We start from the raw sequence: 52361 nt of genomic DNA, 5'->3' as shown, positions 1-52361 counted from the left end.
TGTAGGGACAACTGCTGTTAATCCCAGCCCAAGAACATTAAGAAAAACCAAGGCCTAGCATTCCATACCCAGGCCTGCTAGCATACGCGTGCCAACACAAACCTCCTAAATATTGACAGTCTTTAAGAGTATCTACACCAAGATGTTGAAAGAAGACATACGTATGTTATCATATAATCAAAAATATTGTAAATATACCTTTTGTAGACTGCGCTTCTCAGTAAATTTTCGCGACCTTGGGAAAAATTCCTGAAAAAACAACACGACCAACACTCGCTCAGCATGCAAACTGTCTACTGTTCAACAGGAAGTTTGTTTGTTTACAAACAAAATGTCCACCTCCTTCAGTTTGTCGTGATAACATAAAACTCATGATACAAACAGCAAATTAATTAAATTCTGATTTATTGGAATGGAATGTATTATGTGTACATTACATTAACTTTTGTGTAGGCTTGCACTGATATCATTTTCATTCATTTAGGACTATTTGGGGATGATATAAATAAAAAAATACGAAAGAATTTACTTTGTTTAGTTGCTGTCTCTTATACACATCTAGATGTGTATAAGAGACAGGAGTAGGGATTGTCTCCCGGTGTACTACCCAATCACCACCAGAAGGACCCCACTAGAAATAAGTCTTCTTCTTCCGTGGGCTATCCTTGGTGTTTACACAATTTTTTGGCCCGGACCAATTTTGGCGTGACAGGCCCACTATTAGCAGCTTTCTGGGTTGGCAATTCAATTGAATAACTTTACAAGTAACAGATTGTTGACTTTTTAACCCTTTCTACTGTACAGTAACTGTAGGACAGTTCCTATCCACACCATACAGTAGCATCATATTTCGTAAACATAATTTAATTTTGATCTTTAGCTTATAAACTATCCCATCATTCCTCGACCTGATTTACCCTTACAAGGTCAACTGCCAGAAGAAAACTAAGTGTCTACTGACCCCCAAAGGGACAGCAGACACAAAAAGACTAATAGGTACCCTTGGGTATGGTATTGTATGGGTTCACAGTGTCTATGTGTCAGGATACTGCACAAAATACCTTTAGCACAGTAATTAAGTGTAACATTTTGTAATTAAGTGTAACATGAGTAAAACAAAATTTATGTCAAATGCAGATACAGCAAGTCCTAAAAATAAATGATTCTGAAGTTCAAAAGGAAGACGAATACATCTACCTGGGACAAAGGTTCTCCCTGAGAGAAAGACCAAGAAAAAAAAAAATCAAAAAGAAGAATAAGAGCAGGATGGGAAGCCTTTGCCAGACATAAGAATATAATGAAAGGCAAACTACCATTATGTCTAAAAAAAATGTATTCAACCAATGCATTATCCCAGCCATCATTAATGGCAGTGAAACTTGGGCCATCACAAAGAACCTTCAACTCAAACTCGTAGTGACACAACACAAGATGGAAAGAAGTATGTTGAACATCATGCTTAGAGACAGAAAAACACTCAACTGGATTAGAGAACAGACAAGGGTCAATGATTTGGTCACAACGATTAAGAAAAGGAAATGGAACTGGGCAGGACACATTTCACGACGTAATGATAACAGATGGAGTGCTTTAATCACCGAATGGACACCTTACCTGGGAAAAAGAAAAAGGGGAAAAAGAAAAAGGGGAAGACCAGGGAAAAGGTGGAGAGACGAGATAGACCAATATTGGAAAACCTGTAATAGGTCAATCATTGCACAAGACCGGAAACTTTGGAAAAGTCATACTGAGGCCTTCATCCAGCAGTGGATTGACAATGGCTGATAAATGAATGAAAAAATGAATGTTGAAAATTTTTGAATTTGAATTCATTGAAAATTGTATTAAGCATTTGTACATCGGTACTACTGTACTTTGTGTTTGAACAAATTATTCTACATATCATGATATTATAATATCAAACTCACAACAAAATTCAGGGTTCTCACCGGCATGTTAGGAATGGTGGTCGGTAACCGCCCCGAACCCGGAGGTGTGTCGGCGACCACACCGAAAATTTAGGCTGAAAAAATCATAGTTATCATAGCTATGATTGAATGTACCCATGAATCTGCGGTGTACGAAAATCAAATCTTCCCAAAAATAGTATTGTTACTGGGGGCCCCTCCCCATGGCCCCCCAGTCAGTGGCACGTTGCTATGCAATGCAAGTTCTCACAGATTTCTTTTGGGAAAAGTTGGCAACTATGGATAAATAGAAATTTATACAGACCTAGCCTAGGCCTATCCTCTTCATTTTAAAGAAAAATGAGGCATGTTGTGACGAAAAGGTTAAGTTGTCGCATAATAAAATAAATAATAATTACTATTTATTTAGTCAATATCAAATTAACACACCCCTTTTTTGCATCTTAATACTACTCGCTAATAATCATTTAGATCAAAGTCCAATGACATGCCTTCACAATTTTAGGCTGTCAGTGTCAAATTTAACTGACAGCTCATGTAGGGACAACTGCTGTTATTCCCAGCCCAAGAACATTAAGAAAAACCAAGGCCTAGCATTCCATACCCAGGCCTGCTAGCATACGCGTGCCAACACAAACCTCCTAAATATTGACAGTCTTTAAGAGTATCTACACCAAGATGTTGAAAGAAGACATACGTATGTTATCATATAATCAAAAATATTGTAAATATACCTTTTGTAGACTGCGCTTCTCAGTAAATTTTCGCGACCTTGGGAAAAATTCCTGAAAAAACAACACGACCAACACTCGCTCAGCATGCAAACTGTCTACTGTTCAACAGGAAGTTTGTTTGTTTACAAACAAAATGTCCACCTCCTTCAGTTTGTCGTGATAACATAAAACTCATGATACAAACAGCAAATTAATTAAATTCTGATTTATTGGAATGGAATGTATTATGTGTACATTACATTAACTTTTGTGTAGGCTTGCACTGATATCATTTTCATTCATTTAGGACTATTTGGGGATGATATAAATAAAAAAATACGAAAGAATTTACTTTGTTTAGTTGCTTGCTGCCCTCAACGTCATGATTTCTCTAGAGACCGACGCTGCTGGCAGCAGAGAAGTGTATTGTACGGCTGCTGTTCTGTAGCACTCGAGCCTTGTTTTACGTTTAATTTGAGAAACAAATAAAAAATGACGAGTTTAAGTCGTTTAGAAAGAGTAGGCACAATATTTACTAGGTGAGCCTTTAGGGAGAAAACGCTAGTGAGAGACCGTCAGGCATCATTCGATAGTACCCTCTAGGCCTATCTCTAGTTTAGTAGGCCTAGGCCTACCTAGCATAGGCCCCTAGTGAGCTAGGCCTACCTGGGGCCTAGCTAGAGTAGAGGCTTAGGCTAGGCCTAGTAGAGGTGCCTTGCCCAGGCTAGACCTATAGAGGCCTAGCTAGGCCTAGAGGTGCCTAGGCTAGTGGAAGTGGATATATTTACGTGACCGTAGTAAACAATCAGTAAACGATATACAGGATCTACTTGAAATAAATAATGCATGCGCAGTCATACTTTAATAAACTTACATCGTTCACTCGATCGAAATTAGCGTCGCCCCTAGCCGTGGTGCGCAAGCTTACAAACAACGGCACAGATTTCATTAAAAGCCTAATTTGTTTTTATTAACGCCGTGGCTAGAGATACGGTACCGTATTGGAATTGTTAAAGGTACGGTGAATGATATTACGTCATGATTAGCCAATAGAAATGACCGACTCGATTTTGGCTTTTTTGCAAAGTCGACGTCGCGATCATGAGAAACGCAAGTGAGTGCGTTTCTATCATCAACCAATCGCACATACGCGTTTACAATTGCCAGTTTCTTATTGGCCAGTGATTCGGTCATCATATTCTTGGTATCTGGATCAGGATTTTCTTGTATGAACGCACGGCAGCTAATGGTTAGCAGGATCCGGATGCTGCTAACCGTTAGTTGCCGTGTGAGAACATAGCCTTAATGTTTTATTCAAACACTAACAAAAACAACATTGGCAGTTAATTTCAATTAAATACCACGCTGTGCATGTGTCTACAAAGTATGGATGCAAAGAGTGTGTGGAATAGATAGCCGGTACGTTGTGGTCATGACATGAGTAGAGTGAAAAGAATACAAATAGGCTTATTTCTAGCTCATTATCAAAATGATTCAATGATTTATTTAATGATTTAATTGCATACAACTATAGCAAATTCAATATGTTTAATAGGAATGGAAAAATTATAATTATCGAACGTCAAACCCTGTCATAAACTGTTTACAAAAATTCATTCAACCAATTCAGGAATTCCCCATGTGCTTTGCTGTCGACTCAATTGTGTGTTGTTGAATAATGGTTTTTGTAAAGAGCAGAAACTTCTTTGTTTGTACAAAAAAATGTTTGGTCAAGTTAATGTAATTTAACATGACTATAAACACACGTTTGGGGGATTTGATTTATGTATGGCTACCATGGATTCATGGAAAAGGGCCTCAGCAAATCAGTGCCGTGGTGAGCTTGGGCACCGCGGCTTGGGCCGACGCTAATTTCAAGTCCTGACCGATAATGCAAGTTTATTGAAGTGTGACTGCGCATGTGCTCTTTATTTTACATGAATACCATATATTGTTTCCTGATTTGTTTACGGTGACGTAAATATATCCACTTCCTTCATAATTTAATTGTGGGATGCATTAAAATATCCTGTCATTAGAGTTCATGGCATTGGTGAGCAAGATAAAAAATAAAAATGTGGCAGGTTCGTGAAACAATTACCCTGACTACCTCCGATGCTCGACTGTATAAAGTATACACAAAAAGCAGATGGCGAGACCATTCCAGTGGATGCGATCTACAACCTCTGAATTTGTCTAGTAACGAAGTTGTCAAGAAAAATGATTATCTCCTATCTTTGAGAAATACTTGTCATTTTTTTTTCTTCTTTAGCGTAAAACTAAAATTTATGCCAATATTTTTTCATGGTTTATATTATTAATAATTTGAGTAATGCATATTACTGTACTCTAATATTTACATCAAAATAGATTTTTAATGAAATTCCTGTCAGGAATGGGGCTTTCAATACAGTATCGGTGCTCTTAATTTCTTTATGTCAATCAAATTTAATTACAATACCTACCTCTAGACACATCGAAAATTAATACTACTCGCTAGACTAGACTGAGCGTACAGTTATATACATTGGTTTATTTATTGAGAGCTAGGCCAAGGCCTAATTTTGCGTGAACATTTATGGAAATATATAACAACATAATTATTTTATAGTCCATAAAGGCAATGAAAACAAAAGTAATGTTTGTTTATTTATTTTGAGAGGAAAAAATTAGGTGGCTTGCTGTTAAATGCAACAGATTTTAATTATATGTCAAAGGATTGATATTGACAGTATTTATTTTATAGAACACAAAATCTGATTCGTTCAGGAGTTATTAAAGATGCAGATAAACCACTATGGTATGAAGTGATGGCAGCATTTCCACCAATGGAGGAACCCAAATATGAAAGAAAAATCTCTGATGATTGGCCAAGGGAGATTCTATACAAAGAAGATAAGGTTAGAGCGTAAGTATTTTCCGTTTTTTAACGTCCTTCATTTGTTATTTTACATACAATTTGGCGCCTTGCCACGATTTGTAAGTTTTGAAAGAATATAGATTACAGTATAAAGAGTAGAGAATAACTACATGGTGAAGTCTATTTCAGCATTTACAGGAACAAAGTTATTGTAGAAAGATTCAATTAAAAAAACAATGAGCTTGTGTGGGACGGCAAATTCCTGGCTTTGATCTGATTAGTCAGTTGTTAGTTTGATTGAAATTTCTTTACTACTACTCAGGGCTGGAAAAAGTGTGCGACCGGGGGTCGGAGGCATTGACCTTTAACCCGGAAGCATTTTAGAAAAAAATGTGGTTTTTTTTGCACACCACTATTTAATGCATAAATATAATATTTTTGCTTGCTCAAAACCTCTAAATGTGCTACTGTTTCGCTATAATATAAATATAATATAATATATTAATATAATATAACATTTGGTCCTGTAAGCATTTGATGAAGATAATTTTTATGGTCGGAGGCACAAAATATTTTTTTTTCCAGGCCTGCTACTACTATTCATTATTGTTTGGAGTATCATGGCTTCATAACTATTTTTCCATAGCAATTATTGTTGTTTTTAATCCCTTTCTAGTTACTTCTACAAAACCTTTCGAAACAGACAGACAATTGATCTAAGTAAGCCTGATGCTTTTAAGCACACAACATGTTACAAGTAAGTTACTGTATATTATTTTAAATATGTATTTGTTCCATCAAAAATACCAAAAAAATAATTACAATATTTTTTTTAATTAATTTGCTCATTCCCAAGTAACATAAAAATTATCAATTTGAACATAAAAATTAGTGAATTAAAAACATGTTTACCCATAATTTTACAGCAAAATTGTTGTCATTATCCTGTATAAAAATCAGAGTACTAATTTTTAAAATTTAATTATTTTTTATGCTTAAGTTAATACTTTGTATGTTACTGCAAAATGAGCAAGTTAATTTCCAAATTATTTTTATAATTTTTTTTGGGTCATTTTCAGGGGACAATAAACCTTTACAGAAGCTATAAAAAAAATTGAATAAATGAATAAAGAGAACTCATTTGATAATATAAATAATATGTAATAAAATACCTCATAATTGACTATATATCTAAATAAATAAGTACATAGTGTTGAAGAAAAATTGCAAAAAAAAATGTATTTGCTGTTGGAAAGGAATGTGAAAGGAATTTGAAAAAGAAAATTATAAGTTATTTATTTAAATATCTCAGATTTATTACTAAGTACCAAGAACTTGATAAATCAAGAGACGGAAAATCCGATGAGGACCTACTTAAGGAAGTGGAAGAAGCACTTACCAGTGAAGGTGTCATTTTACAACGGTTTTTACAAAAGAATTCTCAGTCACAGGTAAGCTTAGCAAATGATGTGGATCTGCACCATTTTCATGTGTATGCATGTGTATATATTGATGTATAGGAGGGCAGAAAAAAATAATACTAAGAAAATTTTGTTTTCTTATTTATCAAATAGTTTGGCCAAAAACATCCAAAGGAGAAAATAAAAATAAAATTATATTAGTGAACGTAAACAGGATATTAATGGGATGGTTAAATACTATAAGTTTATATAATTAAGGAGAAATATTCATATCTTATTTTTTCGGAATTTCAAGGCAGTAGTGAGCATTATAAAAATATAGAAAAATTTTTTTTTTTCTAAAATATTCTTTATTTCTTGCTGGCAGGTTTAGTCAAAATCATTATTATTGGCAGGCTGCGGATTCGCTAAACAGGGCGTAAAAAAAATCCCACCAAAGTTATGATATATTAAAAGTATGAGTGTAAAACAAAATGGGAAAAAATGATAATTCCATCATTGATGGTGGTTTTTGCATGGCAAGCCCCAACATTAATTTCTGAAAATCTCTATGAAAGTTATGTCTACCAAAGTAAAGTATCAGTTCATTATTTTGCCCATGGTAACATTTTTTAATTGCACACACTTTTTAGCAGGTTGTCAACTATTCTTTTTCTACTAATATAGGTACATGATAGATCTGAAACAGAACGGCCCAATCAGGAGACTGCACCATCCTGAGGTTTAACACATGAATGGCTGGAACGAATCAGGGAGAAGATATTGATGAACTAACAGTTGAAGCAGGTGACATAAACCACTAAAACAACAAACAGTATTAACACCATAGCAGTATACTTCACATGCCTTTGTATTAAAGGGGATTCTACATTAAAATTTAAATTTAAAAACATGATCACTCCCTTTCTGATAGAATTTTCCTCAGCTTGGTTGTGATAAACAAGCATTGTAAAGTAGCTCCACAATCATAAATGTTGATACCTGTATTACTCAAATTAGACAATGCTGCAGCATATTATTATTTAGGCTCACTGTTTAGTAGAAAATATAATATTTATGTATTCTTACATCTGTAAGGTTTTTATTTCACTAAAATTTGCTGCCTTATCCATGAAATTTGAATTGAACCCACTTTTCATTTTTACCATAGTATTGTTAATTTGCATTTTATTTACATGCTCCTGGAAAGGCATTGAACTTATGAATATTAATGAGTTCTTTGAAACTGACTATCAACTAAGTAAAACAATGATTACCTGAAGAACATAATTTCACATACTATTTTATTTCGGAGATTCTCTTATGCTATATACTGTATTTGTGACTTTTTCAAATAATGGACCTTTCCGATAAGCACCATTCTTTGGATAGTGTTGCCACATTCCCACAAATCAATAGCGTAAAATGTATGTAAACATGTGCGTTTGTGGGAAAACGTGTATTTGTAGGACACGCGCATATTCCAGGCTCTGTTCTGATTGGTCATTTGTTAAGTTTGATTGACACTGTGGAAAGATCCATTTCACTAAAGGTGTGAGGAATAAATGACACAAAGGAAACTTTCACTCCAGCATCTTCCTCCCCTCCCCCCACCCCTTTCTGTGTAATGCAAAGAAACACAAAATGAGGTACTGTACAACAATCAAAATAAAATTTATAAAACAAGTACATAGTATTTTTTCATTTTCTAATGTTTATTGTTGAACACAAGTGTAGGATATATGCATAATCTGCATAAATAGACAAAGCCTGCTTCACAACAACCTATATTTTCAGCATAAATTGATTTACATGGAAAAACACAATTACATGAAGATTTCACCTGATGCTATGAAAAACTGACAGACCAAAATATTTCATACAAAAAAAATTATTTTTACTACATGATTTTTTGGTCTACAAAATTAATAAATTCATATCTAAGTACTTTTTTCCAGAATTTTCTATGCAATATAAATCATTATGAAGTTAGGTGGTTTGAATAGTGCAATTCAAGAGAAGAAATATAGTTAATTTTAAAACCATGAATGTATGGAATGATCATCAAATATGATTGAAATATCCCCATTCATAGATATATGATTGCACCCCAATTATTATAACATAATACAAAAAAGAACTAATTTCACAATCACTTCCGACATTGCACAAGCATTCAATTTTACTGTTCAGCTTTAAACTCCATCTGCAATAGGAGTGTTGAACAGTTTATTTTTAGAATCTAAGACTTAAGATTATATATGTTCTCATTTCGGAATCGCATTTTTATCTTTATTTCAAAATCGCATGCAATCATTATATCAGGATCACATACAATCCCCATCTCATAATTACAATCTAAAAAGAACAACTATACAATTCTCATCTCTGGATCATACACAGTCCTTCGTACATACAATTCTTATCTTGTACACAATCTTCATCTGAGGATAGCACACAATCAGCAGTGGCGCCAGAAATTTGCCAACTATAGCCTCGGTCAACGGCCTGGAATAAAAAATGCTTGGTAGGGTTCAGAGGAGAGCTTGGTCCAAATTTATTTATTTTTTTATTTTAATATGAGGGATTGGCAATTAAAAGAACATTATTTTGATAGGCAAATGGCTGGTGCCACCACTGCACACAATCTTCATCTTATGATCACAACCCTAATTTCAAGATCGCACACCAATCCCAATCTTATGACCACAATCTTAAATTCAAGATCACATACAATCCTCATCTCTGGATTAAATTTAAGTTTCAGCTCCGAATCAAACACAATCCACATCTCATGCAATCCTGATCATTCATGGCTGAGGTACAAAAAATTATATGTCTGGTACATCTAGATGGCCAAAAATGGCACTGTCAAATTTTAATCTCATATTTCAATCTCATTTTGATTTTCATTTCATTCACAAGCAATTCTTATCACATAATCACATTCAATCCTCATTTCTAGTCTTATCTTTAAATAAATATTTCCTTACTTGAATTTTATAATAAACTATATATCTACTTGGTATTTCACAGCTGAAATTTGTCAATGAAGATAATTTTTTTAAATTCAAACAATATTTTAACATAATTTGTAACAATATTAACCAACAGAATGAAAGACCCAAATATACAAAACTTTACTGAGGTCTTGTTATGACAAAGACAGAACTGCAGCAATCTGTTTATAACATATGTAATATGCCACATAAGGCCTTGTTAGTAAATTGGAAATGATGTTTGTAATTAAGTTGATACTTGGAATATTAATTAGTTGGTCATTGGGAGTCCCATGACATCCCTTTTTAATCTAAAATTATACAGTCCAGGGGCGGATCCAGAGATGTCCAAAAGGGGGGAAATTTGGGCCGATCGAGACAACAATGTCCCAGGGGGTTTTGGGGGCATGCCCCCGTGAAATTTTTGTGTTCTAGACGCCCGAAAATAACATTTGAGGCGTTGTGGGCTATCATTTTTTTCTTTCTTTTTTTCTTTTTTTTTTCTTTTTTTACCTCCCAAAAGTGGGGGGGCCGGGCCGCCCCCCCCTAAATCCATCCCTGCAGTCACATCAGTTCCACATTCAGTATAACAGTAAGCTAAAAATTGAACAGAGAGTAAAAGTTGAATCAGAATTCCACAAACTATTGATTGAAGACCCAATTAGGAAATTCAAACTTCAAGTTGCAACCCACCGACCCCCTAGAGTGCTAGGTCTACAGTATATCATTCTTACATTTTACAACATGTTTCATTTCCATGTATTAGAGTCAAGTTTAACATTATTACAAAATAACACATCTTTCTATGTATATTTCCAGTATATATTAATAGAAGACTAGAGCTAGCGAATTTGATGATTTCTGTCAAGGCTTCAAGACCCACCAAAATATTGTGGTGACCCCTTGGTGGGTTGCGACCCACAGTTGCATCAGTGTTGCTACCTATTTTGAAATAAAATTCTTTAAAATGCTCTAACAATGCTTAACACTTAAATATTATATTTTGTGAAAATCAACACTTCTGTATACAAAAATCCCCCAAATACTGTAATTGAATATGATATTAGTATTGACAAAAATTTCTTCACACAAAGAAGAGCAGCCACAGATCCATCACTGCTATAGATTCCAGATAGGAGGTTTGAGGGAAAATCATTGTTTACCCTGTGATTTTACATATTACTTTTTTTCTACCAGCAACCCTGTTTACAAATAAGATACAATACAAACAGGCACAGATACATTATGTTAAACACAAGAGACAATGATTTATGTACAACCTAATGGCAACGGCAAGTTACATTTCAGGCCAAAGAGACTCTAAATTACAAATATCCACATAACCCTGGGCCCAGCCCAGGGGTAACATATCAATGGATGCACCGAGTGTAAATGAGGTTGAGTTTCAGGATATTATTCTGCATTTAGTTATATTTTATAATTTTTTATGTGAAAATGCAAGAATTATTTTACATAACACAAGAAAGAGGAGGTTGAAGAGGATAAGTCTGCCTGTATTTGTATCGATAGCTACCGGGTGCTATACCTGAATGAAAATTGCATGCTGGCTATCAGTTGTAGTGACAGCAGCAATATTGCACATCATTAAAATATTCATCTTCTGTCATTGTGCTGAACTCCATACTAATACATTAACATTACTGCTTCATGAACACTGGCATCGAGAAAGTGTAAAACATACATTAATATAACAGTGACAAAGTTCTGATTTAAAAGTTACGTATATCAGGATTTATCTTTCCGTATACTGGTCCAAAACATGCCTAAATATGGTCATGACTACATCACATCATGACCATAGGCACATATACATAGCTTTGTATACACACTTCAAGAAATTCATCAGCATTACTCAAGCTTCCGCATTTAAAGTTATGTTCAGTCTTAAAAACTTGTTATCTCCATTATAAAACAGTTCCACTTCCAAAAATTTGATCTTCTTTATCAATGGTTCTGAGAAAAATGCCTCTTCCTCTGGTTTATGTTGTACTAGCACCAATAATTTCACCATAAACCATATCTTTACTTTTATGTTTCTCAAATATCAATTACTGGACATTGTTGTTTATGTACACTTTCTTGCTGTATATACAATTTTTCAGTTTCTATGGAGGCCGCTTACTGTGAGAACAATCATAATGTTTTAAATCAATTGTCTAACAGTCGTCATATATATAATTTATGGGACTAAAATAATTCAAATCTCCATAACACTTGAGTTGTCCACCGTCACTTTGATGAATAACGTGTCATTTTTCACGTACTTGCGACTCTGTAGGAAACTGTGCGAGACAAAGGTGGGGTAACCATAACCAAGAGACTCGATGTCTTTGCTCGGTCTCTGAAAGTTTTTCCAGGAGGGATCTGGCGTGAATGCCTCCTTGATATGCATACGCTTGTTTGGTGGGTCGCTCTGGTCCATGAGGGTAAACGTGATAGGTAGCGTGAAAGGCCACGGTAGCAGCGAATCGTACTCACTACACAAAACCTTAATATACAGCGACAGCGAGTTGCCTTCGCCAGAACCATTCCCATTCAAGAAAACGGTCGCTTGTAATTTATATCCATATTGACTAGTATAAAATGGTAAACTTCGCAGCTCAATACCGTGTGCACTTTTAGCAGATGCAAATTTTGACGCATAGTCTGTGATCCTCCACAACAATGTTCCATTCATACTAGTGTTAAGGGCGTGTAATTTATTTGTGAGGGAGTCAATCTGTCGTTTCTGTCTGCGGACAACTTCACATACAAGAACCAAGTGTTGGCTAGTATTTTCTTTGATATGTGACTCAAGACTATATCTTGATCCCTGTCAAGAAAAAAAAAAACATAAATCTCAGGTTATGAGCAAACGATTTTTAGTATTTGCAACTTGGGAATAATTATAACAGCAGTTATAATGGAAGAACTTGCATTAGTCTGAAATGTGACAGTTATTCTTTTCTCTTTCGATAATATAATCAGTAAACCGGTAATTACAGGTTTTTTGCATTTTACAGATTTTAAAAGTTTCAACAAAACATGTTTTATTTTCAAGTTGATGACTAATTCTCAAGGATAATATATGCCTTGACTTTTTAGATGCTGAAAACAAAGACATTATTATTTATTTATTCATTTATTTTGAAACTCATTATAGAGGGTGGCTAATATCACTTTTTACAGCCTTGAAAGCTTAATTTAAGCCATATTTTTTTTTTTTAATTAAAGGTAGGTGAAAAGGGTGATAGGCTCTAGTTGGCAAAATAAATCTCCAGCACCCATTACACCCTCCTGTAGATTCACCACTGAAAGGTATTGAGGAGTCAACAATTTCAGATTAAAAAATGTGTTAATAAACACAATAAATATTTCTCCCTTACCCTAAATTTACAACCATGCTCTCTAAATGGACAAGTCGCTGCCATGGAAGTCGAACAGGTTTCTCTAACATGCTTCTCCATGTCCTCGCGTGCAATCTTCTTCTGGTCGCATCGGTTCGGACAGGCGATCAAATAACGGGGACATTGGTGCAGATGGTTCTGCAACGTATCGCATACAAAGTCTTTGAGGCAGTATTTGCATGGCACAGTGCGCTTCGGACATTCATTTAACATGTGTTTGTTGAGGAACCTGCGCTGTAATTCACCTCCGCATTTGTGCTCGCAGAATACCAGCTCGTACTGGCAATTCCCACTATGAGCCTACATCAAGAAAAAAAAAAAAAAAATTTGATTACTGCATAATCTAACATACAAGCATTCTACATAGATCTTATAAACATTTTTCTGGTAATTGGAGTACAAAAGTCAATCAAAAAAAAAAATTGGAACACATAGTCAATCATAAAAATCTGCAACTCTGCTCAACTGCATGGTAAGTATTCCTGTACATGCTAATTATTTATAAAGCGTCCACCCACTTTCTATTCATAGGTGAAGAGAGACAAATGTAGATAAAGCATTAACCAGCCACGAACTCGAGACCTTTCAAGTGAAACACTCAAAGAATCATAATAATAGGCAAATAATTACAGATATTTGTCACAAAAAATCTTGCCAGTGGGAAAACAGAGTTCGTTCCACCGAATAAATAATAGCGCAAAGTAGAAATTCTGCCTGTTTACACCATAGTTTATAGCATCTACAAACATTCGCCAAAAAGATTAAAATTTTAAGTCCAATTTTTTGGTGTAGCAAATTAACTTCTGGCAACCTGCACATGAATACAGTTCAGTAGGAAGACTGGCAAAATCGTATTTATGATACTGGATGCTCCCTAAATGAACTTAAGACAACGATGTCAAATAGACTGGAATGGAAGGAATGCAAGTCAGTCTGAGCATGCTCGGCCTAAGCAGTATTTAAACTACTGTAAAAAAAGAAACCCATCTCGAATTGAGCCCCCTCTTTAGTTGGCAAAAGTAATGTAGCCTCGATATTAGAAGCCCATCTCCTGGGCTTCTTTTCAAGATAGCACAGGCTTTTCGAGATAGTACATACAATATACTGTACATGAATTTCATGAATTTTCAAAGAAACAAAAGCCTTTAAAAACACACTTGGTTTACACAGTAGTTTGGGTGATTTAATGGTGATGTAATGCTGGTTAATACACTCCACGATACAGACTGATGTTACAGTGGCCTATATTTATTGTTTTATAGTAATGCCCAAAATTTGATGCCATCTCGAATAGAAGTGCACCTTAAGTTCGCAAAAAAAGAAGCCCAGGCTTCTACGTGAGGTGTTACGATATGGGCTGGCCTCGCAGGCAATCCAATCACAGGATGGAAAATTCAAAATATTTACCAGGCACAGAAGGATAGATTTAGACTCGCCTATAGTGCGAGCAATAAAGCAATGTCATTTAAAACAGTTACATAAAGTAAAACAACAAGAACAAGAAGCATATTACAAACCATTTGATGTTTAAAAACCATAAAATGTTTGATCTTGAGCTTCCAGAGCTTGATTCAGATACTGGCAGTATTCAGAAAACTACAGCATAAATTTAACAGAAACATCAACAAAGACACCCACACCAAAAGTGATGATGTGATGAGCAGACACAATACATTGTCGTTCAGCGTGTGTGGACATACATAAATCAAACTATTATCAATTATCATAACAATAGCTTGTATGGCCCAATGGGTTTTAAATCAATAGCTATCAATAGGTCATTATCTTTAATCTTTCTCTCTCGTTGAATATTAATTGTTCTAAATTGGCGTCAGTGACTCTTGGGAAGCATCCAATGAAGGTTTACGGTTGATAATTCAAAAGTGTATTGACACTGTCCTTTATCCACACTATCACAATAAATTTGTGACAAATACCCATACATGGGTATGATGATATAATCATGCCCATGGGTAATTCATGCAACAGAGCCTTATATTCTATATTAATGTATATTTTCTATAAAAGCTTTGCTGCTTAATAAGAATTTTAGTTTAAACATCACTTTAATGATTTAAATATTAAAACTTTATATTAATAGATGCTTTTGTATAGCTATATAAAACCTATTATAGTATTTGGCTATTGCTTTTGTATTATATTTTTTAAAGATTTCACTACATTTTTTAATGACCAAGGTACAATATTCATATCATCCAATTATTATTAAGCCGCAATCGCACTGGATTTAAAATAGGGAAATTTTTACCGAGACTGTGGGTAACATTCCAATCTGTCTCTTATACACATCTAGATGTGTATAAGAGACAGGGACTCGGTTAAATTAACCGCGCGGCTTGGGTAAGTTTCCTGTCAGGTAAACTTCCTGTGCTGTTCGCACTGGACTAATTATGGTAAAACTAGCCAACGTGTTGGTTAGTTTTACCAAAAAAAGTCCAGTGCGATTGTGGCTTTAGTCTAAAAATACATTAAATATATTACGGGTGGATTGCTATAAGAAGTCTTTAATGCGAAGCCACCTGATAATCATAAAGTGATCTATAAAGATCATTGCTATGTTATGATAGACTACAGTGCTACGCCAACAAGGACTCTAACTAAGCACTTCAACGTGGAATAACCAGTTGCTGGCTTAATTATTACAGCCTGATTGAAAGAGGCTCTACTGTAAATCAGTCTCTAAACATATTTAACATTACAGTCATATATGCATTGAATTTAAACAATCCTTTCTAATATTCATTCAAAGCATGTTTTTTGGCCTCAGAAAATCCGGCATGACTTAATTTCCATTTAATGTAGACTTCTATGAACTGATCAAGAGTGATTTGTGCTAGCAGGGCATCGTATTTGATATTCATTACGTGCAGTATGTGCTAAGAGAGAGTGGTTGTTTTTCCAATACATGATGCGGTATTAATCCAAGATAGTTTTAGAGGGGTAGATATTTCTTAAGACTGTCTGCGTTAAAGCTGTCTATAATAATCGATCAGTTAATACTAGCTGTTTAAGACAGTTTTATAACAATCTGTTCTTGGTAAATAAACTGTTTCAGGTACCAGAGGTTAAAAAAAAAAAGATCAACGACTTCATAGATACATTGTATTACGACCTACCTCTAGCCTATCTCCTGGAAATTCTCCTCCACAAAACTCGCATTTTGATCTTTGCTTCGGACAGTCGTAGCGGAAGTGTTCATTCATTAGCATCCTGGCCACCGTGGCGCCACAGTTGTAAGTGCACGGAATCAGGTTGTACTCGCATGATTCAAGGTGAGTCTAAAAAAAACAAGTTAAAAGTGAGAATTAACTCAAGTTGTACTCAAATAACTCAACATGAGTCAGGGAAAAAAATAAAAAAATTATAATATATTACTGAAATTATTTTTATAACAAAATTAATTGCATTCTTAAATTTAAAAACCTTATAACATACAGAAAATAAATTATTATAATTATTTTACTGATAATAATAGCACAAGAATTTACATCTCAAAAGTAATAAGTAGAATAGCAAAAACAAAATTAATTGCTTTTGTACAAATGAAGAACAATAATTTAATGTAAAATAAAATGTTCAAATTATTATGAAAATAAATCAAAATATTTCATTAGTTTAAGAAAAAAACAACTGTTTATGTAAAAAAATGTAGTTTTGTTGGCATTATTTGATAATATAAAAATTGTTTACCTAAGCTAAATTTTTAAATACTGTAGGCTTTAGTACAAAAAAATTAATACATATTGTTTAATCAATGAAACACAAAAAATGCATTCAAAACCCAAGGATTGCAAACATCAAAAGCAGTCTATCATCCCAAAAAGAAACACTATGTTCGTAAATCAAATCATCTAATTAGTAGAAAGCTATAAACTAGTTTACTATTACATGTAACATATCAAAATGTTAGAAGGAAGTATGCTATAACAAATACACCATCCATCAACATATTTTATGTCTTTAAATTCCTCATCTATAATCAGAAAGATATCTGAACACTTTCCCACTAAATAGCAATGCATCAAGTATGTCGTCGTCCAATAGATGATATATGAATATTTTGTGACAGAGTGCTCGCAAGTTAATAAACACATTAAATGTGATGGTTTACATCAATCAAGTAGGTTCTGCAATATCCATTTAGACCTGCTTTTTAGAATCGTGTTTCACATCTCATCTCGCAAATTTCTTATTTCTCGAATCTTTTATCTCAAATTATTCTAATCTCTTGATGCACTTATCTCATGACTATCTTATTTTTCAATCCAACATTAATATTGATGACAACATCGGAGATGAAACCGGTGCAGTTGAGATAATGTTTCACATCTCATCTCCTGACTAATCTCGCAACTCTCTTATTTCCTAAATCATTTATCTCAAATTATCTTATCTCTTGATTTAATTATCTTATGCTTACAGGTATCTTACTTTGCAATCGAACATCAATATTGATGACATCACAAATGAAGCTGGAGATTATGTTTCACTTCTCATGTCCTGACTCATCTCGCAACTCTGTTTTCTTGAATCTCTCAAATTAATTATCTCATGATTATCTTTATTTTTCAATACATCATTATTACAACATCAGAGATAAAGCCAGTACAGTTCGGATAGTGTTCCACATCTCATGTCCTGACTAACCTCACAACTCTCTAATATTTCCTGAATCTCTTATCTCAAATTATCTTATCTCTTGATTTAATTATCCTATGAGTACCGGTATCTTATTTTGCAATCGAACATCAATATTGATAACACCAGAGATGAAGTTGTTGGTTATGTTTCACTTCTGATCTGCTGACTCTCTCATATCACTACTCTCTTTTTTCTTGAATCTCTTATCTCATATTATCTTATCTCTCAATTTAATTATCTCATGATTATCTTGTTTTTCAGTCCAACATCAATATCGATGACAACGCCAGAGATGAAGCCGGTGCAGTTCGGATAACCTTTCACATCTCATCTCATGAATCTCTCATCTCCAATTATTTCCAAACTCAACAGTGTCTCACATATGTTTTGTAATGTAGTCTTACGGTATTTCAAATTCAATCACAAAATTTAAAAATTTCCACTCGCAGAAGACAGTCCTTTCTGCAATATTTATTTACATTTACAAAAATCTTCATCTATCCATCATCACAACTCTCTCACATTTCTAGATGTCACAGTCCTCCCTGAATACATATTACTCCTTTGAAAGGAGTAAATTACTTCTACTTCTTATCAATTACAAATACATACTAGGCCTGCAAACTGTGCATTGCATAGGTTGGCTAATAGCTGATATATTATAGACAAGTAATATAAATTGATATAATTACCTGTAATGCTCTTAGTTTATCATGCCACTTACAGCCCTCTTTGTAAAATGAACACTTTACTGTCAGAGAAAGTATATCATCTGCCATGGTCTTGTTGGGCAAAATCTGAAAAGGGAAGAAAAATCAGGTTAAACGTAAGCTTATTTACTTATTAGTTTATATACACCATATTATTAGCGATGCTGGCAATCAGGCCTGGAAAAAAAATGTTTGTGCCTCCGACCATGCAAGTTGTCTCGATAAAATGCCTCTAGTATGAAATGTTGTGAAATGTTGTCTGTACACTTGCCCAACAGGTTTTTTTTAAATATTTTTTTCCCCCAAAATGCCTATGATGAGACATTCATGTTGCCTTCGGCTGCTGATCACATGTTTGTGTACTTTTTCCAGCTCTGCTGGCAATAGACAGTATCACTTAAGTGACCAGGGATGGATTTAGAGAGGAATAAACAGGCATTTCATGACTGTGAAATAATAGTCTACAGTAGTTGGTTTAAATGAAAACTTAAATGTAAGAACTTTGAAAATATTAGTTTATAAATCAATGCCCAGAGAGAAAGGAGTTGCTCCAATCCATCTGAAATGTTTAGGTGCTAAACATCTGACCAGCTCACTTAGACTATTATTAAAATATGAGTGTGTAATAAGTACAGTATTGCAATTTTTCTAGTTTTATCATTCTACTTGGTGCCATTTTGGTCTTTGAACACTTTTTAAATTCATATTCTCTGGGTGCTGTTGTACAATTATGTACATTTTTAAGTGTTTTTGATGAAACTGTTAAAGCTTTTTTAGAATTTTAATTATGTGCAATTCAGTATCTGTATTTTTTATGTCGGCTTTATGTGTATATCATATTTTTATGTCAATTTAAAAATTTTTAGTATTAATGATTTTATACTAATTTTTTAATGTGCAATTTTGGACCCCATTGAAATGGGTTGCATTTCTGATGCTCATTAATTCAAACTTTAACTCATCTTCATTTGGATGTGCACTTTTTCCAACAAGATAGCAAATATTATTTGTGCATGGCAAATTAGTATAAAACTTAATAATTGTGAATGCTTTTGATCTAGCATTGTATTCGCATTATAATTCTATGTCTCTGAATTATTCATGACATCTTGAGGTCACATGAGGGTTACTAGAGGCAAAAGTCATTATATATTTTGTATAAGCAGTCTGATGTAAGAAATGATGATGTATTTGTGATGCAAATGTCAAGTTTAGTCTTTAAGAAGTCCTGAGTTCTCTCATTATATTGTTCTAAAGCAGTGCAGCTAAACATTTTTTTTATCATTCTGAAAGTGGTTCCTTGTTCTTGGTGTATACGCCTCAACGCCCCATAGAAGGTGTAAAGCAAGGGTAGCTGTCTCGTATTGAAATTGACTACTTATTCTTAAAGAATATTTAGTGGTTTGTAATCTAATACTGAAAGATATTACTTCAATTTTATCAATCTTCATCTCCTGAAATCTAATACAGTACGCCATTACTGATATTTCCCTGTCAATCGATATACAGTATATTTTAAACGGTATTATTTTTCATCCACTGTAAATTATATACACAAACATCTTTGCCTACTCAGATTTTTTTTAATATATATTATAAATGCACATTTTTTTTCCTGCAATAATAAAACAGTAAAATTCAATATAAGAGTCAATGACAAAACAATTTAAATTCAAAAATATAGTTGTAAAAAAATAGCATTATAGAAAGGAGAAAAAGCAAAGATAACCCATAAAAATGTGTGCATTTATCAATGATGTTAATGTAATGTTTATTCTACTGATTACAGGAACTTAAGTGGAAGTGAAATCAAATAAGCAAGAACGAAAGTAGGCACTTGAAATGATGGTATGTTGATAGCAAGTGTATTACAGCAATTGACTTGGTTTCATATAAACCTTCCGCTTGAAAGCCTTACATCGATTATTATAATGATTATTTATCCTTCAATATTGGGATTTAACGAGTAGGAGTAATTAATCACCTCACCCCCAACCCCCTCTCTGACACTGGCCACGACTCATCAAACCAAAAAAGGAAAACAATTTTTTTTTTCTCTATTTAAAAAAAAATTGTTTTTGTATAATAATACTCTAAAACACCGGGGTCCGAAGTTGGAAGATAATTTTCTGGCGATCTATTTAACAAGCTTTTCTTTGCATCTAATTTTGTTTTGCTGCTTCTGGTGAAATGAAAACCACCACTTACCAAATAAAATTTGTAGAAATTACAATCCTTAATTTACCAGAAAGTATAATGTTGTTTTCATTAATATTTAAATAACTTACATTCATAATTCGCTATTGATTTCTACTATAGTAATGAGTATTAAATTTACCGTAATAGGAATTTTATTATAGTGATTCACAAATTTTAGACCTTGTCCTCTTTATTATGTATTTGTTGACAAAAACAACTGAATTCAAATAAATATGACAATTCTCATTAGCAACACCAAATCTTGATGATTCCTGCTATGTAAATAACTTCATCAGTATTAGTGGTAAGCTTATACATAATGAGGTATTATCAAGATTATTTAGAGGTCAAAGATGCATTCCATAAAAGGAATTATAATGACGAATCCTAACTAGACATAAACATACAAAGCTAGTTGTAATAGGTCATTAGGTCACATCTTCCACTCTAAATGTGAAGAAAACATGCATGGTTGCAATAAGACAATATTAATTCATATTAATATATTGCAACACACATATCAACTCCAAATAATAATTCATAGGCCTAATATGTAATAATAAAAATGCACATGGCATCAGCTGGCTCCCATAGAAAGAATTTCTCCTACTCGGTTATAAATTAAAACCAAATGCTTAAATGGTAGAATTTAGAGATACATGTATTCGGACTTCCTGATTTCATCTGGGTTTTACAAAAATCCATCAATAATTATAAATTTAACGTTTCTTTTATTAATGAATTTTGGTCTGAGTTCATCCTTTCCAACTCATCAATTAGCTACCTACACTTATTTGATGGTATTTCTTTATTATGATTAAATAGAAACTTTGTATTTGTAATTAAATAAATGATTTTCTTCTACATGTCTTTGTCAATTTTTATATCAAACTTTTTAATCTATGTGTATCAACCTGAAAAAAACCCTAATTTCTTTCATATGATGAGTAATAATTGTCATAAATCTTCAAAATGAACAAAAAATATATTAAATTTCTTCCACTTGGATAAAGAATCATATTTTGTATCCTCATGTTTGATTGAGTTCACCCGGTGAAAATAATGCAACGATGCAATCACACTGACGAAAAATGAAAAGATTAGCTTATCAAGCCTAACTTGACATTCCTATTGGTAACATAATGTTTACCACATCACTGACTCATGGAAATGACGTTACCAAAGTGTTAGCTGACTCATGGATAAAACATGAAGTTATCAAATGCCTTATTCAATAATTTCATGTTTTATAAAAAAAAACTCTTCCCTCGAATAAACGCATCCCTTGAATAAACGCATCCCTCGAATAAACGCCTCCCTCGAATAAACCCAGCTTTAAAACCCTTTTCAACAGTAAACGTCCAGGGCGTTTATTTGATTAAATATGATAATATACATACAATATATGTTTGATACAGAGTTTCCATGCATGGTCGTTACGTTGATTTATGATGTTGACTGGCCAGCAAAGGATGCAGTTCAAGTGAATTTATCTCATAACAAAGACACAAACAGGAAGCCAACTATTATGAACACATGCAGGTGAAACAAGAGCAAGATGAATCTAAACTGTAATGAATACTTCCTACATACTAAATAATGGTGTTTAATCCAGGTGGAAATTATAACAATAGAAATATATAGGCCAACATACCATAAATGAAACTATTTCTTTGTACAAAATCAATATTATACTGCATATTGGAAATACAAATAAGTGTAAAATGAAATGTCTGTATACTTGGTATGTAATTAATGGTGGTGCCAAGATTTGCCAGTCAAAACTGGTTGACCTCTGCCCCCCTCTCCCAACCTCACTGGCGCTGCCAACTGTATGTTTTGAAAGCTAATCTTTATGTTCCTGCGAAAAAACACACAAAATGTCATCAAATGCGCCTCACATGGATACGATATACCGCAGGACATATTTGCTAAAATTTCTGTAAGCACGAGTCATTGAATTGGGTAGTAGTTTAATAAGATATTTCATATACTCCATCTTTTAATGAAGTGTACAGTTACTTTTATGAAACTGGTAAACATGAAAAACACATGTATAGGTACACTTCCATGGACATGCTGTACTAATTTAACCCTGCACCACTGAGCTAATGAGTACTTAACAGGACAGGAAAACAATGATTAACATAAATCCAATTACTGTACAAAAAATTATGAATACATACATTTTTAAAAGATAAATCAATCACATGTAAAAACAACTCCTACATCTTCCAAAAATTAGTGATTGCAAATAATGTACACCCAATTAAAGTCATACCGTTAGATTAACTAGTTGCTAATTATGCCAACAGAATTTTTCTAATGAGGTCCTTACACATGCCATGCACATGGGTTGAGTCTAAACAAGATTCCTTTTAATAATCACCACCATTACTCTTTGCCAATGTACTACAGTATGTCCCTAATTAACTGACATGAAGACCATGCCGTTAGAGAAGACGGGAAGATAAACAAAGGAGAATAGAGGATGCAGATAAGGAAGAAACCTTTTTAGTATGGAGATAAATTAGACTGACTATTATAATAATGCTGAAGAAAATATAACTTGGACACAAAGAAATGCTTTGAGCAGCATGGATGCTTAATCGATGCAAACAACTAAAGAGTCTTAATTTTCACAATGATCATAAAAAAATGATGTTTTAGTAGTCAGGCAATAGACCCATTACGCTAGGGTTGGTCATGTGATGTATTTAGTGGGTATAAATTGTAAACAGGCAGCGCGAGTGATGCTTGGTAATAGGAAAATGCGTGGCTTCTTCTGAGTGTTTCTGCGGTGTACGGTAACATTTGATGTTGAATAATATTGGTTGGAATGCCAGTAAAACTATATCATATTGATTGGAAATTGGACTTTAGATTTTTGCCGTAATTATTTGCTAATACTCCAAAAGATACTGCCTCAAACAGTTTAGGTACGCACAAGAGTTAGGGAAGATGAGAAGGTGACAAAGGAGAAGAGAGTATGTACAGTATATAAGGAAGAAACCTGTTTGGTATGGTGATAAGCCTAGACTATCAAGATGATGAAGAAAATATCATTTGGACACTAAGAAATTCTTTTATTAGTTAGCAGCATGGATCAAACCAAGGGATACTATACTCTATGTAAACAGATAAATATAGTCTAAATTTTCACAATGATGTTTTATTAGTCTGTCAATGGACAGCAGGTCAGGTGATATCAATGGGAATATGTACATTTAAGAAAAGGGAATGTACACAGGCATTAAAGTGTAGAGTAATGAATAATTAAATCATAAACTTAATTTAAAATTCTAAGTACTGAAAGTAGCAAAAACCATGAGTAGGGTTAGGGAAATATAAACACTAGGTGGCCTCAATAACTGGTGTCTATTATAATGAATTCATACTCATGGTGAACAAAACTTCATAGGTTTTGTTTCATATATAGTACATATAACTCTCTACAATTCATGCCAATACAATATACAATATATAATGAGGCTTTTTAAATTAAAAGTTGACATAATAATTACAAAGAGGTCTAATAAGAAACGACAAATTTACCACAAACATTGTGGAAACAGCTTCTTTTGCACCCACTTGCAAATGAACTTTAGGCAACAAAAAATACTGGTACTTTACCAAAGCCATGCAGAAGTATGAACTGTCACACAACAAATGAATGACCTCTGATATAAGCAGCTAACAAAAAAATAGGGAAAGACATAAAAGAAAAGAATACAATAAATATTGTCACTTAGGTAAAAGTAGGACAAGTTTTCATTGCTTGTTTACTTTATAAGGACATGAACCTTTCCAAAAAAAAAAAAAACACCTTCCATAGGACAAGGGTAGAAATGATTCATGACTGGAACTGTTTGCATCGCTATACATCAAATAACAACAATGCATTTAAATAAACAATACTCTTGACTCTTGAGGAACCCCTTTGACTTAGTACCTTTCAGATGTCATTGCAACACCTCTGTATTCTGTTAAGTAACAGTATAATTGTTGAGAGCAGCTTAACTGGTGGTAGCCGCTGAGTGTGCATTGAACTGTGGAGATATCTTCAGACCTATGATCCCACCTGGTTCAATTCTATGGACAGTGGCCCTACTTCTGGAGGACTAAAATGCATTTTACTAACTCACTATCTTTTTGATTGTTAAAACGTTGGTCCTGTGTGCACATACATTCTCAGAAAAGAGCAGGGAATGGTGCAGACTCTAGACCTTTGGGTGTACCTCCGAATCCATCACCATGTATATATGCTGTCTATGGTAAAGTTTGCCTCTGTCTCTTATACACATCTAGATGTGTATAAGAGACAGTATATATACTTCTAAAATGTATCGCAAAATGATTAAAAGTTAAATTATTTAAATAAAAGCATACTGACCGATTACCAAGGTGAACAGTAACTCAATTGTTCATTGGGTTTTGCGGATTATCGATGTTTGTTCTCAACAATAAGGCTAAGTTCATTGATAGACTGCTTCTACCTACATCTATTAAAATAAGATTCCTATTGTCTTGCTTGTAGGCCACTACAGATCCTACTACTATACTCTATCACTACACAGATAGTCACACTTAGCATTCTAATCAGATGTTGATTGGTTCACATAAATATACTAAAGTGTCTGTGATTGGCTGACAAATCAACTATCAATCTATGCCACCAATTACCCAAAGCCATGCTTCACCCTGCTCCCTAGCCTAGCACTATTAAAATTTATGCATTTGGCAGTTGTTAAGGCATGATAAAACCATTAGCAAACTGCTTCATGCTAAGCCAAATTAAATATATCCTGTTTCTTAACTGGAGGGCCCCACCAGGGGTCTTGATCCATAGGTGGCAGTGACATACTTCTAGGGATGATTATTTCTGGATGGAGTTAATTACCTTTTAGGTCAATACACTGGATTATAAAAAGCATCTAGGCCTATACAGTAGTTATTTACATCATTTATATTATAGAATCTCTATTTAATAGATTCTATGACCGCAGTTTATCAAGCTAGATGCAACACATACTGTAGCCACATTTAAACATGGTGCACCTCTCAGTCTCACACATTCAGCCCAAAGACTGAATCGCACATTTAAGAGACGAAAATCTCACTCATACAGTAATAGCTAAAACTATTTGATGGGTCACAGCGAATTATTTCATGTCTAGGCCTATCATTCAATTCATGAGACGAAACCTTTACCAACTTCATTGGGTCATGACTGCTGGAGGTAGTCCATTTCAAAAGCAGATGTCCTGATAAATCTGCCTATTTTTCTCCTTCCAGATAAGAATGCATCCGAGCATTTATAAAAATAAAAAAAAGGAACATTTATAAAAAAAAAAAAAAAAGAAGAATCCCGGGGAGCATCACTCAGACCCACCACCCAAGAGAATATGTATTCCAACACGATTTCCACGTCTATCAATCACTCTAACTTGACATCTACTATTGTGCTGACCACTGACTGTACAGATGCGAATAATGATGTCAATTTGTGAGCAAAATAGTCACATTGTTTGGTAACAATAATATGTACAGCAAACATGAAATACCACCAGCACATCATCAGGGAAGCTTATGGTAAAGTTTGCCTTTTGGGCGTCTACCAAAGCATTGCCCTTCACAGCATGAATGCCATGGTCAGTGAAGAACACCACAATTTATTATTCTTTGTAGACACAGATGACACATTCTGTGGAACAAAGGATTGTTTTTGATTTATGTCTTTTTTTGTGCCACGATAGAAATTTTTGTCTTAAGGATATTGTAATAACCATCATTCATCCTTTGTTAAAAAAATTTCTGCCAATATTAAAAGAATATTCACTTTTATGCTCAAATTTATAAATAACATCACACGTAAAATACATACTGATGCACAGACTGCGTAATTAACATAACAGTGTAGACAGAGCCTGATCGGTACATACACAAAAATTAGCTATTACTTGAGAATCATGGTCTTTTGTAGATCTCAAAAAGTGCCCACATGTACAGTATGTTTCTATCCTCTCCAAATACCCACATATCCTCCCCAAATACCCAAGTGTACATGTATCCCTATCCTTTCCAAATACCCACATGATACCCCAACATATGGGTACACAAATCCTATCCCAGCTTTCGCATTTTCTACAAAGCTTGAAACAGCAAGAGTGTTAAATTCTGTATCTGGGTGTCACTCACCCAAACTACTGTTTACTATGGAGTTAACTGTATTTACTAAGCTGGGTGGTGTTTGTTTTGATGCCTCTGGAACATAGTGCTTTTAATTATTTAGGTATGATTGGCATCTTACACTTACAATTAATGTCTATCACACTTATAATGATGTTGTTACTTCGTATAATTCTAAGCAGAAGGCAGAATACATATAAGGCCAATTAACAAACAACATGTCTCTTAATTTTTTTTTTCTTGTCCTAGTTTTCTGAAAAGTATGCGACTATCTTTTACTCTCAAATAATATTAATTTAGTCACTTATTAGGTGACCTTCCAAAAGAGACCAGTGTGTCATACACACTAAAAACATAGTTATCAATAAAAATGTAAACAGGTAAAAGTAAATGTGTAGGGTTTTCTGGGTATTGGCTTGTGAAATAAAAAAAAAAAAAAAAAAAAATATTCCAAAACATGATTAGAAACATATTATTTTTATTATTTCTACAAAAAAAGTGTACTAAATAGATATGCCTACTGTACCTACAGCACTCTACAGCAAGAATTTCATTGCATATTTACAACAACTAAATATTTTAGCTAACTTTACTATTTTTAGTACACTTCTTATTCTCATGGACCCCACAACAGGTAAAGTGAACACTTCTAGCCTTTCCCCATAAACTATTTATTTGTCCCACCCCCTCCCCTTGAGCCATAGGTTCTTGGTTACCAAAGTTATATAGAAGGGTCATACCTCTGGCAAAAACATTTTTTGGAAGCAATAATGATACAGATACAGTTTTAATGTCATTCACATTGTGATTGAGATACAGATCCATGACAACAGTTCAGTGGTAAAAAAGATAATGAAAAACAAAAAAAAACAACAAAAAAATTGGGGATCCAGTGATGTTTGCTTTGGTAACAAGAAAAATCCTAACATTCAATTTCAGGATTGATCCCAGGATTATGGGATTGATCACAGGATTATGGGATTGATCAACAAGCACGGCATCCATTAAACCGCACCATCAAACTTGAGTTTCATGGTGAGACAGGCTCTAAATTACCACCTCAACTGATATTTAATTAGACCACAAAAACCAGTCCACAATAGAAAAATAGAACAATATAAAGTAAATAACAGCAGCACTTTTGAGACTAACAATATAGAATTTATTCTCTAGCTTTCGTCCACACAGTGGACTTCATCAGGAGACTGTAGTCCACTGTGTGGATGAAAACTAGAGAATAAATTCTATATTGTCTCAAAAGTGCTGACTGTTATTTACTAACATGGCTATACTTTTTATTCACTAGAAAAATAGAATATTGAATACCTGAAGCTGAACATTAATATTTACTGAACTTGTTAACCAAATAGAAAATATGTATCGTCAATAACATAAACACACAAAATTGAAAATCATTCCTCAAAACTAAACAAATATACAGTAACATACAATGCAGCAAACCACTAAGAATCCTATAAACATTAATAGACATGTACGGTATATGATACTGACTATAAAAAGTTAGTAACAGCTAAAATTGATAAAATTATTTTACTCCCTGTTTATTACCTTTCATATTTATATTGTTATGGATTGTAAAAGTTCATAGTTTGAATTATGACAAAAAGGTAAAAGGAAAAAAAATGTTATCCTGCCTTTTAAAATAAAATGGCTAAATGAATGAATTTTCATAAATTTCACAATCATATTTAATTCTTTCAGTTTTCGCTACCATTTCAGATCATTCAATCATATCACTTGACCGATCGTTATGCCGAGTCTAAATGGTTTTACTTTTGCGTTATGTGCCATTAAATTCATTCATCAACTACTGGTAAATATTAACAAGCAATTCTTGATATGCCCTCCTTGTTTTAAAAATAAACTAATTACGATTATCTACAATAAGAAATACTATAAATTTTTCCTCTGTATGCAGTTCATCATCTTCTGTGTACAGTAAGGCCAATTTTTACTATTGAATAAAAATTAAATAATTTATTACAGTATTATTACTGCATATGCAATTTTTGTTGAGCTGCCTCTTTTTTGACTACCACAAACCAATCATTAAAAAATTATACAGAATTCCAAATGACATCCATTTAGGCCTCACATAGAAATGTGTGAAGGGGAAAAGGAAACAATGCTGGCACTATTCTCCCCTTTCTGAACATGTAGAAGGATTATATATATATTTTTTTTAATTTAGCCTTAAATAGCATAAATGGTTTTTTTTAACATTTTTGTATATAAATTATTATATATCTTTTTAGATTTCCCCAATCAACAACTCTTGGACTACTGTGGGCACTTCGATTTTTTTTTTTTTCACAAGGGAGAAATTAAAAAACAAATTTGCAGGTACCAGCTTAGGTTGGTGATAAAACATGTTCTGTAGTGAACATTGTGTCAAAGTTTACTGGGAGTTAGAGCGGCTTAGGTTAATTTCATATTATCACATCAGCTAATACCTACTGGTAATGGTTCTCGACAATTCACTAAGCTCTACATCCTTGAATAATAAAAAATAATTTATTCATAATTGTTATAATGCCGTATGCGATGTGCCTGTTGTTATTTGAGAATCATATGCATAGATCTTTGTAAATAACATAGAACAATATACTAAAATAATATACAGTAATAATAAAATAGTAGAGTATATTATAATTAATGAATATATTTAGTTAGAATCTATAACAGCATAAAACAAATTCACTTATACCAGTAAATTTTTCTTTCTTAGAATGTTAATATTTGCTGAATAAACAAACACTGAAATAAACACTGAAAATGAAAGAAAACTATATTGTAACAGATGGTAATGCTTTCTGTTATTGTGTTCATATTTTAATATATTCTACATTGGTGGCTTCAAACAATAAAATCTTGAATATTTTAAGTCAGATATAATGTGGATGATGCTTCTACCAGTGAAAATACTTGGCCTTCAAAATATATGTAAATACACAATGTACTTTTAATTCATACCAGTACTGTTTAATGCGGATAAACAATATTCTATACTTACCTTTAGCATACCAAATGCATCATTATAAAAGTAACTAGATCTGGCCAGTGGAAAACAATAACAAAAAGACTATAAATGACTAAAGATATGCTGCTGCTGATGATAATGATAATGATGATGATGTTGAATTAAGATGGTGATGAATGTTAATGATAATGATGATGATGATAAATGATGATATATGATAATGATTATGATGATAATTATTATGATAGTGAGGGTGATGATAATGACGATGATGATAGCTCAGTAGCAAACACAAATTTGGTGATTCCGACACTGGCACATACTATAACAATACTGATGATGATGACAATGATGAAACATAGTATGGTGATACCGTTATTACTCAACAACAACAAAAATGACAATAATGATGCTTAATTATGAAGATAAAGTTGATAAAGGAGCATATTCATAACTCAATAAGAGTAAGGGATGAGATGTACTTTCATCATCCTTCATATGTGGACAAATTCTTGAACGTCACACAATACAAGGTACAATAAATTATGAGCACACTATCTAATAATAATAATAATAATAATAATAATAAGATGTGCAACAATAATTCACAATATAAGAGTAATAATAACATATGTACATTTGTCTTGCTATACAGTAGACATTTCTTACTTAACTAACACACTGTCTAATTAATACTTTATCAGTATTTTGAATTTTTTTACTTAATTAATAACGAAAAGAAATTATAATACGCATCCCAAGAAATGAAATCTAATAATTTATATCTCTACAATTCTTTACTTAATTATTATTATTATTATTATTATTATTATTATTATTATTATTATTGGATATAGATCTATATGTTGTAATCATTATTGCTATTTTATAAAACATCATAAATATCGGAAATTTCATCACAATATATTTCCCTGAAATTCTGCAGTTTGAACAAATATGGCTTGTGACATTTTACAGTCTATTTATTCACCGAATCAAAGATTGAAGATGAAATTTTCCCATTAACTGTCTTTAAAGTTGTTAGGATATTAGATTTGTGTGATTGATGTAATACAGTTTGCCCATCAATATTCAGTATTGCTCCTATTGACATTCGCCCATTACAAGCCGCTGGATATTCCACCTTCCAATCATTGTGTCAAAATATCTGCTTTTCAGGAGCTCGTTTTCATAGCTTTACTTCAGTAAGATTGTCCCTGGAGGACTCCAAGCTAATTTTCAGATCTATGCTACGCTGCGGTTTTAAGTGAATTGCATGGGCTTGGCTAAGATGTATTAATTATGTAAAGCTTTGGTAGACTGATCAGGTCACTGACAATTCTTACTACATTGTCAAAGAATAGTGTAATATAACTGTTAAATTTATTGTTCCAGTGTGTAGTAATATTTTATTATTTCTATTATTTTATTGCCAACAGTAAGTCATCAATAGTGCTATTTGAAAATTAAACAATTGATAACACAGACTTTCAAAAATGACAATGTATAATATTTGCTGAAATTACTGCTGAATTTTATGTACAGTTTAGATACATTTTTTAATGGGTTGAGACCACTTTCTACAGTTAATAAAAATAGATGCTGTATTTATTTTATGAATGGAGCATATTCTTTCCATGTAATATGACCTTAAAATTATGAATACATTATTCTGTACAATTTCTAAAAAATAATTATTGTACAACATAAGTATGATTCCTACCTTATCATAATCCAATGGTAGTCGATCCTCAGGCCATTCAAATACACCAGTACTGTGAGAGAGAAAATTAATGGTGAATATTGTTCAAATAATGGAGATATGGAGAAAATTAGTATAGATAACAGAGACGCGTTATAAGCTGGTAGAAACAAGATGAATAAATGCAGAAGCAGATGTGCTGTGTTTTGGTTTTATTATCATTTGTGTTAATGCTCCGAGCTGAAGCCACTGCTCTATGGCTGGATGACTCAACCTGAGGAATTGCTGGCATGTCATTGGCTGACTCCTTCTTGACTCCAATTTAAATATTTTACCGTCAACCCGAAATACCAATAGCATGTTTGATCGCTGCTATGTAATAATTCAACACTGCATTTGTAAAGTTACTCTTTTCTCTTGAAGTATATATATCCTTTGTTTGATATCTGTTATTGCAATGATGACTTTTCATCAAAACAATGTTCATTCAATAGATCCAATGTAATTTAAAACCTTGAGAGGTTAGATAATTATTGATTAGGGATTTTAAAACTGAGCCTAATATAAATAATAAGATTTTATTGACCTTCTAAATCTCTGTCTATCACCTTGACTATGTGTTTTGTATCTTATCATAGTAGCATAAAATGTTATATTATTTACTCAAATTTAGTAATCAGAATATTAAGGGTAATTCATTTAACACTACATGGCTTTTTATATTGCATATTTTTACATTTTAATTACGTATTTATCTCTGATATTATATCATATATCAATCAATGTTAATCATCAAAATGTCTATTTTAATCACATAAATAAAAATATATAATTATTTCATTTGAGTCATACATATAACTAATTTTGATTTAGTATTGAAGGAAAACTGTATGCCTATATTTCTTCATGTTGTCAGCATAACATTCTGAAATCATGGATGATGCACGTGTAATGTATGTTCAATAACAATGGCTTACATCACTTTCTTTGGTGTTTCTTGAATACCATGATTAAGTGATAATAAAGCCTGAAATAATGTCTAATGTAATGAGGCCTTCAAATATTTACTACAAATGTTTAAGAAGTTAATATCGAATTATCCAATGAATGACTATACATACAGGTATGCCCACATGATTACTGATAGGCATGAATAAACACACTTTAATATCACAACCAATCACAGGGTGGGAAGATTAAGATGTTTGTATTTTCAACATGCATGGATATTATTATTTGGCTAATCTATTAATTATACATGCTCGTCCTTTGATTTTTTTAAATTATTTAAGCTGGAAAAAAATGTTGAAAAAACACGGAAGTAGCATTCAAATAAATAATAAATAATTTAATAACATTTGAGTGAACAGTGCTTTATGATTTAACATGTGCTTGAGAGAACAAAACACTCATGTAGGCAAGAGTCAATAATGAACATTCCTGCAGCTGCCTCGATGTCAACACGGATTTAATGAATAGCCATGAACAAACACTCATAATTCCGCAGATACAGCTTCAGTTAAATATACACAACCAATCAGTGAGTGAATATCACTGGCAAATCACTACAGGTATGTGATTAAGCATGGTAGTTATCTTTAAAATAGGTTCATCTGAAGTTAAACTCGCTGTACTGTAGACAATATCAAAATTGGTGTATTGTAAGACCTGCATATTCAGGCCCCTTTCATGGCTTCACACATTTAAAGACCAAATACTGTCATAAATGTGCATAGTGTAAGTATTAGGGGTAGATTTTGGGGGGAGGGGAGGTAGGCTGGCCTCAGCCTCTCCCCTTCCCCCACCCCTTTTGGAAGGTAAAATAGAAAGAAAAAAAGATAACGAAAAAATCTCAAAGAAATTGTGATATGTTGTACAAACAATACACTGAAGATGTGTTTGACGAAAAACTTGGGGACAGTAATAATAGATACAGATTTTTGGACATAAAAAACTTTGAGAAAAGGTGGCTCGCTACAGTGAAAATTATCTCTGAAACTAAATAAAACAGGCTAGCGTACTACTACTGCATTTTATTTGTTGGCAAGTTGATCTATGCTAGTGTTTTACTTTATATTTCATGACTGGTTCTATTCCTTTTAAAGACCTATCTTGACTAGCTTATAAAACAATTTAATTTACATGACATAGTTTTACACTGATATTCATTATGTTACTCTCATTTTAATACAGTTGAACTTGTCGTATCCAAAATGGCATTAAAAATTGGTTAACTGAGATAAAACTTGACTTACAGATGGAATATATATAGAAATTATTCGAGTTAGGCAAAGTCGTCTTAGGCACGTTTAAGTGTATTTAGATTGTAATTAGCATAAATTCTGAATTAACTATTTCAAAACAGTAAAATGTACATATCAATCTAAAAAGTACACTACGTTTCTATAGGTACTTACCTATCACTCCAAAGAACATGGGTTCATTCAACTTTACGGTTAAAATAAATCAAACAAAAGTAGGCCTACAATACAGTAATTTGGCTTAAATCTTATGCATGAAACAGCAACTTCAGTAAGACTCCAACTATTTTCGTTTGCAGGCTAATTTCCAATTCTTTTTTGAGTGAGACTCTAATACTGCAACCTTCTAATTGCTCACCAATATGCTTCACCCTGTCTGAGGCTGCAACTACATTTTATAACTGCATTGAATTCTGGTGACAAATGTTTTTCTGGAAGGTAGTACTGCTTTCAGAAAATATTTTCAACTGTCTGATCTTTTATAACACCCTGTGGTAAATCAGACCACAATCAACAAATTGAGGTGAATGATAAATGAGAGAAAAGTCACAGAAACAGATTTTTGACAGGTTGGGGTACCCAGGGAGCATACAGAATTCAATAAATCCCAAAGGGGGAAAAAACTATAACATTGTTGAGAACTGTAAAAGTACCCTTTCACATATCCTAGTTATTACAATCAGGACTGAATTCAACAAATTCTGCTACACCAACACTTCATTCTGTTTGACCTGAATGGATTCACCTACACAGAAATAAACAGAGCTTTTAAAGATCTCAGTTGCACAGGGCAAACAACTGATCATAATAACACCTACACAGTTCAATGACCCTAACAACGTTACAAAATTTATGTGTGAAAAGAACAGTCACCAAGTGATATAGTGCAGTATGTTATTGATATTAAAGTGTTTAAATTTAAATTTGAATATATCATTCATATGCTGTAGTTATAACTATGACATTGTATATCTGATCTATTTGGAGAACTGTCTTTAATATTGTTTCCCCTTGCCTTAAATTATGTTTTTACTTGCATTGTACTTGAAATATTTGTTTGTACTGTATGCCCAAAGTAGTATCATTTTTCTTGTTACGTATAATTCCGCCAAGCCATCTGGAGGTGTAATACCCATAATTTTCTACTTCAGCCCCAACCACAGTGGGATGATGTAGTCTTAGACACTCCATCTGTAAAAGTGCCTTGCTTCCTGGGCACCTCTAGATCAAAAATGGCACTCTCAGGCTTAAACTTGAATGAAATCTTATTATTCTTATATTCAAAAATTTAGCATGACTGGCTAAGCTCACTTGACTGACTTGAATTGTCCCCCCTGCCTACCACCTATCATTTTATTGCTAAAAATATTGGGGTCAGGGAATTGGTCCGAAGGGTTTTTAGTCCAAAGGTCTGTTGGTCTGAAGTAAATATATTTCAAATGTTATTTGTTTACACATGATAAATGCCAAAAGAAGTATAAATAGTTTGATAATATCAAATAAATTGAACTTTTTTTTTGGACCAAAAGGTACGCACCCAAAATATTTGGGGTCAAGAATGGAGCATCCCTGTCGCGACCCTGTTCCTACCAATCCTTTTAACACTATACACGATGATCGTAATGTCGAGTTTTTATAACTAAATCTCCACAGAGCATGAACTCGTGAATAGACTTGATAAGACGATAAAAATAAAGACTGAAGTTTATAACCATTATACTCTATATACGGTTTAAAATAACAGTAGCACATTAAAATTACTTTTATTTTTTATTGTCTATTTTCTAGGTAAGTCTTAGTTTCTTCTGTTAGTTTTCTTATCTACAGCAAATAATACGCATGTTAAGAATTCAATATAAGTACAACCCAACAAATGAATTTCAGTTCACATAAATTTTGATTTTTTAAATTCCAATGCCCATACAATATGTTGTAGGATTAGTATTAAAGAGCAAAAAGGAATTTTGAGTTGCTGGTTTCAGCATGGAGCTTCAGCATGGAGTTAAGACATCTTAGTGAAGCATGCTGTAATTTTGCCATATGGTACCATATTGTGCATCACATGTTTTAATTAAAATCAGCTTTATACCCATGGAGTAATAAGCACTGCAAGCTTTAATAATACAGTACCTTCATCTTGGATTGGAAAACATTAGGCATTTCTTGAAAGCAATGATTGCTATATTTTTTATATATTTAATTGTAATATTCCTATAATAAAACCAAGTAAAATATACATATACTTTGATACCTTTGTTCAAGTTTTTTGCTGTAGCCCCGATTCTGTTAAACCATGAAGAAATAATTACGTAATCAAATGAGATATCTACTGTAGGTAGTCAGTAGCAGCAACATAAAAAACATTAAAAATGACAAATAAAAATTGCCTTCATCAATCCAAATATCAAGAAGCTTAAAAAATGTAAATGCAAAAATATATATGTATTAATATTAAACTATAAAAAACCTAAAATCTAACCAAGGAAAAGATATTTTGAAAAATACATATACAGTATTATCACACTATTAAATTCTGACAATTGTTCGGGCCTTTACTTCACTCTGGCATTTTTAAATTGTTTTCTAGCCTTAAGTCAAGCACATCATGTGCCCGACAGGCGTCAACCAATGCGATTCTATGGAGAACGCAATGCCATGACATGCGCGTGCCACCGAAAACCATCGCTCACAGGGAATGGAGTTGGATTCATCGATCAACGGTTGTACATGAATTGTACAACACAGTGTATCACCCACTTTAGGAAACTAAAGCAATCTATAAAGGGGCTCCTGAGCAGTTATCAAAGGCCCCTATGCTCTAATATCATTCACCTATTGCTACCATGAAGTCATCCACTTTTTCCATTATTATCAAGAGTACAAAATACCCTTTCCCAAAAGAGTACCATATATAATTGATTGTCAATTTATAAAAGAGTACTATACACATTTTACCCTCTCTTCCTAGAATATGTTTTGCACTTACGCACCGTCAATTGACGAGTGCCACTGTAACAAAAGTGTAAGTTCAACAAATTATTATTATTGTTACTACTGTATAATGATGAAAAAGGGATCATCCCACTACTGTATATACCAGTATACAATAATCAGCAACAATCGACTCAAACATGAATTATTCATGATATGGTACGTAGATTAATAAAACATAAGTATTCTATTTAGTTTACTTAATGTTTACAGTATAGTACAGTAGGCCTACATCTGAGCAATAGTACATCTGCTTCTCATATAAAATACACACAATGTTTCCTGTACAAACATTTTAATTAGCTTTGTTGCAACCAAGCCAACTAAAGTAACAATGATCTCCACAACTAATTAAAATTAATAAAGTATTATTGTTCCCCAATGGCAGTATGCATTCAAACAAGATTAATCTTATGATTAAATAATTAAAAATATGCTTTTAATACTGGAATATTTTGGTGATGCGTGCATTACAGTAGGTTATGCACTCTTTTTAAAACGAGAATATAAAGTAGAATAATTAATTTTAATTAATACTAAATTATATGTTAATAAAGTACTGAAATTAAAAGACGTTTTAAGGGAGAAATCTTTGATTCTGATCTTGTGGTGGGGTCTATATATTTGCCAGCAACATTATTTTTAAAATCATGATAAATCAGAAGTTTAATACAAGGGAAATTTGTTAACTTTTTAAACGTATCATATTAAATATGTATCATTTACATTGTTTTCAATGCAAACATTAAGACACTTTAGGTGCCGTAAATGATCCATGATCAATGGACCTACATTTGAACGACATTATGGAATTCTTGGATCAGCGCAAGGTGTTAATCCCCCAGAGCCTCACTGCTGTTCTTGTTCTTGTTACTAGAACTTTAAAAGCATCCAGCGTCAAAACACATACAAAACATACACCTACAAAACAAAACAGGGGTTTCAGCAAGAACTGCACATTACTGCCATTATCACTATGGCACGTCATATGGATGGCACAGTCAGTTAAAGATGTGTTCTAAGGAACTTAACGTTATGAGTTTGAATCGAGTCTTGGTATTAAATTTTTTTTCCCCAATTTTAAGAAATTAAAGTTTTTTTTAATTTTAAAGATATTATAATTTTGTAAAATGAACATTCTAAATAATACATTTTTTTGTACAAATAAACATTCTATATAAAAATTTCTTTCTTATTAGCTCTTCCAAAACACCCAATATAATAAGTTGTGCCAGCATTGTATTTAAGCATGGAGGAATGCAAGGACCAGTCAGCGGTCGCTCTTGTAAATAAAATTGTACAGGCGTAGATGTAGATTTGTGTACATTAAACCAGTTCCAAAATTGCAAACCAGTGACCAATCTTTTGAGAATGCTACTTAATCCACCATTCCAGAGTGTCAATCAAACTTTCCAACCGACCAATCAGAACATCACTAAAGACTACACGCTTGTATCACAAACACATGTTCCATAAATGGGCACCTTAGCAACAATATCCAAGGGGCGGAGCCATAGCACCATTGAGCTGAAATGTATTATATCTTGATGATTGCAGCAGGTATTTGTCTCATCAGAATTTGATGGTACCATTATCATTATCAAAATGTGTTTGGGAGTCACATGAAAAAAGACAGGTAGAGTTTATGTAGGAGCAATGTTTGCTGAGCTGTCAGAGTGTCTCCCTTATTCAGAATCATTTAATTTTGTTTTACCATATTTTTCCTTTTTTGATGGTACTCATTTCCTGTTTGTTTTTTGTTGCATAGTTAACTCGCCTAAGTCCACTTTGCCTAAATCAAATAATTAGCATGTCGACATTATTCTACAGGGCAAATTGTTGTTTTTCAATAATTAAAAATCTGAAGTCAAAATTTTAACAATTAACAATAACACTGATATAAAAGTGCATTTGAATAAATTATCATTATTATCAAATCACAATAGTATCTAATAATATAACAGTTTCTAAAAAATGTTATTTTGACTGTTAGTAGCTGGCATTTTTACAGCCTTCTAGATGTACCTATTCATTAAGGTTGGGCATAAGCCTTTTGTCTGGGTCCTTCGACGTCTCGTTGAGGAGCCCTCATCCAAGAACCTTTCGTGCTGCCACTGTCAAGAAAGTTCACCCTTCTTTGGCCCCCAACAACTGAGCTCTTTCCTTGGACACAACTAAGTGGTCTTCTCTCCTCCCCTCCCCCCTTCCACTCCCTTGGACTCTTGCATCTCATATAGGTAATCTCCCAGTCAGTGCCGTAGCCAAATTTTTTTAAACAGCTTGGGACAATATCAAAGTGGACCCACTTTAAGCATAAATTAAAATACTGTGGACCCATTTTATTAAAAATTTTACCTATTTAACGCAAAATATGAGAAATCTGGTCCCATTTTCTAAAACGTTGACTGATTTTACACAAAATATAAGAAATCTGGACCCAATTTTAAAATGTGGACCCATTCTTTGTGCACCCAATAAAAAAATTGTGTGGAACTGTCCCACACATTGTCTCTCATCATACTCTAAAATATAACAACCAGGAAGATAATGGTAAAAATACAGTAATATTAACAATATTACCAGATAAACTTTTTCTTCTGAGGTACTAGGAAAACTTGCTTAATAACTAGACAAAATATATTATAACTATCTTCTATTTGATTGTTTTTCCCTTTGTAGGTGTAGGTATAAGTATCTGGACTGGTATCTGTTTATATTTATACCAAGCAAAATGGTAAAATAAAATAAAAATATACAATAGCTGCTTCACGTTAAAGAAACACATAATACAAAAACATAGGAAGTTTTATTTATACAAAGTATCTGAAAGAAGAAGCGAGTACACTAAAGCCTTGATACAAAACCAGTAACTGTTGATAATAATAACAAAATAGCAATCTGTAGATCCTTTTTATGCACCGCTCTTTTATTATTTAATAATAATACCCACGCTTGCGATAAGAGCTGGAATATTTCCCACACAAAAACCTTTTAGCAACTCTATGCTACAATAAATCTCCTTTCTTCCTGCAGAAATTTTATTTTTAAAAAAACATACAAAAATGTATAACTCAACAACAAAAATTCTAATCATTCATGTCTATTGGAAATGTCTGTCCATCCGTCAATTAAAATTACAGTATTAACAAGCGAATAGTGAACAAGAAAAAATGGGGTACAAGCAAAGGAATTTGTTTTTAACTGAGTAAGCAATTATCAGACAATTACTGTTAGCAAAGCTACAAGATTTCTTATGATTGAGTAATTCATTGGCTTGTACCATGTAAGGACTTCTGTTTTGTGCAAATCAATTGTGAAATGGAGATTATTAATCCATCAAGCAATTCACCTCTGATCACAGCCTAATGGAGCAGAAAATTAATACAAAATCTATATATTCTACAGGTAAATGGTGAAAAATAGAACTTCTATGGACAATGAGGTTATAGATCAGGGATTTTTTAGATCGACAATCCATACTTACAAAAATTACATTATCTGAATATAGTTTAAATTTGGATGTATATTAAAAATTGAGAAGGCTAAATGGTTTTTTCGTAAATCAGCATAAATATATTTCCCAAAAATGATGACAATCATTTTGGTTGATATGGTAACCACAGGGTTAAATCCATGGCTAATGTATCATCATTAATTCAAAGTTTAAAGGTCTTTTTCAAAAATTAATCAAAAGGTATTTTGGGCTCTTTTTTGTAAAAAAAAAATGTATTTCTGCCTAAAAAATTCTGACAATTGATTTTACATAATGATTTAAGGTCTGTTGAACTTGGGTAACACTTTTTGGGGTACATTATTTAATAAAGATAGAATTTTTAGGGCTCGTAAGTTTTCTGAAAAGGACAAGAGAATCAGACTACAGTCGGACACTATTATGAATTGTATTGTCAATATATTGTATGTACACTCTTGTATTACCTGAATTAACATAACTAAATTATTAAAATAATTAAACTAATAGGTAGGCAATGCCTAACTAAGCTAATAAACTGAGTTTGAACAGGATTAATACGGTAAATATATCTAACAATGGAAGTATTATATATCTCCAACTTATTACAGGTAAATGGTCAAACATTGCTGGTTGAAACTGGGACATGATGCCAACATAGGCCGATTTCAGCAAACATATTGCTCTAGTTATTAGTCAGGCAGATCAATTTCATAGTGTAATTTACACTTCTATTAACTATTATAGTCCGATGGATCATGTTCAATGGTATCGATTATTTCTTTTTTTTCATTAGTGCGCAGCTACTGATTACAAATACACATCTCTGACGATGCATGTAATTAGATATAAAATAAGAAAATTAATACTATGATAATGGTACATTTAAAGTATAATTTTATTGCTCACAATTAACGATATCGTGTTTGGATGAATTCAGTAATCGAATCAAGGACATTTATTACATACTTTGATACGGCATCTGACACTTTGACGTATGTGTTTCGTATTTAAGAACTTGTGATTAATGAGGGAATGTAAAAATATTTAGCAGAATCTTGATACCATGTTACTACACCAGTATAGTTTACCAACAACAAATTTCAAAAATATGAAATAGTTCTCATTCCAAATTTTAATATTACATTAATTTCTTTTACCATTACCATATGCATTGTTTTCTCTTTTTTAATGTCTTTTTGCACTTTGACAACTATGGTACTTAGTAAGTAGGCTTGGAGTAGGCCTACTACATTCAATACATGTAACTTAAAAGTACGTAGTTTAAAAAAAAAAAAAACTCACAAAAGCAGAACAGTTCTTTGTGCTAATAGGAACAGTCCCCTAAAAACAGAACTGATCTCTTTAGTATCTCTTTGGCATTGAATCGATATTGTGCCTGGAACACCAAAAAATCGACTGAAATCATCAAGTTAGTAGAATTCCTCAGGTGTAAGTCCACCTCAGGTATAAGCACACCACTACTTTATGCCCAATCCTATGCACCAGCCTTTCCTTGGGCAAAAGCCCAGGATATAACTTTTACAAATATTCTCAGAAAAACATTAAAATATCGGCTTTGAGTTTAGGCATACAGTGCAGAATAATTAGAAGATTCTCCTCATATAAGCCAACCCCCAAAATTGGCCCAATTCAGTGTTTAAGGGGGTGGACTTATACTACTGAGAAAGCACAGTACAGGTATATACTATAGTACTATGATAGTACATTACTTTCAATTCAATCATGAATGAAAGTATATCACACAGACAGTTAAAAGCAATTTATTGCCTTCAGACTCAATTATTTCTGATCACATTTAATATCACAATTTTCACACCTTACCTGCTTACACAAAGCCCAGTCTTCCTTTGATACAATATATCTAAAGCTTGTTTGTGACCTGACCATGTACAGGCGACAAAGAGATATGAATACAATTCGTCTTTGTTGTAAATGATGAATTTAACACAAAGTTATGTTTACATTCAACAAAAGAGCACCTGTATATAAACAGTATGAGTTACAACAAGGTGACTACCCCATGGGGTTTGACATGCATCCTGCAGAGAATACAGTCAACTATCACCACAAGCCAAATTTAATCAATATAGGTGAAAGTGCTGGTAGGTAGAAATAAAATACTGCGAAAACAAGAGAACAAAAAAAATATATACAAAAAGGCAATGCTCGGAAAAACAATTGAAATTTCACATGGGAAATTGAAATAAATAATGCATAAATCAAATGGCTCACCTGTCAAGGTGGCACTGCCCTTAGTCATGTACAGTAGTTACAAACAATCTAATTATATGAGGCATGTTGTGGCAAAATTGCTAAGTTGTAGCAAAAATTGAAATTCAAGTTATTGCTATTTTCAGATACCTGAGTATGTGATCTTTCAAACAAGGAAAAAGAAAAAATTTATTGCCCAAAAGGCCTCAGAGGTTATTTTCGAGCATCTAGAACACAAAAATTTTGCAGGGGCATGCCCCGTACCCCTAGAATATTGTTATCTCTATCGGCCCTAACGTTCGCCCCCCCCCCCACCTTTTAGACATCTCTGGATCTGCTCCTGAAGCCTAAGTTATTGGAAAGTAAAAGTACAGCACTCTCAGAGTCAAGGATCTATAGTGAAAAACAAATTTGGATTTTAAGCAATTTTTGGAGCTCCCATATTTTTATAGCTCATTTACCCAATACTGGCCTGTGAGATAAATTTATTAACCATTTCGCCATGACATGCCTCATATGTATGTATGTGGGTATGTGTGTACATATATTTATTTGTACTGTAGATGTGTATTTTATTTTGTATTGGACACTTGGCTCTGTTAACCTTTTAGTTAATTATTTTATCAGTTAAACATTAAATTCAAACTGGTTTTTTTTGCAGTTATGTATCTGTACAAAGTTCAACGCACTACATTTGTGTGTGCCGCCATCACCGCTCAAAAGTGTATATTCGTAGTAAATAAAAAAATTAAGTTTCTGTATACACACTGTAGTCTGTAGTTCAAAAATACAACTTACATGGGTGCATTACTGCACCTGATGTAGCCGCTATAGACTGCTGAAAGATGTGTAATACATAGTTCCTAAAGTGCTACCATTGTTTCTTATTTATATAGAGTAATTTGACTTTTTAAAACCTTTGGAGTTACTGCAGAAAAATCAAATTCAAAGAAAGAACATCAGTTGGTTACTAATCCATGTCAACAAAAAGGGAATAAAGCAACAAGTCACTGAATTAAAGGCTGAATACAAACGAACTAGCAACAATAGACAGCTAATAAAAATCTGCTACACATAAACTACTGCTACATAATTAACATTATTTAGCATCTATTCACAACACAATACCCAGCATTCAAAGAAGAGGCATGACAATTAACTGTACAATCACTGCTAGCATCCAATCTGATTTACAGATACAGAACAATATAATGTATTCAAGCTGGAGCATGCAATCTGTTACTGTTACCATACTGTTTTAGCCTTTTTATACTACGGTCATAAGTTACCATTAATACGTCCCTAGTTATAGAATATCTAGGAGCTAGCGTGCCATTCCAAATTGCTTAGTACAATCATAGCATTCAAGATATGTCCTCAAGTTTATACTCAGCCCAATACTCTATACTTGACAACATAATGAAAGATTGCACAAGTTAATTAAAGCCTAATTCAAAATTTGGTTTACTTATTTTTTGTATTAGCATAATAGTCTACAAACTACCAGTGGTTATATTTTACCAGGTGCTTCAATTCTGAAGAATATAAACATTTTATTTTATGTGAATTAATTTTTTACAAGGGTCAAGCTCAATCGGTGTCATACACCACTTTCTTTTGTCTACTGGGGCCCTGAATCTACACAATAAAATGAAAATATATATTAAAAAAGAATATATTTTTAACCAATGCAAAGCAAATTCCTGAAAGCAAAACTTTCAGAATGTAAAAAGGAAATTATCAATGCCATTTTAAAATTTATTAAATATATTTGACTGGTCATTGAGAATGTACAGTTATGTAAATAAATATTATTTTTTTTCAACATTAGTATTATCTGGGTTGGATACATTCAGCAATGGTAGTTATGTCGGTTTCATTTGGAAAGATGAGCAGTGCTTTAAAGACACAAGTATATCTAATTAATGTTAATGTTCTCCACCAGCAAAACTATGTTGCCTATATAAATTAATGTGGGTTTTATGAAACAATAACAACATAAACTGCAGTCTCTTCTTTAATTATAAAATATCATTATTAATCATATATTTCAATAAAATTGCATTTGGTTATGAAAACCATTTAAAAGTCAAAGCAATAGCAGTAATCATATCTGTGTGGCATGCTATTTTTTCTTATTGAGGTGGGGAGGGGAGGCGATGAGTGATCCAACTGATCGCCCTCACAAGAGCGTCAGTAGGCTTGCACAGAGAGCCTCTTTGTTGAGGTGGTCCAGAAGGCAAAGGTCCTGAAAGTATATATGCTGGAAATATCCATGCTGGTTTCATGAAGTACATGGTTTCATAAGGTAGTAATTTGGTAACATGCATTGGTAAGTACCGTAGGACTTAAATTTCAAAAGAACTTTCTACAAAATGTTCAATCAATCACTGAATAGTTACAGATAACTGTCATAAATCTTATCATCATATAAAATTGTTAGATTCTTATCTTTATTCGTCCATGTAAAACAGTTAAACATACAGATACAGTGAATAAAAATACTAACAAAAATAATAGTTACAATATGAAAATATACAGTGAGGCTTATTAGTAATTATATTACATTATTATTAACACCAGCGGAAGAGTACAGTACTGTATCTCCATACCAAAGATACTTTCATGTGATTTACTATCCATTACGTATTATGTAATACCTCAAGAAAAATATGTGTCCTAAAAGGAAAATCCGTACAGTATACCACTTGGCTTCATAGCTCAGTTGGAGAGTATCCGAACGGTAATCGGAAGTCTTGAATTCGAATACAGAGGGAACATATGTTTTTCTCAAATATTTATTATCATATCATAAATTCAAGGGTAAACCCAGCCGACCAAGGGCCCACCCACCCCACTAAATTGTTTATAATATTTAAAAAATGGACAAAAAAAGAAAATTATAATCCAAATTCTGCGAGTCTGAGACTCAGTGCCATTTTCAGTGTTCTTATTTCTGGGTTGATTTCAGGCTCAAAATGTTCTTATTTTGTTCTTACTTTAGCACACTTTTCAAACATAGAAAATTATTATTTTACAGTAAGTATATTACCTGTCTCTTATACACATCTAGATGTGTATAAGAGACAGCTCTAAATACAGTATTACAGTAGGTTATTCAGAATTCTAATATGGTACAGTACATCCCAGTACTATTGAATGTAAACATTTTAATAATTAAAGCAGAGAAGTGCAAAAAACTCCATTGAATAGTTCATGCTTGTGTTATTTATATCACCGTTACATATTCCTATATACAGTACTATTATTATCCCCCTGTTTATTTGTAAATTAATGCACTATTAGAAACCCAACAGTTTGAAACCCCATCTACATTTCTGTTCTCAAATAACTATAATTTACAGCTGTATGAATGTTATCTGTAATTCTAAGTTCAATATGTCACAGTTCTATTTACATGGATTTCATAGTGTACTAATTCAAATACATAAATCTACACACAATAAATTTATATATCACTCATTTTGCCGGAAAAGAAAAAGCGAGGCTTATTTTTCCTTTAGAATATTTAAATACTGGATGGGGTGAATGGGCATAACACCCTTTTCCCTCTGAATTTATAAATATTCAAAAAGCTTTATCTCATTAAACGTTACTGAGTCCACAAACAGCACCCTTTCAGAGCTTCAGAAAATTCAGATGTGTATGTACAACCTATTAAAAATGAGCTCAGATAGGTTCACCTGGTTTCTGTGATGTATGAACATGGAAAACTTTTTTTTGTAAAGTAAACCAATAAATATACATACTATTTGTAATATTTACAACAAACTAATCAGTCCTGAAACTATTGGTAGAGGGCAGCCCCACAGCATCGTGAATTGTCAACTACTAGTAAATAGTCATCATTTGATCACAGACCCTATATCAAGATCCACTGATAATGGATCAAAAAGTCACAAACAGTACATATAATCAAGTATTAATGGTTTACTTACAAGAATCTTTCCTTGTTTATATCAACAATGTTTTCCCCGGGGCCCTCCGGAGCCTGGCTTTAAAAATGAATATTCAGAAACGTGTTAAATTCAACACAACTAATCAGAAGACAAAATGTGATATCCTACCAATAATTTGAAATCCGATTCTCTAACCTCTTGGGTGCTAAACACTGTTGATGAGATTGACAACAAAATTGTATGACTCCTCAGCCTGCTGTCATTTCTAGTATTGACAGGAGGGATTATAACAAGGTGCACAGGTATTCACAGTAAAATCATTGATCCGTGCAAGCTGAGGTGTTAGCTTACAGTATGTGAATCAAATCAATACCTAAACATATGTTACAGTACTTTCATCTGGTTTCTTGATTATTGCACATCTTTTCTTGGTAAATTAGAATTGATTAGCTTATCATAGTTCAGAGCACTTCAGAGCAAAAAAAAGAAAGGATTTGGTAAATTGAATTTGTTAATAACTATACTAGGTATACATTTGCCTATGACATGGGTGGGCATAAAAATCGGTCGGAGGGCCAAAGTGAATTTTTGATTTAACACTGAGGGCGCACATAAAACTTTTATGTTTCCAGTAAGCTTTCAAAAACCTTCAAGCGCTGCTTTTACATCACTTTATTTTCAGTTTTAATGTTATTTTTTTACATATGATCGCTGCCGGGCCGTAAAAATTAACAAGATGTTTTCTAGCCAATGTTGCTTGGCGGGCCACACACATAGGGTTTTTAATTCATTTTCGCGGGCCGCAAAAACATCGCTGTCAGGCCGCACTTTGCCCACCTGGTGCCTATGATTATTTTTTTTTTGGTTTATTTCTGCTGTACCCAGGGTAGCCTGCAGTGGAAAAGCATTTTATCTTCTAGGGCCCAGAAACACCCATAATAGAATACAATCAAATGATAAATATCGAGATAAAAGTAGGCATACAAGACAATTAATTAAGGCTATAAAAATTTAAAATGGATAAATTCATAAATATGTATTTAGGATTTAGGTTCCAAGTATGACACACCACTTGAATCTGGATTACAGAGTGTCATCAGCAAAAAATTGTGTTTTTAATAAATTTGGAAGACAATATTTAATATATTTGACTATAAATGGAACTTTACATTTTTGATGTTTAATTTTTTTAAATCATTGTGGTATTATTTGATAGTTGATAAAATGAAATGTTTCAATATGATGATATATTTTATCCACTATCCACTGTCATCTAAAAATGATAATAAAAAAAATATCATAATATCCCCCTGTCAATCATCTTTAATCCATCAAGAGTTTATATACTATAACAATAATATTAATATCATAATACAATAATAGTAATAATAAATCAGACCATAGATACATTTATTATTGTTTCTCCACAAACTTCTGCTTTTTACTTATTAATGAGAGCAATACATCCACTAAAGCGACTCACTGGGGACCTAACCGATAGCACCTCCCAGCTCTAACCATGTAATTACAATAACATATTATCTGTTTTTATTTCGAAGTCTTTGTTTTTTTATAAGAACCAGTAAAATTTTGCCCAGGCTCAGTGTTCTTATTTCTGGGTTGATTTCAGGCTCAAAATGTTCTTATTTTGTTCTTACTTTAGCACACTTTTCAAACATAGAAAATTATTATTTTACAGTCAGTATATTTACTTTATTGTATTATAGAAGGTATTATATAGTAACACCTACTACAAATAAGGTACAGATAGATTTGTTTTTTTTCTTTAAAAAAAAAATAAAAACCTCATTTGACATTTTACCTCATCCTCAATATGTTCTTATTCTGTTTTCAATTTTTAAGAGATTTCAGCCTCAGTGTTCTTATAAAATGTGTTCAAATCTTATTTAAAAGAAGTGTAACCCATCATTAATCAATTAAGGCAGTTATTGTATTTTTTTACACTAAGCCTAAAATTCAGATAGGGCTACAACTTTAACATTGCCTGTAATAAATAATTCTATAAAAGTTAAAAATTGTTAAGCTCCATCCAGACTATCAAATTTTATTTGAGACAAGCATGTGACATGCCTAAATATGGTCATGATGACATCACATCACATCACATCATGGCCATACACAAGTATTTTTTTTCGTCAAAGAAAATTTGATAGGTCTGGATAGGGCTTCGGATTTCCAATTTGATTTAATTTATATTAGCCTTTTTCTTATCAGAACACATTAATTTAATTTGTTTGTAAATAATAATAATAATAATAATAATAATAATAATAATTAAGTATGTTATAATATTAATAATTATGATAATGATAATAATAATAATAATGATAATTAAGTATGTTATGATAGATATGTTTCATGACAACATGGCCCAAAGTGCTCCTCATTCCATTCATCTGTTTAATTTGTCCAGTTCTTCCCTGCTTAGCTTGTTTGCTTGTTCTGTGCATTGTTTTGCCTGTTCTTGATTAATTTCTGAATTTTTTGTTTTTATTATTATTATTATTATTATTATTATTATTATTATTATTATTATTATTATTATTACTTAAGTTTACTTTAAATAATTAAGATTAGTAGGGGAGCCTATTTACAGGCCTTGGCCTCCTTGGTTCCCAGCACTTGTTCGTAGGCCTACTACTGTAGTAGTTAAGAGAACAAGTGAATAAAGTAATTTAAAGTGATTTTTGTCTCACAATGTTTTCCTTTGCTGCGTCATCTTAAGCTGGGCACCCACAGCGTTGTATGACCGTTGCACAACAAATTCAATTCCACTCTCTTTGAGTGCTAGACCATAGACTCTGACGATTGTCAATGGTAGTCTGAACGGATCGTCATTAAAAACAATCCGTTGCACACGCATCGTCACGTTGCGTTCTTCATAGAATCGTGTTGGCCGACAACCGCTTGCCGCAGTGAGTACCTGGTTTTAAACTACTATGGTAATAATAAGTGATTGAATAACTTTAAATACCTGGTGTACGATGGTTGCATGCAGTTGTATCTCTCCCTTGTAATGGACAGATCTTCCATAACTACGATTAGAAACCTTTTGTCAAAATCTAAGAATATGAAAACTTTCTTACAAGCAAGTAAAAAACATATTCACACTCATCCAAAGCTATACTAGTTCTGTATATCCAAATACATGCAGCTGTTTTTACGCTGTTTACTACTAACCCTATAAAGCCAGTACGTAACAATACAAAGTCTAGAGAATTTAGATGATTACATTCATCTAAAATATGAATGCTTCAGGCATTCTTAAATACTTAGAACAAAGGCATAACAATTAGCTCAGAATTTCTAACAAGGTGTTTAGTAGGTTTCATAATTTTATGCATCACAGCACCAAAAAGCAAATGTATTATCATAATAAGCCTCTGGAATTTGATGGGCCTGAGGGGAAGGGGGCACGCGAGTTCAATTTGTCCACATCTGCTATGAAAATATGCTGAGAATGGCCGGAAACTAACCATGAAGCCAATGCCTTGGAAATAACAAAGAAAGGTTGGGTCAAAATCGATGAACCATCTGGTACTAAATGATATTATTAAAATTTGACACATTTCCAAATAGCAGCTGTTTCTTTTTTTGACAGATAGAACATTACAGGTATTAGTGCTTACTTCAATCTGTTATTAAAGGAAATACAGAAAACATTATGAAAAACATTACATTTTTAAAAATATATTTTATCCATTTTCTAAACATTTTAGTAGGGAAGGAAGCTTTTTTCAGCCTCAAAGTTCCATGAAAAAATCAGGCAATGAGTACCTGTATGTGCTTTATTATACATTCAGCCAATGGGAGGCATATACTGTTTAGTGCAGTCCTTTAGTGACAACAACTTATAAACTATCCATGTTCCTGGATAGTTGAAATGGGGTTTCTTTTTACTTTTACTACTCCCAACTATCGTCAGTTTTTTTAATAAAAAACAATAAAAAACAATAAAAAACAATTTAAAAAAAATAAAAACAATGGAAAACAATTATGTCAGGTCCATTATCTTGAGTAGGGAATAACTATAGGATGCTCAACATTCTTTTTTTTTTACTTTGCTGAAGTTAAAACATGTAAAATGTGAGAAAAACAAAAAAAATAGTCTCATTGATATTCAAATTAAGCTTGGATTTACGGTACATATATGAAACATTTTTCCTAAACTTTAAAACAGTTAACGATTTTGTTTATGTTTTCACATCATCTACAGTATGCCAAGAATGTTTTAACTCATCAATGCATTTAACTTGTATCAATTCAACTCTTTAAAGATTGGAATGTAATCAATAAAGTACTAATCAATGAAAGAGAAGGTAATCATAGTGTAGGACTGTTGTTATTCTTAAGATCGATACAATTAAGTCCTTAAAAGTAGGATCAATATTTTATCTCTTTGTTTCTTTTAAAATCTTAAGTGTTTTTCACCTGATACTAACAGCTGTACATACTACACATTTTTTATACATCTGATGGGAGTGTGCAGTTCGGGATCCAAAAATTGTTTGCCGGTGTGGTAATCCTAAGGTTCAAAATGACAGAAATCTATAATCGCGAGAGATAAGGGATTAACCATTTTAATCACTTATCAATGATTCACATCTGGTTATATTGATTTTTTTGTCTGCTTGTCATGGGGGAGAGAGCCACCTTTTGCCACCCCCTGGATGCACCATAACTGGATATACAGTATGCATGGGTAAGGGATTTACTTTGGAACATGTGCAGGGTTGCAGGTACGGACGTGGTACAGCAAACACTGAACGATTGTATCCACCCCGGAAAAAATTCCGACCCGGTTTAAATTTATACCCAGTACAGCCAGCAAAAAATTTTGGGAAATGAAGAATCTGGTAAATCACGAGGGCGCACATAAAGACACTTGGCTCTTTCTATACGATGCCCAGATAGTCTCATTATCCCTCAATGCCCAGGTCTGTTTAGGAGAGTTCCATTAGAATAACACTAAACTACACATTTGGGTATAGTACATAGATCATGTACTAATGTCTGCTATTCAAAACTATGAAAATAGATTCTTTGAACTGGTAACCCAATCTACTATAGATCTTGCTTAACACATAAAAAAAGTGCAGCATTTGAAAATGTTTAGCTAAGGCCTATAGGGTTTCATGCTCACTGGTTTTTGTTCACTGCCAGCACTTAAAAATGTTTAGTGAATGGGTTTGGTGGTAACATATTTTATTCATCTTCTGAATGGTTTTTGTTTTGTTTTTAAAATTAACATTATTGACTACCAATATACTATTACGGCCATCACGGAACAATAACCACGGTGAATGGATTAAGATCAGGACCTAAATGTATCATATCCATGAAACTGTATTCCAGTTCCATGGATGAACCAATCAATTAATCAAAACTACTTATTTGAGCAGCATACAAGAGAAATAGTGAGTTTCAGTTTTAACAATAATTCTTTATTCGGCATATGTGGCAAAGTCAAGCCAAACCAGTCACTCGTCGCAAATTGTTTCAGAGAAAATGGCCAAAACATGCTGGAATGTCAAATTTTAAAAAATCTATTTTTATTGCACTAAACAAACCTTTATATACCTACACACCATCCTATGCTGTTATTTTCCCCATTTTCAATGGTAAAACAACAATTTTTAAGGATTTAAAGATAGTTTCTGCATGAGAAATGCCTGAAATCATAAACTTTAAAGG

At 32.9% G+C, this 52361-nt stretch overlaps 3 protein-coding genes across 11 annotated transcripts in view; 1 reads left to right on the top strand and 2 right to left on the bottom strand.

The window, feature by feature from the left end:
* Window positions 1–2927, bottom strand: part of LOC117118439 (CUE domain-containing protein 1-like) — a 78472-nt gene extending 75545 nt beyond the window's left edge. The window contains exon 1 of one of the 4 annotated variants that reach the window (XM_033263033.1): window positions 2663–2927. The gene's annotated coding sequence lies outside the window, so the exon portion shown is untranslated. Of the gene's footprint in view, window positions 1–198; window positions 483–2662 lie in introns of those variants that run through there. The other 3 variants (XM_033263035.1, XM_033263032.1, XM_033263034.1) reach the window with 3 other exon arrangements.
* Window positions 2928–3028: 101 nt separating this feature from the next.
* LOC117118441 (28S ribosomal protein S23, mitochondrial-like) lies at window positions 3029–8587 on the top strand. The gene is made up of 5 exons (XM_033263036.1): window positions 3029–3180; window positions 5388–5549; window positions 6178–6258; window positions 6814–6952; window positions 7589–8587. Exons 1-5 carry the CDS (start codon window positions 3134–3136, stop codon window positions 7640–7642), a joined length of 483 nt encoding a protein of 160 aa, XP_033118927.1. The 5' UTR covers window positions 3029–3133; the 3' UTR covers window positions 7643–8587.
* Window positions 8588–10635: 2048 nt separating this feature from the next.
* Window positions 10636–49715, bottom strand: LOC117118417 (TNF receptor-associated factor 4-like). Of its 6 annotated transcripts, none has more exons than XM_033263003.1 (6): window positions 49642–49715; window positions 31792–31843; window positions 18662–18766; window positions 16445–16606; window positions 13287–13607; window positions 10636–12733 (listed from the first exon to the last, which is right to left on the bottom strand). In XM_033263003.1, the coding sequence occupies exons 1-6, from the start codon at window positions 49698–49700 to the stop codon at window positions 12119–12121; spliced, it is 1314 nt and encodes a 437-aa protein (XP_033118894.1). In that variant the 5' UTR covers window positions 49701–49715; the 3' UTR covers window positions 10636–12118. The 6 variants fall into 6 exon arrangements, with proteins under 6 accessions (XP_033118894.1, XP_033118897.1, XP_033118896.1 ...); XM_033263006.1 differs by lacking the exon at window positions 49642–49715 and adding an exon at window positions 46686–46796; XM_033263005.1 differs by lacking the exon at window positions 49642–49715 and adding an exon at window positions 34188–34580.
* Window positions 49716–52361: the final 2646 nt, after the last annotated feature.

This window comes from Anneissia japonica, unplaced genomic scaffold (genome assembly GCF_011630105.1).
Source record: "Anneissia japonica isolate Jap-2015-1 unplaced genomic scaffold, ASM1163010v1 scaffold695_len1296351_cov181, whole genome shotgun sequence".
NCBI classification, from domain to species: Eukaryota; Metazoa; Echinodermata; class Crinoidea; order Comatulida; family Comatulidae; genus Anneissia; species Anneissia japonica.
This window is presented reverse-complemented; position numbering and strand designations above follow the sequence as displayed.

Bases quoted from the DNA above. Each gene is read 5' to 3' on its own strand.
- LOC117118441 (XM_033263036.1), top strand. From the start codon at position 3,134: ATGACGAGTTTAAGTCGTTTAGAAAGAGTAGGCACAATATTTACTAG. The intron at 5,550-6,177 runs GTAAGTATTTTC...ATCCCTTTCTAG, and splicing joins AAAGAAGATAAGGTTAGAGC to TTACTTCTACAAAACCTTTC. The intron at 6,953-7,588 runs GTAAGCTTAGCA...CTACTAATATAG, and splicing joins AAAAGAATTCTCAGTCACAG to GTACATGATAGATCTGAAAC.
- LOC117118417 (XM_033263002.1), bottom strand. From the start codon at position 32,130: ATGCTATTGGTATTTCGGGTTGACGGTAAAATATTTAAATTGGAGTCA. The intron at 18,767-31,791 runs GTAGGAATCATA...TTCCCTTTTCAG, and splicing joins TACCATTGGATTATGATAAG to ATTTTGCCCAACAAGACCAT. The intron at 13,608-16,444 runs GTAGGTCGTAAT...TTCTTGATGTAG, and splicing joins TTCCAGGAGATAGGCTAGAG to GCTCATAGTGGGAATTGCCA.